Below are 60,948 nucleotides of genomic sequence, written 5' to 3' on the forward strand. Positions count from 1 at the left end.
AAAAAAGAAAAGCAAACTCCACCAGGTGGCTCACATCTGTAATCCTAGCAGTGATCAGGAGAATCACAGTTAGAAACCAGCCTGAGCAAATAGTTCATGAGACCCTATCTCAAAAAAACCCATCACAAAAAAAGGGCTGGTGGAGTGGCTCAAGGTATAGGCCCTAAGTTCAAACCCCAGTACTGCCAAAAAAACCCTCTTTAAATTAGTTGGGTGTGTTGGTGCATAGCTATAATCCCAGCTACTAGGGAGGCTGAGGCAGAAGGATCTCAGTTCAAGGCTAGTCTGGGTAAAGAAAGAAGTGAGACCCTGACCCAAAAACAAAATAAAAACAAAGGATCTAGAGGTATAGCTCAAGTGGTATAAGGCTTGCCTAGCATGCTCAAAACTCAGGATTCAATCCTGCAGTTCAAAGAGAAGATTTTAAAATATTGAATAAAATTAAATTGATATGACAGATGTCAAATATAGAGAATAACAGTTCATTGAATCCTCACCATTGTTCCACAGGTCATTACTTCCATCAACTTTGAAGTCTCTTTCTAAATCTTTTCATATCATTTCATGGCTCAAGTGGTAGAGTGCTTGCCTAGCAAACACAAGGTCCTGAGTTCAAATCCCAATACCACCAAAAAATTATAAAGTAACATAGATGTGTCCCTAAACCTATCATTTCCTCAAAAAGCTAATGACCCTGGATTTCAGTAATCATTTCTTAGAATTTTCTTTAAGGTTTTAAAGCATAGTTATTCATATACCCCTAAAAATATTTTCAGTTTGCAATTTTGAACTTTATATAAATGAAATAATTCTGTTTTCTGTCTTAACTTATTCATATATACCTATTTATTTGCATTAAATGCCAATATTTTTCCCTCACAAATACTGCGGCTATAAATACTCATATACACTGTCAAATAAAAAATAAATCTAGTCTCAGTAAGGAGAGACTTTAGTAGTGAGAACTATTGCAAAAGAGAAAAGGAAGTACTGCAATTAGGAGGAGTGGGACTTTGCAGCAGGAAGGGGATCTCAAGGGCTAGGCAAAAGGGTTTTTCTTTTATAGGAAGGAGTAAACAAGGTTAGAAAGAACTGGGTGGAGCAGGGTGCTGGTGGCATGAGCCTGTAATCCTAACTGTTTAGGACGCAGAGATCAGCAGGACTGCAGTTCAAAGCCAGCCCAGGAAAATAGTTCTCAAGACCCTATCTCGAAAAAATTCATCACACACACAAAAAAAGGGCTGGTGGAGTGACTTAAGGTGTAGGCCCTGAGTTTAAACCCCAATACTGCAAAAAAAACCAAAAAAACCAAAAAAAACAAAACTGGGTGTGAGGAAGTGAAATGATCAGGAGAGGCATGATGAGCCAGGTGCCAGAGGCTCACACCTGTAATCCTACCTACTTGTGAGGCTGAGATTGGGAGGATCACAGTTTGAGGACAGCCAGGGCAATTAGTTCACGAAACCCTCATTTCCAAAATAACCACAGCAATGGACTGGAGGCATGGCTCAAGCAGCAGAGCTTAGCAAGTGTGAAGCCCTGAGTTCAAACCCCAGTCCCACAAAAAAAAAAAGAGTCATGATGGGTCAGTAGATTGGAAAATGTTTTACTCTGAAGCCAGCCTATTTTCAAGAGGGACAGGTGAGGAGGAGTTGTAGTTGGCTCAAGCTGAGGGTTGGCCAACGTTCAGGGACTTAGGGGAAGGGAAGAAGCTAACCAAGCATGTTTGATTAACAAGCATTTTGTTCTGATTGATCTGTGGGGACAAGAAGTTAAGCATGGGCCAGTGTGGTGGTATACATCTGTAATCCCAGCTACCTGGGAGGCTTAGATAGGAAGATAACTGCTTAAGGTCAGCCGGGGCAACAAGTTAGCGAGAGACAGTACCTCAACAAATAAGCTCGACATGATGGCATAAATTTGTAATCCCAGTTACTGGGGAGTCGGAGGGATCTGAGTCTGGCAGGGCGAAAGTCAAGCCCTATCTGAAAAATAAACTAAAGCCTAAAGTAAAAAGGGATAGGGGCGCCATGCAAATGGTGGAGCTTAAGGGCAAGGTCTTGAGTTCAGACCGCAATACAGCAAAAAAACTAAACAAAAAAACCTCAGCTAAAGCTTTTATGAAGCGGGGAATTGGAATTTGGAATCTGTGTCTGGCGTCATCACAAGGAGGCATCTGTGAGCCTTACCTAAGTCAGATGGGGAAGGGTGTTCCTTTGCAGTAAACTGTGTTCTGAACACAAAAAGGATGGGGGTGTGTCCTTAACCGTCACTGTTTTCCAGAATCAAAGGCTCTGGTCATATTCTAAACTATCAGATTATTTCTTGAAAAACATGTACAAGAATTTCTTTAAAGTATATACTTAGAAGTAGAATGGCTGGGTCAAAAGATATGTAGCTTCGCTTTTACTAGGTAAACGGTTGCATCAACTTACATTTCCAGTAGTAGTGTGACAGCTCCAGGTCCACCATTTGAGCACTGGCCCTTGAGGATTTAAAAATTAGCCAATGTGGTGGATGAGAAGTGGGGCTCCTTGCACTTCCTTCAACTATTGTGACTGAGCATCTTTCATTATTAATTAAACGTATATGTTTCCTCTTCGGCCCATTTTTTTCTAGGCAAGAACTCTTATCATTTGAGCTACTCCGCCAGCCCTCGGCCCATTTTTCTATTCTGTGGTTTGGCTTTTTTCTTACTAATCGGTGAGAGTTCATCAATGTTTTGAAAGAATAAATGGATGAACGGCTAAAAAGGTTCTAAACTGAGGAAGACTGATTAAGATTTAGCAGACCCTCAACAACTATATAGCTTTAAAAATGACGCCTCCAGCTGGTCTCAGCTTGATCCTCAGTTAAGCCTTCTTGAAGACTTCTATAACCCCACTTTTCAGGTGAGTTTTTTCATCATTGTCAAAGCACACGGACAACTTCTCCTGGTCCTTCCCGGATACAGCTTCCACATACGGTTTAGCCTGACAAATTCACCACCAGTCACGGGTTCTGCAATTTCCGGCAACTGCATGGATTCTCGGCAGTCTCGCGAGAGTTGGTTCCCGCAGATCATGTGACCATCCAAGATGGCGGCGCCCACCGAGATGGAAGAAGAGGAGGCAGTTTATCTAGTAGTGACCGGCATTCCCTCTACGTTGCGATCGGCCCAGCTTCGGAGCTACTTTAGTCAGTTCAGGGAACAGCGCGGTGGGGGATTCCTCTGTTTTCACTACCGGCATCGGCCGGAGAGAGTTCCTTCCCAGGCCGCTTCCCATTCTGCCCCATCTTCTTCCGACCCTGCGATGGAGGGTCAGGTTCTCACCCAGACCCCGGCCACCGATGCCCGCGCTCTCTCTACTGCGGTCCAGACTCGCACCTGCTGCTGCATTATCTCAGTACGGGGATTAGCTCAAGCCCAGAAGGTTGTTCACATGTACTCGGGCCGCCGGTGGCTGGATTCTCAGGGAATTTGGCTTCCGGGTCGCTGTGTCATCCGTAGACTTAGGCTACCCACTGAGGCATCAGGTATGAGAAATAAAGACAACGGACTGGGCCTACGGGTTTTGGGACGGAAGCATCCTTTCTGAGTGTTGGAGAAGTTAAGCCAAGCCTCTGGTTACGATTCTACAAGTTCAGTCATTTCTGGACAGAGCTTCAGGCTCGATTTGCACCTTAGTTTAACTTGGGGATTTAAAAGGTTTATTCAGATAATCTTCTATTTTCCAATGTATTCTATTTTGTTCTTTTTGAGATCCTTTTCTATATCTGGGGAGTTGATTTTGCACTAACACACAGGGAATAAAGGAAATTGGGTTTCTGTTAACTTACAGAGACCAACTTTCCAAAGAAGAGTTTATTTGGAAAAGAGGGATTGAAGTTGGGGAATTCTTGTGCCATGCGGAACCATGGTGAACCATATCCAGGGAGGCAAAGGAAAGATTTTTTAAGAGGCAAAATGAGGATGTTTGCATAAGTTGTTTTGAAACAATTATCTTACAAGGATCAATAACAAGGGTGGCATCAGTTCAGGGTTGAAAAGGCAGTTGTTGGGCAGGTGCCCTCTTAGAAGTACTTTTTGTGCCAGGTTGTGGTGGTCTGTGCAAGGTTGTGGTTTTGGCAGGGTCTGTGGGGACTGTATCTTTAATCAGGGAGATATATGCTGGAGAACCCTCCCTTTGTGCTCTCCTGGCTTTATTTTGTTAAGCTTTCCCATAAGTGACTCCGTGTAGATTTTCTGACGACTTTCATATAACTCTCTTACTGTCTTTCCCTCTTGCATCTCTTTGGCTTCTCACCCAGACAATCTCTTTTCTCTGGACATTAAACACTTGGAAAGCCACTTTTTTGGAGAAACAGGAAGTACAGTGCAGAGCCCTCTAATTTACTCATTCAATAAGTGCTCATATTGTTAGATCTAGTGTGACATAAATTGGTATGCACAGAACAGTAGGACACAGTCTGTGCTTAGAATCCACCGAGAAAGACAGATTTGGAAAAGGTTAATTGTTACAGAGATTCTAATGTTAACCATTACTGAGCATGCTGTATATACTTGTTTTCTCAGTACTGGGGTTTGAAAGAGCCTTATGCTTGCTAGGCAGATGCTCTTACCACTTGAGCCACTCCACCTGCCCCTTTTTTGTGTTGGGTATTTTTTTTTTTTCGCACTATTGGGGTTTGAACTTGGGGCCTACACCTTGAGCCATCCCACCAGCCCTTTTTTGTGATGAGTTTTTTCGAGATAGGGTCTCTTGAACTATTTGCCTGGGCTGGCTTCAAGCTGCAATCCTCCTGGTCTCTGCCTCCCTAGTAGCTAGGATTACAGGTGCCAGCACCTGGCTAGTACTAGGGTTTTGAACTCAAGGCCTTGCACTTGGTAGGAGGCACTCTATCACTTAAGCAATGTTCCAGCGCACTTTCTTTTCTTTTCTTTTCTTTTTTGAATTTTTTAGAGAGATGGAGCCTCTTTAATTACATAGGATTATGTTACCCAACTTCTGGGCTCAAGAGATCCTTCTGCCTCAGCCTCCCTAATAGCTGGGACTACAGACACTCGTCATTACATCCTGCTAGATCGTATTCTGTTTATCACCAAGTGCTGTTAGATGACAGAGAAGGGAGAAACCAACATCCTAGAGAGTTCAGGAATGTAATTTTTTATCTGGATACTGAAAGACAAAAAGGAGTTTGTAGGAAAGAACTGTGTTCAAGATAAATGGCATTTGCAAAGACAGAAGAAATCCTGTGAAACTCTCAGCATATGATAAATTGTTTGGTATAGCTGAGACAAAAGATATGAAAAAGATATGAGAGTGTGTATGGGTGGGAGCTGGTGACAGTTGAGAATCCGAAGGTCAGCATGTGACTGGGAATGTAGCTCAGAGTTAGAGTGCTTGCTTAGCATGGGTAAGGCCCTGTGTTTCTTCCCTAGCACACACACAAAAAAAAGTCAACATAAGTTTGAATGGTAACAACATTAGGGTAACATTTAAAATGTGACTGATTCTGGCTTAGGTGTTACTGGAAGCTCAGGAAGCTTCTGGGTTTCAAAATCTATTCTCCCTCCTTCCCAAGGTTTGGGTTCCTTTCCCTTTAAGACTCGGAAGGAGCTACAGAGTCGGAAGGCTGAAAATGAAGCCTTCACCCTGGCTGACCTGAGGCAACTGCCGGAGTTAAACCCACCAGTGCTGATGCCTAATGGGAATGTGGGGACTCCCTTGAGGGTCTTTTTGGAGTTGATTCGGGCCTGCCGCCTACCACCTCGAATCATCACTCACCTGCAGCTCCAGTTCCCCAAGACAAGTTCTTTCCGACGATACGGCAATGTGCCCTTCAAGTATGAGGACTCTGAGACTGTGGAGCAGGAAGAGCACGTGTACACAGCTGAGGGTGAGGAAATACCCCAGGGGGCCTGCCTTTCAGATACACCAGCCAGTCCCTGTGAAGAGCCCAAGGAGGAGGAGGAAAAAGAGGAAGAAGAGTCTCGTTCAGATGATGTGAGTATATGTGCCATGCTGTTGCTGGCAGCTTAAAGAACCCAAGGCATTAGGATACCACTGGCCACTTCTCCGACCTCTGTGCTTTCACTGTGTGGCTGAACAGTCACCTCTGGATTCTGACCTTGAGTCAGTGGGTTAAACGCCAGCCTGTACTTTTGATTTTGTCAAAGGAATAGACATTCCATAGACTCCTTTCTCCAGACTTGGTTGTTCACCCATAAAATCAAGTGAGGTGAGATTTTTTTAGAAAAACTGTATTGTATGCTTATATGTGTACTCTGAGTAAAAAGTAAGGCACCTGCATTTCAAAGCTCCCAGCATAGCTACCACATCTGCACCACATCCCTAGTGTGGCACTGTCCTGACTTTTCTCCAGCATCGGCTTTACAGTATTGGTTCCTATGTCCTCCTGGGGTTTAACCAGGACAGGGACCCCAAGAGTTTCAAGCCAGGAGTCATCCTGTTATTCCACAAATCAAACAGTTGTAAGCCAGAGGACTAGCTCATGATTCAAAAGACATCCTTCCACCTATATCCTACCTTCAAAGAACCTAAAATCTTGAAGGGACAGAACCAGCATCTGGGAAGACATATGGAATGATGACGACCTAGGTTTGCATGCTGGCACTACCACTTTCTTGGTGTATTGTCATGGGCAATTCACTTTATTCCTCTGAACCTAGGTTTCCTCATCTAGAGAATGGGAATGATGACACTTAACTCACAGAGTGGTTGGGATGACTAAAGGAGCTGAATTATGGGAAGAGTCTGATACACAGTAGATTCTGTGTTAGTTCTTGTCCCTTCTTTCTTTGTGACATAGTGTATAAAGGCTTAAACAGTGTGCACTGATTAGCACTGAGGGTTCAGAGATTGGTGACAGAGCTATGGACTGAAGTGAGAAGACTTCATGTAGACTGCAGGACTCAAGGGAATGAAAAATATTTAACCAAGAGGAAAAGAAAAGGATGTCGGGGAGGAGGGCACATACATCCGGTCCGGAAACTGCACAGCCAAAAGCACAGAGCTAAGAGTGAGTCAGGCTTGTGGGAGGGGGAACAAACTACATGGAGAATCTTAAGGGGACAGAGAGATGTTTGGTTAAGGCTCTCAGGTCCAAATACACGCTGCTTCTGGAGAACCCTTAAGGTGTGGAGCTCAGGGCCCAGTCCTCTGTGCCCTGAAGCTCCCTCCTCTGAGCCTGAGGTGAGGAAGCTGGATAAGCAGGTCACCTCTCTCCACCTTCTCCAGGATGATGACCGGGGTGAGGAGTGGGAGCGACATGAAGCACTGCACAATGATGTGACCAGGCAAGAGCGGACCACCGAGCGGCTCTTTGAAGAGGAGATTGAGCTTAAGTGGGAGAAGGGTGGCTCTGGTCTGGTATTCTATACCGATGCCCAGTTCTGGCAGGAGGAAGAAGGAGGTAAGGCCATCTGTTAGTCAGTTTTCTGTTACTGTAACAAACATTGGAGATAAATCAATTTATAAAGAGAAGAGGTTGAAGTCAGGTGTGGTGGTGCAGGCCTTGTAATCCCAGCAGGTGGGAGGCAGAGGCAGCAGAATTGCATGTTCAAGGCCAGCCTGGGCTACATAATGACACCCTGTCTCAATTTAAAAAAAGAAATAAAAGGAAAAAAAAAAAGGGTTGGGGGCATGACTCAGGTGTTAGACTGCTTGCTTAGAAAGTGCAAGGCTTTAAGTTCAATTCCCCCTCACCAAAAAAAAAAAAAAAAAAAAAAAAAAAGCCTTTGTACAGAAGTACTTATTTGCTAGGGGTATGACTCAAGTGGTAGAGTACTTGTGTAGCATGTGTGAAGCCCTGGGTTCAATCACCAGTACCACAATTTGAGAGAGAGAAAAGAGGAGAGAGATAAAGAGAGAGGTTTATTTTGGCTCAGTTTCAGAGGTTTCAGTCCATGGTCAATTGGCCCAGTTGTTTTTGGACCTGTGGTGAGGTAACACATTGTGGTAGGAGTTCATGACACAGGAAGCCTATTCACCTCATGGATGGGATGCAAAGAAGAGAGGAGGAAGAGACGTGGATCCTACAGTCCCCTTCAAGGGCATACTCTCAGTAACCTAAAACTTGCCACTAGGCCCTCCTCTCTTTTTTGGGGGGGGGTTGTGGTACTGGGGTTTGAACTTGGGGCCTTGAAATTGCTAGGCAAGTGCTCAACTAGTTGAGCCATGCCCCCAGCCAACAAGAGTTTGTTTTTTGTTTTTTTATTTTGTTTTGGCTTTGAGTTTTTTTTGGCTAAGATTTATCTAGCAAAATAGGATAAAGTAGGAAGAAATAGAAAAGGGAAAGGGGAGCACCTCCTGCTTGACACACAGGGGGTGAGAGAGGAGAGATTCCAAGAGCCTTTCTTTTGAGAGTTTAATTTTTCTTATGCTTCTGAAATTGGCTGCAAAGTGTGTATGTTAAATAGCTAACCCCCAGTATCTCAGAATAAGGTTGTATATGGAGATAGGTTTTTCTTCTTTTTTTTTTGCAGTGTTGGGTATTGAATCCAGGGCCTTGTGCTTGCCAAGCAAGTGTGCTACCACTGAGCCACATTCCCAGATAGACCCCACCTCTTAAAAGTTTTATCACCTCCCAATAGTGCCATGCTAGGGCTAAACCTTTTATACGTGGGGGCTTTTGGAAGACAAAATTTAAGATCCAAATTATAGCAGGCTGATAGCAGTAGTGATCCCTATTGTATTCTCTCAGGGTTCTCTCTTCCACCCTAACAGTGTATTTCCTAACAATGAATGCAAACAAAAAGCTAGGGAACAGGCTTACCTTTATTGTATATGAGAGACTAGTCATCCTTTTTTGGAATGAGGAAGCAGTGGACAGAAAATATGTATCTCTACTTGAATTCTGAATAACCCTCCCAGAGGAAACTTGAAAACACAAACCAGGGCTCCAGGTTCTAGAACATGTGTCTAACTCTAAATTTTGCTCTCAGCAAAATTGAGAGTACTTAATCCACTCTGTTGTTTTTATATTCCTGCAGACTTTGATGAACAGACAGCTGATGACTGGGACGTAGACATGAGTGTGTACTACGACACAGGTACTGAGCAAGCAGAGGACTGGGAGGTGGAACTGGTGCCCTGACCTGCAGGTGACTACACTTTGCTAGACATGCTTAGCAGACGCTAAGACAAAGGACCAGTTCCCTTGGAGTAGCCCTGGACACAGCTGAGGGGATTAGTTCTCGGACCCCCACAAATACCAAAATCTGCAGATGGTCATATCCCTTATATAATATGGTGTAGTATTTGCTTTCAATCTACACACATCCTGTTTGCTTTAAATCATCTACTTTTTTTTTTAAATCATCTCTAGATGTCTCAGAATGCTTAATGAAATGTAAATGCTATGTAAGTAGTTATTATGCTGTATTGTACAGGGAGTGACAAGGAAAAAAAAAGTCTGCCCATGTTCGGTATGGATGCACTTTTTATTCCTGAGTATTTTCAATCAATGGTTGGTTGAATGCACAGATGCAGACCCTGTAGATACAAGGGCCATCATGCGCTCATCATCTCTAGTTGTGTTCACTAAATGCTGGTATGGACAGAGCCTTTTTCCTTTTTCTGTGAGGAGAAAGGACACAAGGGAACAGACCTCAGGAAGCTCTGGGTCTGATGGGCAGGCCCTGGTGGAATGGGATGTTCAGAAGCTCGGGTTCTGGTCGGAATGTATTTTGGGACTAAAAAATGATCTGGGGGTCAGGGGAGCGAGACCTGAGGTGTAATTTCATCTATTGGCCCTGTGACATTTCTTCACCACAAGCTTATCTATAAGATGGGAGGAGCCATTGTTCCTGTTCTTGCTGAGCCCCCAGTCTAATGAGAGAGATAACAGGACATCATGAAAGTGAATCAGTAAATCTTGGGAGGGAATCCTAGAACCCTGAACCCTTCCCTTCTGTTGAGAAGGAAACTTCCACAAACTGGGCTGTTTCTTCAGATGGTGGAGACAAGGACGCTCGAGACTCTGTCCAAATGCGTCTGGAACAGAGGCGTCGTGATGGCCAGGAAGATGGGTCCATGATTGGACACCAGGTGGGCACCTTTGAGCGACATACTAAGGTGAGTGAGCACTCTGCTCAGCCCACTGACCCCATCTATTTTCCTTCTTTACCTCCATTATTTCCTTTTTTTTGAAACAGGATCTGTCTATGTGGACAGGCTAGTTGTGAACTAGCACCCCTCCTGCCTTAGCCTGAGATTACAGGTGTGCATTACTACATCTCACTTGAGTCAATTTCTTGAGTCTTGCCCTTCCCTCTGCAGGGTATTGGTCGGAAGGTAATGGAGCGCCAAGGCTGGGCTGAGGGCCAGGGCCTGGGCAGCAGATGCTCTGGGGTGCCTGAGGCCCTGGATGGTGATGGCCAACACCCCAGATGCAAGCGTGGATTGGGGTGAGTATGGCTGAGGAACTTTCAGCTATGTCCTGGTTTTCCTCTTTCCATTGGTTTTGGGGTGGATATTGGGTATGCCTAGGGGATCAACTTTAAAGCAGAGTTGGAAGGAAAAAGTAAATCTGCCACTACTCCTTTTTGTTTTAGCCCAAACCCTATTCCTTAACAGAATCCCCTAGAAGAATAATTCTCCCCAGCCTGAGTTTGGACTCAGTAACTGTTAGGGACCCTGTAGTGATGGAATGATGATGGAATGAAAATTCTATCTGAGGTCCCTGGTTGCTGGCACAGGGTAAATCCAGATTTAAAGCTGTGTCTTTGGGGCTGTGGGTGTGGCTCAGTGTGCTTGCCTGGCACACAAGGGCCCTGGATTCAATCACCAGTACTTCGTGCAAAAAACACAACAACAACCAGAAGTAATTCTGTATATGTAGTAGCTACTTCCCTGTCCTTTCCCAGCCTCTTTACTGGAGCTGTAGACGCAGCAGTTCTCTTATTGAAAGCCCTTTTTTATCCAGATACCATGGAGAGAAGCTCCAGCCATTTGGGCAACTGAAGAGGACACGTAGAACTGAATTGGGGCTCATTTCCACCATCTATGATGAGCCTCTACCCCAGGACCAGAGGGAGTCCCTGCTCCGCAGCCAGCCACCCACTAGAATGAAGTTTCGGACAGACATGGCCTTTGTGAAGGGTTCCAGTTGTGCCGTGGACAGCCCCTCAGAGCCCAAGTGAGGGTTGAGGGCTTCCTTGGTCAGAATCACTCACAGCTGCAGGATGGCGGCCTTGTCTACCACTGAAGCACAAAGGAGTCTGGAAGAGTCGCAGTTCTGAGCCTGCTTCCGGGTCTCTACCTCATGGGCATTAAAAAAACACCACTACAAAAACACGACCCTACCCGTCGGATATTAGGATTTAATGGCCTCTCCACCTTGGTTCGTTTGTGCTTGCCCCGGAGAGCTGGACTGCCTGAGGCCACCAGCACTATCTTCCTTGGGGGGGGGGTCGGGGGGGGGGGTCTCCCCAGGGAAAAAGACGTGAAGACTTGGCTGATTCAAGAGAGGGTCTCGGCCAGCTCTTGCACCTCTACCCTCAGCTGGAGGCGCGTAGGGAGAGTCTGCTGGATGGCTCGGGTTTGCGACGGAGCGGAATAACGAAGTTTGCAACTGTGTCCGTGCAGAATCTTCTATCCGGCCTGAGGAGAGCCATAGGAATCCCGAGACAGGACCTCCCAGGGGCCGGAGTCCCCGCGGGAGAATGCGGCTGCGTGGCCACGCCCCGGCGCTAGCTAATACGTCACCGCCGTGAGGGCGGGACTTCCTCTGCGGTGCAGTTTCCGTCGCCATCCGGAAGTAAAGAGCGGGTTCCGTCAGTGCTTTGCCATTTGCTTGAGTTCACGTTCTTTGGCAACTCCAGGGCACCGTTGCCAGCTATCAGGCAAGTGTACGATCAGGGACCCTCGCTCTGGACCCCGTCACAGCTGCCAGCCCTGTTTCTTCGCTGAGCTGGCTTGCTCAGCCCCAGGCGGCGTTCCGCCCATGGCGGGGGCCGCTCTGGCCACGGCCTTCGGGCAGGCAGTGATCGGCCCGCCGGGCTCGGGGAAGACCACATACTGCCTGGGCATGAGTGAGTTCCTGCGCGCGCTAGGCCGGCGCGTGGCGGTGGTGAACCTGGACCCTGCCAACGAGGGACTGCCATACGAGTGCGCCGTGGACGTGGGCGAGCTGGTGGGGCTGGACGACGTGATGGACGCGCTGCGTCTGGGGCCAAACGGCGGCCTGCTCTACTGCATGGAGTACCTGGAAGCCAACCTGGACTGGCTGCGCGCCAAGCTCGACCCCCTCCGGGGTCACTACTTCCTCTTTGACTGCCCCGGCCAGGTGGAGCTCTGCACGCACCACGGCGCCCTGCGCAGCATCTTCTCCCAAATGGCCCAGTGGGATCTCAGGGTGTGTCTCGGGTCGGGCAGGCTATTTTGTAGATGTAGCAACTGAGACAAGACAGGTGCCACGCTCTCGTGTCATACAGCGAGACGACAGGAGCTGAGTTGCGTTGGAGTAAAAGAGTTGTTAGTTCGATTTTTGCCTCTGTCACTGACTTGCTGTGTGTGTGATCTAGGTCACTCACCTCTCTAACTGATTTGTTAATACCAAGCTTGGGATTTTTGGAAATAGGGACTGAATTATGTAGAAAGAGGCAGAATGGGCTGGTAGTGTGGCTCAAGTGGTAGAGCGCCTGCCTAGCAAGCGTGAGGCCCTGAGTTCAAACCCCGCGTTCAAACCCCGCTACCACCAAAAATAAAATAAAAAGTTAAAAAGAAAAGGAAAAGTGACATGATGTGTTTTCTTTTATTTTCTTTTTCTTTTTTTTGACAGTACTGGGGTTTGAATTCAAGGTTTCATGCTTGCTAGGCAGGCGCTCTACCACTTGGGCCACTCCACCCGCTCCTTTTGTGTGTGTGTGTTGGGAATTTTCAAAATAGGATCTCTTGAACTATTTCCCTGAGCTGGCCTCAAACTATGATCCTCCTGATCTCTGCCTCCAGATTAGCTAGGATTACAAGCATGAGCCATCAGCATCCCGCTGCATGATGATTTTTGTAAGTTGGTAGGCTTAAGTCAGTGAAAGAATGAAAGCCAGGCATAGTAGCATTCACCGACTGAAGCAGAAGGATGACCAGTTCCAGGACAGCCTGAGCTACAAAGCAAGAAGGGGACAGGGTAGAGAAGGAGGGAGGAAGGGAAAGGAAGGGAGAAAGGAAGGAGGGAGGGAACTAAAAAAAGAAAGGGTTTGGGGGCATGGTTCATGTGGTAGAGTGCCTAACTAACAAGCACAAGACCCTGAGTTCACACCCCAGTACTGCCTTCCCCCCCACCCAATGAAAAGGGCAGGTCATGCTGGGGAATTTGCACCTGTTGCCCACTGGGAGGCTCATGTAAGGTATTTTGTAAGAAATTTCGCATGCCTCCTGAGAAAAGGACATGAGGGTGGCTATTAGAACAAAACAAAAGCTGGAGGATGTTTTTGGTTAAAGCTTACACTCAGGCCTCAAGTTTCTCATTTGATGAGAGAAACATAGGCCCAGACATTCCCTACCTCCCCAGGTCACTCTCACCCTGTTTCTTCTTCTCCCAGTTGACTGCTGTTCACCTTGTGGATTCTCACTACTGCACAGACCCAGCCAAATTCATTTCAGTACTGTGCACCTCCCTGGCTACCATGCTGCATGTGGAGCTGCCCCACGTCAACCTCCTCTCCAAGATGGACCTCATTGAGCACTATGGGAAGCTGGGTAAGAGTTCTGTTTTGGGCATGAAGGAGCAAGGCAGCACTTGGTCTGGGGTGAAACACAGATCTCAGGAAGCCCATGCATGGCCTGAAGCCACAACAGGCCCTGACTCCTGCTCATTTACTTTGTGCCATGTGCCAGATACTATTGTAGATTTTGGAGATGAGAGCTCCAGATGGTGATGTGTGTTAAGAAGGAATTAAAACAAGGTGATATGATTGAGTGGCTGGGGAAGAAGGAAGTGAACAATGCCTGGCTGCTGTGAGACAGTGGCATATGGTGAGAGGGAGCCAGGTGAGGGAGGACCGCTTTTATACAGAGGGTTTAGTGGGGGGTAAGGCTTTGTCTTAGTTTGGGCTACTGTAATAAAAATACCATCAACCAAATGGCTTAAACAGCAAGCACTTATTTCTCAGTTATGGAGGCTGGGAAGTCTAACATCAAGATACTGGCAAATCTAGGGTCTGGTGAGGGCCTGCTCTTGGCTTTGAGACAGTCACCTTATAACTGTATCCTTACATGTCAGAGACATGTCAGAGACATGGGGGTGCTTGGGTAGGTAGGCATAAGGTGAGAAAAATTGAGGGAGAAACAGGTTGGCATGAGACAGGAGAGTTGTGTAGAGTCCCAATGGCCGGATTTTTTCCCTGCCAAATTAGTGCTGTGCTGTGCTGGAAGCATTTGTTCCTTAAATAGAACCTCAAGCCATAAAGGAACCTAGAAAAGAGTTACTAAAATGACCAGCGCATGAGCAGAGAGAAAGGTTGTTGGAGAAGTGACATGGCATTGGCCTTGTCCAGGGAAGATTAACTAGCTACCGGTCAGGACAAAATATCAGCACCTCAGAGGGGCCACTTCAGCGTGGAGTCCCTTAGGTCATCTTAGCAGTCCCAAGTGCTTGAATTTTTTGGGCAGAAATAGTATAGGGAGGCCTACTTCTGTTAGCAGGAAGTTATTCATAAAATTGAATCAGGAACCTCACATCTGATCTGGTCTCTTCATTTTAGATTAAGAAGAAACTGGTGGCCCAGAAAGGGAAAGTGATTTGCCCAAGAGACCTGCTGCTAGAATGCAGTAATAATTCAATTTTAGGGTTTGATCTGACCATGAGTTTTAAGAGGCAGGGACTAAACACAGTTTTCAGTACGTCTTTGAATATCGTTGTTTACTCCCATTGATCGAGCACTTCCATGTACCATGCAGTGTGGTTTATAGCATTTAATCCTCACAAAGTCCCATGAGGTGGAGACCTATCTATAGCTATCTGTAGTAAATGGCAAAGCCAGCAGGTAAAACCAAGTGTGTTCTTCTTAGTAACTTCATTTCACAATAGCAACAAGTATTTCAGTGAATGAAGACAGGGGAAAAGAAGAAAATATGGTCCCATTTCATTTATTTATTTTTTGTGGTGCTAGTGATGGAAGCCAGAGCCTCAAGTGTGTTAGCCAAATGTTATACCACAGAGCTACACCCCAAGTCCATAGATTTTGGCTCCCCACACACTGCTGAGGCTTGAACCCAGGGCCTCATACATACTGACCACATGCTTTACCACTAAGCTGCATCCCAAACTCTCCAATCCTTGGGTCTTTAGTCTAATATTAGCTGGTCCTAAACCATGGTGTCTTTTCTTAGCCTTCAACCTTGACTATTACACAGAGGTCTTGGACCTCTCCTACCTGCTTGACCACCTGGCTTCTGACCCTTTCTTCAGCAACTACCGCCAACTCAATGAGAAACTGGTGCAGCTCATCGAAGATTATAGCCTGGTCTCCTTTATCCCTCTGAACATCCAGGTATCGGGTACTTTGAGGCTTCTTCCTCTACCCTAAGCCCTGACATGCCTAGAACTCACTAGCCAAGAGACAGAAAGATTTGAGAGCTAAAACAATGGTCTTTGTCCTGGGTTTATTTGTGGGGCCCCTGTTTTCAGGACCAGGGGCTGTAGTGGGCATGACAAAGAGACTGGAGGAATGGCTCAAGCAGTAGAGCGCCTGCCTCACAAGTGCAAAGCCCTGAGTTCAAATTCCAGAGAGAGAGAGAAGAGGGTGAACCAAACTTTTGCTCTGTCATTTCATGTTTGAAAATGAGTGAGTCCAGAAAGTCACCAGCAAGGGACTCCACCAGGACCAGGGACAAGTGTGTTAGACCCATTCAGCGGGGTAACTTTATTGAGTTCGCAAAGTAGTACCCAAGTCCTGTGCCTCTCACCTTGCCCCTGTAAAGATAACCTAGGAACACAGGTGTGTCTGTGTGTGTTAGATTCCTCTCTGCAGTGGGTAGACCTGAGTTAACTTGTCTCTTTCCTTTCTAATGCCACACTTCTCTGCTTTGAGGAGGAGAGTTATATAGTGTACATACATAACAGCTTCCATTTATTGAAGGCTTTGTCTGCCAGGCACTGATTGCAGTATTTTGATCTGTCCTTTCCACTGTGTGACACAGGAACTATTCCTGTTACTGTATGTGGATAAAGAAGCAATTATAGGTTAAGTAACACATATTTATTAAGTGCCTACCTAGTAGTACTGTGCCAGGCCTGAGGATACAGTGACATATGACTCCCTGACCGTAAGAGGTATGTGGTCAAGTAAGAGGGCAGATGAGTTACTAGGAATTTATTTCTAAGATGGTAGAGATACCATCTGTAACAGGAATGAACTAGGAGACTGAGTGTGCCTAGAGGAATTTATGTGTTCTAATCTGGGTAGGTGGGTGGTCAGGAAAGATGGGATTTAAGACAGGTCTCTGCAGACATGTAGAATTACTCCAGGCCAAGGAAGCTGTGTGTACAGTGACATCATGAGATGCGATCAGGGAGGGTGTATTTGGAGATTGTAGGCAGTTTGATATAGCATCAGTTCTACATACCTCTGTTTTACTCACAGAATTGTTTCTTATTCCTTCTCAGGACAAAGACAGCATCCAGCGAGTTCTGCAGGCTGTGGATAAAGCCAATGGCTATTGTTTCGGGGTACAGGAGCAGCAAAGCCTGGAGGCCATGATGTCTGCTGCAATGGGAGCTGACTTCCATTTCTCCTCGTATCCTTACTCCCAGCCTCACCCACTTCCTGGCCATAGCTATGAGGCCAGGGGCTCAGGATCGGCACAGGAGGTGCAGTCACCACCCTGTGGATGACTGATTTCATACTGGCCAATTGGGCTCCCTGGTGCCTCTTTATATTTGCAAAGGCTGGTACCTTAGAAGGCTTTGGAATTGTCTGTATGTCCAACCCTGGATGCAGGTTTCTCATTAAAAGAGATAGGAGCTGGCAGATGTGCTTCATTTGAGGGAGCCATTTGTCATCCAATGAGAGGCTATGTGTGAGGCAAGAAAGGGAAGTCCATGCCCTCTAGGCTGATGGTCTCAGAGGTCCAGCCTCTACGTAAAGATGGGGTCCTTCCAGCCAACACTAGCTGATCTCCATCAGGCCTTTTACTTATTGGAAATGCAGCTCATGAGGACAGGTGAGTTACAAATGACGGCAGGAGAGCATGCCCTTCCTCATGAAGGAACCATGGAACTGCGTGACACGTGCAGTCAGTGTTGGCAGTGCCAAGTCTTGTCATTTGTGAATGTGATTCCTGTCCTTCTCCATTTTGCTGCTGTCCTAGAGAACATAGGAGACATCCTGTGGGCCAAGCAAAAATTTGTTATTTTCTTTGAGCCTTTGTAAATTCTTTCTCTTGGCAAAAAAAAAAAAAAAAGGGATGATAGCACTTATGAGCACCTCCTGAGTGACAGGTGTCATGCTTGGCACTTCATATTCATTGCCTCATTTCATCCTTACAACAACTCTCCAGTGATCATTTCACAGGAGAGAAAAAAGTGGCAAAATCAGGACTTGAATTCTCCTGGTCTGGCTCCACAGCATGTGCCATAGCCCAGAGCTTGGCAGGTTAGTGCTCCCTGGTCCTTTGATCACCAGAGTGTGGGGTAGAAGCAAATATTAGGGACATTTGGGGCTGTTTCTCAGACCGATTGGTCTCTGTTGCCCATGCCTGATTATGAGGAAAGGAGAGGAATGGGAGGAATATGCTAGATTTGGTTGGAGGGTGGACATCTGTGGAGGTCACATACTGCTAGGGCCAGTCCTCTGTCTTCTGCCTATGCTATTTGCCTTAACACACCATCTCTCAGCACACTGGGCATCCAGGAAAAGTACTTAGCACCCTCAGGCCAATCAGTGGAGCAGGAAGCCATGCAGCTATAGCAACAGCTTGGCTCTGGAGAGCAGAAGACAGCTCAGCAGGCCACAGACCCAAGTCCTCTCAGCTGTCAAGGGAACATTCGGCTCTATAGAGGACTTCTGAACAAAAAGCCAGACATGGCAAAGAGCAGAGCACTGACCACACCCATCTGTGATGCTTTGAGCTCTGGGCCTTGACCCTAGAAAGTTCAACCAGGATGTTTGGGACTGACTCTACTTGGGCTGTGATGGAATGCATTATAATGTGAGTTTATTTTCTACTTGGCATGACTTCCAAACTTTTCTTCAACCCTCCAGGCCCAAGGACTTGGAGCCGGACGCAGGAATATTACCATCCTTCTGGAGAGTTTTTTCCCCCAAAGCACAGGACCTGTCACACTAGAGCATTGACACTCACTCTCCAGTTGTGTGCTTTTGTTTATTTTCAGTTTTAATGGTGATCCTCAAGCTCAAGCCTTCACAGGGGACACTTCTTAACTAGACCTTACTTAATGTTGTTTTCATTGTATGTTTCATGATTTTAGTCCATTTTTGGCAAGTGTTTACGAGTTAAAGTTTAAAAGATTAAAAATTGTACCAGGGATATAGCTCAATGGTAGGACTCTTGCTTAGCCAGTGCTGCATGAGGCTCTGGAGTCAATCACCAGCACTGCCATTAAAAAAAAAAAAAAAAAAAAAAAAGATTGAAGGCTGAAGACTTGCTTCTTTTCTTTCTTTCTTTCTTTTTTTTTTTTTTGTAAAGGGTTTTTTCCAGGTAAGGTCTCACAGGCTGGCTTTGAATTGTGATCCTCCTGATCTCTGCCCCCTCAGTAGCTAGGATTATAGGCATGAACCACTGGTGCCTGACTAAAGGCTTACTTCAAAAATGAAATTTGCTGGGCACCGGTGGCTCATGCCTGTAATCCTAAATACTTGGGAGGCTGAGACTGTGAGGATAGTGGTTCGAGGCTAGCTCAGACAAATAGTTTGTGAGACCCCATGTCCAAAATAAGCAAAGCAAGATCAATTAGAGGTGTGGCTCAAGCAGCAGAGCACCTGCTTTACAAGCTGGTGCCCTAATTCAAACCCCAGTCCCACCAAAAAAAAATGTATGCATAGTAAATTGTTTAGAAAAAAGTTTTAAGGGTAGTTGTTAATGAGAATGTGCAAAAATTAATATGACTTGAAGCTGGGAAATACTGCTGTTTCTTTGCTGTTTTTGCAGCTAGTAGAATGTAGTTCATATTTTCAACCGGTAGGCGGCACCCCAGACTTACTAGCAGTTGTAATCTGGCAGATTGATGTCCTAGGAAAGGTGGTTGTGTCAGAAGTCTTACTTGTAGACCTCTGGGCTTATTAACACATATAAAGGGCTTGGCATTTTACAAAGTGTCTCTACACACTTCATCACATGATTCTCACAGCAACCTTTAGAGCTAGACAACGTGGGGAATATCACTAACCCATTTCCTGGTTTAGGGGGAGAAAACAGGGAGTTTGAACTTCAGTGAACCTGGGTCTCTGCCAGCCTCCTTTGCTGCTGTAATTGTGAGTGTCCTTCCTTTTATACTTATTGGTGAAAAGTTACAGCCCTTATCTTAGCATTTATAGTCAATCAGAAGAAAGAATTTAGGCATCTGTAAATGAATTATGACTACTAAATCATAAATCATAAATCAAGGTAAGGGCTGGGACATGACTGCCTAGCAAGCACAAGGCCCTGAATTCAAACCTCAGGACCACCAAAAATAAATGAACAGGAAGATAGGCTACTAGTGACTTGGGCAGTTAGAGAATTCAGTTTAGGAAAATCTACTGAGACAGTATTCAAATAGGTGACTGACCTTGGCTTCTCAGTTTGGCTAGCCATAGTTGAAGCAGAAGAGTGAAGGGGCTTTGAGGAAGCTACTGTGACTGGAACAGTGTGAAAGCAGCTGACCTCCGCTCCCACGCCTGGCTGTAAGAGGGGATAATAACTAGGTGCTGCCTTCCCAGCATCTTTCATCTGAGGAGTTCAAAGTACCTCACGCCTATTAATAACCTGCACAGTAGGTGGGGAGTACCAACAGAGCAAGCCAGGGAAACTGAGGCTAGGAAGCACAGCCCGGGGCTGGCTGTGAGTCACCTATGGGATCTGGGGCCCAAGAATCCTGACGCCCAGGCTGCTAGACAAATCCCTCACCAGGATGTGAGGGTAGGTGCTGAGTTTTTTTAAACAGTACCAATGGCTGTGGTCATGGGTTTTGATGCCTACCCATCACAGAAGCCTATGCTCTCACCAAAACAAAGCATGTGTGGGGGCTGGAGGGCATCAATTACAACTTTATAGCCTTATATCTCAACACTCTCAGCATTTTTTTCTCTTAAAAGTCATGGAATGAGATGGGTGGCCTTCCAAAACTACAGGCCTTGGTGTGAAGCAAGGGTATTTTCTTTCTAAATAAATGTAGTTTCTGATAGCAAAATTAGTGTCCCCTGTGCCTACATAGGTGGTGGGAAGGGGAAGGCACAATCAGGAAGGGAGAGGGTCTAGGTTCCATTGAGGCTCGTTCAGCATGAAATGTGCAGCCAATAGACCATTCTTCAGTATGGCTGGCACATGGCAACCAATAGTAAGATTATTTTTTTCTTTCCTGATAAAAATAGAAAAGTAAACTTGGAAAATGAAAAGAGAAAGTAAGTCATTCACAATCCTTAATGACAGAATCAATACTTAATACTAAATTTTCTATTCAAATGTGTAATTACATTTTGTGTATTCTTATTTTTCTATTCATATGCACACATTTATATAAGGATATTTTATAAGTGCTTTTTATCGTAATTTTTTCAGTTATACTATTCCATGTGATTAAAAATATATAAAGACTTTTTTGGTGGTACTTGGGGGGTCAAACTCAGGGCCTCAATGTTTGCTAGTCAGATGCTCTACCACTTGAGCACCTTCACCAGCCCTTCAAACCTCTTTAATGTCTACATAATAAATATTTGGTAGTGTGACTATAACCTTGTTTACCTAACCAGATTCCCATGGTTAGGCTATAAGTCATTACCAAGATTTTGTTGTCACAAATAGGGCTGTGATTAACATCTTTGGACCCAAATCCTTGTTGAGTCTCTGATTTTTAGTTTATGATAAAGTCTTAGATTTTCTAGGTTCTAGATTCATATTACTGCAATGCTTTCCAAAAGTGCCACTTTATATCTTACTGACAATGCCATCCTTCCTGATCATCCCTGGTAACTGTGGGTATTAAGATCTGTGCATTTCCTGACTCTGACCTGATTGAATTGGAGACCCCAGCAATTGGAAGATAGTGGAACTGGAAGAGCTCATCAGGGACTATAGGTCATTGGAAAGGCTCCCAGCTTGACCAAGATGCTTAGGAGGGACGGTGAGGCTCTTAAGCCCACAGAACTGAAGCATGACCAGTCTGCCTGAATTAGCAAAATGCTCACCCACAGATGGCTGAGGATAGGAAGTCTAATTCCATTAGGGTCTACAGGAAGCAGAAAGGGAAAGTATACATTGTAGGGATTTTCTGTCCTTAAGAATCCAAAGGGGGAGGAAGTGCTTCAGACCCACCCTAACACAAGGCCTATGCTGGGCCTCCTCCTTCCCTTTTCTCTTACCAGTGGCTGTTGAGCCCCTACCCAGCCAACAAGGGCTGTCCATCCTTCTCCCTGTCCTGTTCAGAAGGGAGAACCCCAGAGTAGCACATATGTCTTTGGCATCAGGCTTGCCATAGATAGGGAAAGCCATATGTTACTGTGTTCCTGCATTTTCAGCCAGGGAGCTAACTCCTGACTGATCCAGAAGCCCAGGTAGCTTAAGACTGACAGCCTGTGAGGGGATGTTTTGGAGCCCAGCTGTGGTGAATGAGATGAGTGCTGATAAAAATGCTCTGGGTAAGAACACACAGCAAGGTTTTAACTTTTTCCTCATTCCAGAACCCTGAGGCAGATGCAAGCAGGGAGATGAGAGGTTCCTTCAAAACCATCCCAAATGGAGCCCAACTGTGGTGAATGAGATGACTCAAGTAGTACAGCACTTTCCCAGCAAATACAAGGCCCTGAGTTCAATCCCTAGTACCAAGAAAAAAAAATCACATGTGGCACATTGTGTATTCCTAGCTGCTCAGATTACTTGAGACAAGGAGTTCAAGACCAACCTGAGAAACATAGTGAGGACCCTTCCTCAAACAAAAATATCCCCACTATCAAATCTGAAGCAGTATGCTTGCTGTGTAAATTCAGCTTGAAGAGGCTAGGCACCGGTGGCTCACACCTATAATCCTAGCACTCAGGAGGCAGAGATCAGGAGGATCATGGTTGAAGATCAGCCCAGGTAAACAGTTCAAGAAATCCTATCTCAAAAATACCCAACACAAAACACAGCTGGCAGAGTGGCTCAAGTGGTAGGGCACCTGCCTAGCAAGTATGAGGACCTGAGTTCAAAATCTACTACCATAAAAAGAAACATTGCTTTGTGGAGTCGCAGAAACAGCAAAGGAAGGTTGGGGCATAAGTGAGATTTCTCATTTTTTAAGTAATATCAGAGGCACATATATCCATTTTTAGCTAAAAGTATGTCCCTTCTATAAGTTAGACAAGATTTCAGGTTAGCTTTAGTCTAGAAGAGAAAAGGAGGGTTGGTGGAGTGGCTCAAGTGTTAGAGCATCTACCCAGTATTGCCAAAAAAAAAAAGTAAGGAAAGGAGACAATGTGTCTTTCCTCCCTTCCAACAAATATCGAATACCACATTCAGATGTATTAAATGCTGTACCCACAGATTTAAAGACTCCATGTTTTTGAGGGTCTTGGGTTTCCTTCTTATCTCTAGACAAGGGTTAAATTTCCCTGCACTGTAGGGAGAAGAATGGGTGGAGATGAGAGATGAATCAGCCTGACACCCCCAGGGTGACATACCTGTCTGCTGCCCCCACAGACATTCCTGGCTCCTGACTCAATAGGTAGGTGGGACTAAGAGGCCTTTAAGGAGAGGGGGATCTACCCTGCAGAAACCTGCCTTCCCCACCCCACACAATGTAGAGATGGGGGATGGTGTGGGCCTGTATACTGGGTGAAAAGAATTCAAAGGAACAAAGAATGGAACCAGGTTAAGGAAATTTAAACTTGTTGAGTGAACCAGGAAATCAGTCCACTTCACAACCATTTAAGACAATTCTTTGCCCAGCCCTAGAGTGGAGTTAGATTAAGAAAAGGGCAAGAAAAAAAGGCTTTCTTGATTAATAGTCTAAAACACGAGGAGGCAGCATAGCATAATGTTCTTTTAAAACTTATTTTTAACACATGAAACTCCAATATACAAAACAGACATACAGTCAACGTGTGTGGAAATGGGAAACTCTTGACCACCTGGGCTCCTGCCCACAGCAGCTACTGGGAAGCCCTCTGAATACAGTTTGAAAATAACTGGTGTAGTTTAAATAGATCATGGGCCTTGGAGTCAGACCCTATCCCACTCCCAGCAGTTGTATGACCTTAGTTATTAAGTTATTTAGCTGTTTTGACCCTCAGTTTCTTCATATGCAAAATAAACTTGAAAATATTGCTGTATAGAATAAGGTATGAAACTGGTTGGCCCATACTAGCATACCCAGCGCCTATTATTACTGTAATCTCTAGGAAGAAGCAGGAGAGGGGCACTGTTGGTCAGAAGAGCAATCTTGGTGTAAATATTTGCTATCAGGAGGTTTTGCTGAAAAGGCATGGGATATTCGGACCTTGGACACGTGTGTGTGTGTGTGTGTGTGTGTGTGTGTGTGTGTGTGTGTGTGTGTTGCTGCTAGGGAAGAGCATCTGCTGTGCTTTTCTGGAAGTAGCCACAAGTGGCCACCATGGTCTATCTGATCCTGGTGCCTCAGCCTCCCTAAGATGCTTGGTTTATTCTGAGAAGGCAGTCTTGTCATCTGTTACCTGCACCTTTGGGTCTACCGAGTCAATTTGGACTTTGCTTTCTGAAGTAACTATATTCTAAAGAATTTTAGCTTGCAAATTTTCCCTATACCACCCAAATTTCTAGGAGGGAAAGATCTGTGCAAAGCCCTGAGAATAATTTAGCAGTGTAGAAAGGTATAAGGATAGAGTCACTTGAATCTTTGTGAGCCCAGTCTCTGTCTAGACAGCCCTTCCTCCTCATCCCAGGACCAGTCCTATCTCCATTTCTGTAACAGAGGATCTGGCACTAACCTGGCATTTGGAGGGATTTGGGTTTTAAACTCAAATTCTGAGTACCTTCTGGTACAAACCTTCCAGGATTTACTGTGGGAAGAAAGGAAGACAAAATTGCCATTTTTAGGGATCTCAGGGAGAAGAGAAATAAACTCAGGACATAACTCTAAACCCAGAGGTAGAATCAGGTAGATGTGAAATTATAACTGAATAAATGTACTTATATAAATGTAAAGTAAAACAAATAACACACAAGGCTCTATATTTGTGTTAAAGGAAGAGGAAGGGTGGCTAGTCAACCTTTGACCAGAACATAGCCTTGAAATTTGGAAAAGTTAAAAGAACATGACCTAAGTGGAAGGGATGAATTGTCACCATGAAATTTTTATTGGAACGTGGCATTATTACCTACTTTGCCTTCTGGGACAGATTTTTTTTGGAGGCCTTACTTGTCTAAATGTCTTCTTTTAAACAAAACAAAACAAGCTGTCACTATATAGCTCACACTGGCCTCAAACTCACAGTCCTCCTGCCTCAGCCTCCAGAGTGCTAGGATTACAGGCATGTACCACCATGCCCAGTTCTCAGAACAGATGTGTGTATGTGTATGTGTGTAGTCCTGTGCATGCTAGGTAAGTGTCCTCTCAGGGCTGCACACTTGCAGAGCAGGTGCTCTACGGCTTGAGCCACACCTCCAGGCCATTTTGCTCTGGTTATTTTGGAGATGGGGGTCTCACAAACTGTTTGTTTGGGCTGGTCTTGGACTATGATCCTCCTGATCTCAGTCTCCATAGTAGCTAGGATTACAGGCTTGAACCACTGGTGCCTGGCTCCTTTTTTCCTTATTTTGAGACAGGGTCTTGCTAAGTTGTCCAGGCTGATCTCAAACTCAATATCCTCCTGCCTCAGCCTCCAGAGTAGCTGGGATTACAGGTATGTACCACCATACCTACCTCAGGTTTTTCCTCCCAGTGCTGGGCATCAAATTCAGGGACTTACAAATGCTAGGCAAGTGCTCCGCCACTGAGTTATGCTCCCAGCCTGAGACAGATTTTTAAAATCGAGATATATTAACCATACCCTTAAATGTGCCCTTTTACAGTGTTCCATTCAGTTCATATTCACAAAGTTGTGCAACTATCTACACTATTTAAAATTAGAACATTTTGCCAGGCATACTAGTGCACACCTGTAATCCTAGCATTAGGAGGCTGAGGCAAGGAGGATCATTAATTCGAGGCCACCCTGTAATCCTAGCTACTCAGGAGGCAGAGATCAGGAGGATTACAGTTGGAAGCCAGCCCCTGGCAAGTAGTTTACAAGACCCTATCTTGAAAACACCCATCACAAAAGGCTGGTGGAGTGGCTCAAGTGGTAAGAGCTGCCTAGCAAGCACAAGGCACCCAATGCCGCAAAAAAAAAAAAAAAAAGGAAAAGAAAAGAACCTGGAAAATTTCATCACTCCAAAAGAAATTCTACCCATTAGCATTGCAACTAAAATTTTTAAGATGTCAAATCTAGACCAAGAAAAGGTGACAATAAATGCTTACTAAGAGATTATATGGATATAGATATACAGTTATATCTACTATATATCTGTATCTATCTAGATATGTGTATCTCAGACAAAAAGGTCTGGGACCATTGTGGTCAGAAGCTGATGACTTATCCACATCACATCTAGCCCTAAAACATCTGACTTGATCCTCAAACCACAGCATCTGCTTTTGAAACCTTTCAGCACTTTAGGGCAGCTCATGTCTTCCCATATACAGGACAGCCATGAATCGTCTGGAGTGAACAGGCCAAAGTCACTGAGACAAGAAAGAAGTTTCTTTCCCAGGGCCTACCCCACTAAGAGAAAGTCACTAGACCTGTTTGGTCAGAGAAACCAGGTCATTTCTAGAGCTGAGCCCAGTCTCTGTGGGTTTGGAGCCTTGAAACCCAACCCTCCAGTAGGAAAAGGGGAGAAAACAGGGGACCCAGAAGACATGAGTGGTCCTGCCCCCCTGTAAAATGAGGAGGTGTGACAAAGCCCCATGGATGTGGCCAAACTTCGGCTCTGGGGAACCTGATGAGGTCTCTCCAATCCTGCCAAGTGAAGGAGTGTCCCCTTGATGTCAGACCAGCCTTCATAGGTGACACCGTGAGCACCCCTGTCAGGAAAGCTGCTCCTCAGAGCTCGGCTTGAGCACAGAAATGCTGGAGAAATCCTAGATGTTGGAAGGATTAATTAATCAGCGGTCTTGGGGAGCTATTTTATGTTTTGGTTGGTGCTGTGGTCAAGCGCTGGATCGCTGATCGCTGAGCGACATCCCCGGCCCCTCGAATAGCTATCATTCGCTGAGCTTGCATGGCCCATGGCTACTTGACGCGCATCTGTGCATTTCTTGTGTCAAACTCCACTGCAGCTCTAGGACGAAGGTCCTTCTGGGTTGAACCCAGGGCCTCGCGCTGGCTAGGCAGGAGCCGTACCGCTTGAGCCCCGCCCCAGCCCAGGTACCCTTTTTTGGTCCCCCTCCTAACCCTTTGCAAACCGGGACCCGAAGGCAAGCAAGGTCAAGAGCCCTGGGCAAGGCATGCTGGGAGTCAAACCCAAGCAGTTTTCCTCCCGAGCCCCAAATGTTCACTCTCGTTAATTGCAGAGCCTTTGTTCATGCAATACAGAGGGGAAGCTGACCCACGGTTGCCTCCGACGAGCAGTTGGGGGCGTTTTGATGGCGTTTTCCCAGCCGACCCTGCCGCCAGCCTGGCCAGGCACCGCCGGGTGAGCGGATGACTCAAAGGGAGGGGACTGCATTTTGTGCACGGCCCCGCCCCGTCCCGCTGCTCTGAGGGAGCGGAACTCTCGAGCCGGGCGGGTGGCAACTTGTCGGAGTGAAACCGGGAAAGAGCCGCCCCTCCGCGCCTCAAAGGTGGCGGGGACGCAGCTCAGTCAGTCAGCGTCGTGGCGTCTGCCCAGCGGGGCGGGCAGCGAATACACTGGCTGCGCGCGCTCAGCCCCTCACTCTCTCATTGGCCTATCGGGCCCAGGGGGCGGTACTCTGAGGCAACTCCCTCATATGACTGGATGGTAGTGGCTCCGGGCCCCGCCTCCAGCACGCGGCTGTGAAGGCTGGGCCAAGTGCGGCTGCAGCGGTTCCTGGCGTGTTTCTGCCTGCCGAGAGCCGAGGCTTGTAGGTTAAGCTGACCTGACTCCCTGCGGCTCTTCCCACCCAGCTAGCTCTGGCTTCTCGCCAGCCGATGTCACTTTTCCCAACTCAGACCGCTGGAGGGCGATCCTCTCTTAGAGCTGGGCTTTTTATGGCGTCACCACGCCCCGGTTTCAGATCGTGAGCCCCTCGGGCTCAGGTCTGAGGATTTCATCTGACGGGACTACTCTCCGATGCCAAGTTTGAGGTGCTCAGTGCCACTCATGCAGCGTCTCCCCGCGGCGCGGTCCTCAGATATCGCACCTGAGAGGCACTGGTTTCCTGCCCGCCTCAGATCTGAGCTTTTCAGCTTCTCCATCCACGGCACCCACTCACCTCTGCTCAGCGTCGCCTCTGCGGTCACCAGACCCTCCCGGAACCAGAGCAGTTTGGGGTGCCCTGAGGGAGACCGCTGGCCTCTCACCTGGAGTCACTGGCCCCATACCTCATCTGCGGGTCACCAAGCCAGCACCAGGGGAGGTCAGGGCCCTAACTCAGAGGTTCAAAGTCAGGGTCTCTAAGACGTACTGCAGTCCCTCTACCAGCCCATGGCTAATAACTAGAGAAGACAGGAGTGTCACGGGGAAACTTTATTGAGAGGAAACATGTTCACAGCCCGCAGACATGCTTTCCCTCATTCTCGCTCTCACACAGTCACACACGCACCCATCTCCAACTTCTGCCACACAGCCTGGTTCTCAGCCACAGGGTGGGACACTCCTCAATTCCTAGGATCCAGAGGCAGCAGGGCCAGGAGGGAGGCACAGGGTGGGAAGAAGTGGTGGGGTCAGGGCTAGGGTGGGGAGGAAGGGGCTGCAGCGAGCAGAGTCGGGCAGGATGACCAGCAGTTAGGAACATCCAACTGCTGTATGGATGGGACGGTGGGATCCTGGCCTGGTAAGCCTCAGCTGGTCGCTCTGCCTCCCAGGAGCCGTTGTGAGCTGTGGCAACGCTTTTAGGGAAGGGTCTTGGGCAGGGCCAGGTCCCATCCCATACTAGTCCTCTCTACAGGCTGGGGACTGGAGGGCAGGGTGGGGCAGGAGGGTGGCAGGCCGGCTCAGCTCTGGGGCTCCTCGGGAGCCTCACCGCCCTCTTCCCCGGCATTGTCGGCTGTCCACAGCGTCAGGTTGTCTCGAAGCAGCTGCATGATGAGAGTGCTGTCCTTGTAGGAGTCCTCGCTGAGGGTGTGCAGGTCAGCCATGGCCTCGTCGAAAGTGGTCTTGGCCAGGGCGATGGCCTCCTCAGGACTGTTGGCAATCTCATAGTGGAAGACGGAAAAGTTCAGAGCCAGGCCCAGGCGAATGGGGTTGGTGGGCGGCATCTCCTTCTTGCTGATGTCCATGGCCTCCTGGTAGGCTGATCGGGCAGAGTCGATGATGCGTTTCTTGTCGTCGCCAGTGGCTACCTCTGCCAGGTAGCGGTAGTAGTCACCCTTCATCTTCAGGTAGAAGACCCGGCTCTCGGCCTCCCCGGCCTCCCTGATGAGGTGGGAGTCCAGCAGGCCCAGCACCGTGTCGCACACACCCCGCAGCTCAGTCTCCACCTTCTCCCGGTACTCTCGCACCTCGGGGCCCTTCTCTTCCGAGCCCTCCTCATTGCTCTTCTGCTCGATGCTGGACAGGACTCTCCAGGCAGCCCTCTGGCCACCCACCACGTTCTTGTAGGCCACCGAGAGCAGGTTTCGCTCCTCACAGGACAGCTCCTCGCCCTTTTCCACAGCGCCCTTCATGAAGGCTGCCATGTCCTCATAGCGTTCGGCCTGCTCTGCCAACTTGGCCTTCTGGATCAGACTGGCTCGCTCCATGGCTCTGGGGACAGATGGGCGGCGGACTAGCTGGCTGCCTGGACCGATGCAGGATTCTGTGCCTCTCCTGCTCTGGGTCTGCCTTTTGGCTGGGTGGCATGGCCCTGAGAAGGGTGGGGAGGGGCAAAGGCGGGACTGAGGCCCAGGACCTGCCTCCTTCTCTTCCCACACCCTTTCCGGCTCTTCCTTAAAGGTAAAAGGGTTGGGATGTGGGGGTGAGTCATCAAGACACTCAGCAGGAGAAATCTGGGCGTGGGCCCCACCTGTACAGGCGCCTTTCCCACTCCAGGCTGCCCCCTGCTGTTCAGGGCTGCATTGCAGGAGTGCCCATATTAGGAATCTGCCCCAGATTCTCAAATGAGATCCTTTTTCAGTGTCCTTCCAGGAGTAAGGATGGCTTCAGCCATCTGGCTGTCAAGCCTAGACAGAGCCCAGCAAGCTGGGTGCAGGAAGATGGGGTTTCTAATCCTGCCTCATATGTTTCCTTTCTTGGTTCAGGGGAGATGATAATTTGTGGTAAGTTTAGGGCTGTCCCCGTTTCTCAAGCACTCTGACATCCATGCTCTGATGTAACCCCCATCAGGACTAAAGAAATGGGACTACCAAAGAGGTTGAGATTTGCTCCTGGTCACACATCTACCAGCTCCCTAACTCTTCCTTCTACACCCTATTTCCTTGGGATTTTATTCCCCCGTTGAGGCCTCTGACCTGTGAGCTCTAGGCTGTATCTGGAAGTGAGATCCAGGCTTCTTCCTGAGTCTACCTGAAGATAGTTTCATCCCTGGTCCTCACTCTCCCTCAAGGTCCCCCTCTGAGCTCCCAGAATGCACAGGTGGCAGCTTTCAAGGTGCCGCTTAATGAAGTGTTTAACAAGCGGCCTTTGACGCTCCAGCCCAGCCTTTGCAATTAGTCACCCATAGGTTTTTTGGACACCTTCCCCATCACAGTACAATTTTCCCTTTCAAGTTGGTGGCCTGTTGCCACTTGTCTGAGGACTTACCCCCCTGGCTCTCCACGCCAGGTCACCTGCCCCCTCCAAACTGCCTGCCACCATATATCAGCAGGGTTCACAGAGGGTGGGGGCCTAGCTCCTTGGCTGCCCCATTTTCCTGCCTGACTCAGAGCCCTCTGTCAGAGACTGGGAAACAAGTCATCTGGGTTCCCAGTCCAGTTTGGTCCCCCAGGGGGGACGCTAGCAACCTGGGGAAAGAGAGACAGCTGAGGAGAAGGAGCTGGCAATGATACACCATTTTATTTTATGGGATAACAATTCAAGCTGAATGATGTCTCCCCTAGTCTGTCTCCCAGGGGTTTGCCTGTCCCTTCTCTTTGACCATGGCCCCACCTCTGACCCCTGACAGAGATGGAGACCATTTTGTTGCCAACTTTCTATCCCTGCTTGCTGGGGCTCCAGTCTTCAAGTTTCACCATGAGTATTACCTAAGCGTGTTGGCACCAAGTCTACGAGGATGGGTTCCTGCTTACCGGCCCCACCCCTAGCCAAAGCTCAGATGGGGCTCAGGGGCCCCCTCTCTGGGATCTAGCCAGTCTAATCTTTGAGCCAGGACCATGTCACGGGCCTGTGTCTCTTCCGTTCCTCTGAATGTCTAAGCACTCACCTTGCTTTCCTAGAGAGAAGCATAGGCCAGAACTCTGAGACTAAAGTTTCCCACAAGGAAAAGTGGGGGAGCTGGGGATATAGCTCAGCGGTAGAGCACTTACCTAGCATGTATAAGATCCTGGGTTCAATCCCAAGCACTACCAAAAAAAAAAAAAAAGGGACATGTCTGGGCTAATCCTATAGGGTTCCTAGGAAGCAGAGGGAGTTTAGGCCTGATGTCCTAATGGCTTTGTTCAAATTGGAGCATGGACACAAAAAAGAATGGAAAGGAACTATACTAAAATACCAACTTACTTAGAGTATCTTTAGGTAGTGAGACTCCAAGACTTTTTTTTTTTTAATTTTTGGTATTACTAGGGTTTGAACTCGGGGCCTTGCACTTCTTAGGCAGGCATTCTGCCACTTAAGCCATGCCCCCAGCTCTCTCTTGCTTTAGTTTATTTATTTATTTACTTATTTATTTTTGTGGTACCACAGCTTGAACTCAGGGCCTACAGCTTCAGCCACTCCACCAGCCCTTTTTTGTGAGGGTTTTTTTTGAGATAGGATCTTGTGAACTACTTCCCTGGACTGGCTTTGAACTGCTGTCCTCCTGATCTCTGCCTCCTGAGTAGTTGGGATTAACAGGTGTGAGCCACCATACCTGACAGATTTCTTTCCTTTTGATTGATTTTTTTTCTGCAATTTTTTTTTTTGTGGTTTGAACTCAGGGCCTCACACTTGGTAGGCAGGGCATTTTACCACTTTGAGCCACTCCGTCAGCCCTGTTCTCTCCAAATTATTAATAGCAAATATGTGTTATTTTTCTATGAGAGATAGAAAAGCCTAGTGTCTTTGGAATCAGATTGCCAGAGTTCAATTCTTACAAGCTGTTGTGGCCTTGACTAAGTGACAAGCTTTCTGAGCTTCAGTTCCTATAGATGTAAAATGGTTTTTGTGAGGATTAAACCAATTAATAGAAAGCACTGACTATAGAGAATGGTAACTATTACTATATAAAAACAAACAAACAAAAATCCAACTAATTTTTTTTTTTTTTTTTTTTTTTTGGTACTGGGGCTTAAACTCAGGGCCTACTGCTTGAACCATTCCACCAGCCCTTATTTTGTGTGTGTGTTGGTTTTTTTCTAGATAGGGTCTCACAAACTATTTGCCTTGAGCTGGGTTGGAACCACAATCCTCCTGATCTCTGCCTCCTGAGTCGCTAGGATTACAGGTGTAAGCTACTGGCGCCCAGCCCAATAAATTTTATACACATAAAACTCTAACATAGAACTGGGTTCTATAAAAAAGAGCCCCAAACTGGCCTTAGCTGAAGCCCAGCTGGGTATCCACAGGGGAGAAGGGGACAGTTTGCTCACAGCTTTCCCTTTCCAGACGGATGAATGGTTAGGTGGACCAGGTGTGCTCCCCATCAATCTAGGACATTCCTCTGACCTCTGTCTGCCCCGAGCCCTCAAGGATCTTCCTTTGCACTAGTCATGCAGCCTGGGTTTCCCCAAGTCCTGGGGTGGGACAACCTGGACACTGGAAACCTGGAAGGCAGGGCCTGGCAGGCCTGGGAAATTTATAGCTTCTAAATCCCAGAAAGGAGCATTTTTCTCCTGCCACTTAAGCCGGGGCCTGAAGGGGGATTCACAGCAAGGATCCAGGCCCTCAGCACACACCACTCCTCCTCCTCCTCTGCTGAATGAAGCCAGGCTGCCTGGTACCTCCTGCTCGCTCTGGCCTGTAGATCCTGACTCAGTTCCTGTCTTAGTTGCCTCCCTTTGCCTTCAGGCCTCCACTTCCCAAGTCCAGGAGCTTAGGCAGGCAGGCAGGAGGCAGCAGGCCCTGGCAGGGCACAGAACTCCACATCAACAGCCTGAGTCAGCAGGACAGGAGCTGGGGCTGCAGGCAAAGGGGCTTTCCTTATCCTGCCTGCCACCTTCCCACTCTCTGCAGTATCTACATTAACAGCAGGTTCAAGGTGCCAAGGCCCATATTCACATCCTCCCTTAGCTGGTGGTAACAGACTTTGAAGGGTTGTAATGCAAAGAAAGCAGCAACCTGTTGCTATCTCCGTCCACTAATAGTAGACAGGACTGATTGCAGCAGGAGGGACTCCAGTTAGAGTCCAAAAAGAACTTTCTAGGAATTTTCTGTCTTTGCAAAGATTGACAGGTGACCAGAGGAGACTCTAGCATCTTCTCCTGGTTAGTTGTGAATAAGAGTCCAGTTATGTAGCTGACAGCTCTACTAGCTGCCTTTGGGAAGGGAAACTAGATTACTTTTAAGTGATTCAGCTGTTCTGAGTCCTTCTCCTCAAGGCACTGCTATTCAGAGTATCCCATTCTCCTAAACCAGTCCAGTCTAGGAGACTGTATGGAATTTATGGAAAGAGAATGGAATGAGGCCAGGGTGTAGGACCACATTCCAGCTCTGTTATAAGGTCTTGGGCAGGTCCCTTTCTGCCCCTAGGCTTCAGCTTCCCCATCAGTCCCCAGAGTTTGGCCCAAGTCCTCTCTAAGCCCTCTATCAGGTAGGACATTCTGTAAGTTTAGAGCTTCTCTAAGACCCCATCTTCCCAAGTTCTACTCAATCCTGGAGTAGTGCAGAAGGGCCAGAAGTTGGGGCAGAGAGTGGGTTCCAGTCCTGAACTTGCTGCCCTACCAGCTGGGCCACCTTGGCCTGAACCTTCCTGGAGCTTCAGTTCCTTCATATATAAAAAAGCTGACATCACCTTCCTCTTGGGTTGAGGTGAGAAAATGGCCTAGCACTTGGCAATGGCAGTGGTAATTAGTTTTTAGCTCTTAGTACAGGACAGTGAGGCTGCAGCTGGTAGAGGGAAGGTTCCATGAGACTTACCCTGGGCTGGAGTTAAACCCTCTGTCTCAGTCAAGACTGGGCCTTTCAGAGGTCAGAGGTCAGCTAATGCTTGAAGATCTCTGGAATTGAGACAAGGCATTCTGGAGGGACAGAGCAAAGAGGCAAAGCTGACCTGTCCCATGTCCTTCCTGGTTTTCTTGTCTCCACAATAGCACTGATTAGATGGAGTGAAGCTGGGAGGGAGGTAAGCAGGTGTTTTTCTGCACACACATTGTAGGCCCCACCCACCCACAGACCCCAAAGGAAAAGTGGCACTAGACAGCCAAAGGTATGGCAAGAAGAGGGCAATCTTTATTTTCATTATAAAAGGTATAGGACAGCAGACAAGCAGCCCCCCCGGCCTGGGCTCAGCTCATGTTCCAGGCCTGGCCCAGTTTTCTTTAGGTCCTTGGAGGAACATGGGGCTAGACTCCCTCCTTGCATCCTACCTACTGGCTGGGGGGGTGGGGGTGGAGGGTGGGAACAGCATCAAGCCAGTTGTGCTTAGAACAGTCACCAAACTCGTTCAGCAGCGTCACTGACACCCTAGACTGCTCCTGAAGAAACCTGCTCAGCTTGACTATGGCTCTGCCTGATTTGGGGCAGTGGCGGGGTGGGGGGGTGGGGGGTAGGGGGGAAGGGAGAGGGCTGTAAGGCAAGATTCCTGAAGAGTCTTGACACCTTACAAATCTGGGAAGAGGAGGGAGTTTCAGCATAGTATTACAGCGTTGTGCTGATGGCTGCTATGGCTTTCTACACTCTGGCCAACATGGAGTAGGGGTGGGGGCAAAGAGGCCAGCCCCTGCCCCTATAGGAGCCCTAGAGAGCACACGTGTAGGGCAGATTTAAAGGGTAGACCCTGTAGGCACAGATGGTGGCAGGCGGGCCACAGGTTAGGCAGGTAGAGGTGCTGGGTGCTTGGCTCCTCCCAGGCCACTCCTGGAGAAGCAGAGAGCAGCAGTCCTCAGGAGGTCCTTAAGCCCCCGCACACACTGGAGATCCCCGGCAGGACAGCAAAGAAGGAGAAGAGAGAGGGTTAGCAGGATAGGAGGAGAGAGATGGCCTGCAGGGGCCCTGTGAAGGAGTCAGGGGCTGCCATAGCACCTGCCTCTCCCTTAGAGAAGGGCCAGGGCTTGGGCAGCAGGCAACAAAGCAGGAGAGAAAACAGGCAGGTGAGAGAAAGCTCAGCAGGGTCAGAAAGGCAAGACGCAGGAGTGTTAGTGACTGAGGGCCCTGGACACCAGGACACCACCAGAGTAGGCTCAGGCCTTCAGGGAAGGTCTCCCCTCCTCCCCAACCTCTCCCTTCACCTCTTCCAGTGGGACAACTGCTCTGTGAGAAGTTACTTACTTCCTCAGTCCAGCCTGGAGCAGGACTAAGATTCTTCTGTTTGGGGTTGGGGGTGGGGAGCGCCCTGGGACCTGCCACCGCCAGCACACACACCACACCACACACCAGACAGATGGATGGGCTCCATGGGGTTGGCAAGGCATGCGATGACGATGACGATGAGATGGTGTGTGAGGGGAGTGGGCAGTGCTGGCCAACAGGCGAGATCCGGTCTTACCAGCTAACCCTCTGCAAAGAGGCCAGTTAGCTCCCCTCAGGCTGTGCAGGAGATGGCAAAGTCCTGACAGGCGTCCTCCTGGGGAGATACCAGAGGGTGAGCTAGTGTTATGAGCTGTCTGGCCTGGCTGGCTGCCCAGGAGGCTCTGGCTCTCAAACTGCAATCTACTGTCTCAAAAATTCTCTTAACTGAGGAGTCACTGGGGACCAGAGTAGGATGTTAGCAAGGAAGAACTCAGGGTGCTTCAGGCCCCCAAGGCAGAGGAAGATGGAGGGAATGAAGAGAGGACAGGATGGCGCAGCCATGGCACCCTCTACTCTGCCTCTGGCAGACAGAGCAAGGGGAACTTTGTCCAGATCACTGGACTGCCTGCCCTCTTTCTGTCTCCCTAGGAAAGGGGACATATTCTGAAAGAACCCAGGTCTGCCAGATGGGGCCTTGACAAAGAAAAAGCAAACAAAAACCAAACCAAACCAAATCAACTCTTAAAAACAAAAGTTTTATTATAAGCAGAACAAAGAATACTGGCTTAAATAAAGGCAGGTGGGAGCCCCCTTCTCTAGCTAGCTTCCTTTCCATCTCCCAGGGCCACTACAAGAGGGTCCAGGGCCCTGAGGCTGGGGGGAAGCTGCTTCTCCAAAGGGAATCCTCTGTGGCCACCACTTCCCAGTTCTGTCTGTGACCCACTGGCCTCTGGAGCAAAGAAGGGCAAGATCTGACTTCCTATGTCACTTTTCAAGGGTTCCAGCCCACTCAAGGGAGCAAGGAGGGTACTCAAAGAACCAAGGAGAGGAATAAAGGGGCAATTTTCTACCTATTCCAATAAACTATAGCTGCCAGAAGAGGAACGACATCCTCTGAGCTTCTGGCCCAGAGTTAGGCCAACCTTCTCTTGCCTCTTGGCATACCCTGCATCTCCTTCCTTTGCTCTGGATAGAAGCTACCAGTTGGCAGAAACATCTTGTCTTCTAGTCCTTGGCACTGGGTCCCATACTCAGAGCTCCAAGGAAGGGGTGTAGGATCGTAGCCGCTCCCTAAAGCCGTCACCCCACCCACCATGCCTAGCTTCAGCCTGTCTGGGCAGGTCCCAACTGGAAGCTTAACCTAGGGGCTGGGTGGCAGGGGGATGTAGAAAGCCACTGGTTGTCTGAGTCCATGGAGGAAGGAAAGATAAGAGGATGAGGGCTGAGCCCCAACAGGAGCTTAGGGGTTTCTGTGACCAATGCCCATGTTCCCTGTCCCCATAGCTCAAGCTCCTTCTGAATCCAAGGGGGATGAGGGAAAGGGAACAGCCTAAGGGATGTGGGAGCCAGTCACATTTGTACAAGGGCACGCGTGAACACATGCACGTGTGCACGCATACACACACACATACATGCACACGCACAGTCAGAAGGTCTCCTAATAAACTTATTAAAACCAACTAGCCTTTTGATAACCCTTCACCTGGCACTACACAGATTGCAATGTGGCTGACTTCTTCCCTTTAAAAAAAAGGCTATGTAGAAAAGAGGTCTATAAAATTGTGCAAAATACCCAGCAATAACAAACCCGTTTCAAGTATTGCCAGCATGAGCATAACCTGCTAATCCCCAGCCCTGACTTGGAGATGGTAAGGTGGAAAGGCTGGGATCCCTTAGAAAGCCTCTATGGGAAGAGGAGGGCAAGGTCTCCCTTCCTACTGTGCTGCTGAGGACTCTACAGGACCTAAGGGTGCCTGGCTGACTGGTTTCACTTCCTCTGGCCCTTGTACCATCTCAACTGGAACCCCAGTTCTATCCTATTGACCAAAAAACCCCCCTCCTTATCACCAAAAAGTCCAATAGAAGAACAATGATCACAAAGAGAATGCAAGAGCCTCCAAACCAAAAGAGACACTGAGGCTTCCTCTCCTATAGCCTGTGATCCAGAGCCAACTGCTCAGCAGTCCTGTTTCCCAAGGTCTATGGCTCAGCACAGTCCAGGCAGCGGCCCAGCTGGAAGGCCTCATGCCCAATTCACACTCTCACTCACATAGGGCTCGCCTGGGCACAGGCAGAGACTTGGCATGGTCCCCTTGGTGGCCTCCAGAGGCTCTGGCTCTCCTGTCACTCCTGCCACTGATTAGCTGAAGGGTAGGGCCCAAGACTGTGGGAACTTGGGTTTGGGGAGCAAGGGGTACAGCCATGGGACAGTTCAGGGAAAGCCACGCAGGGTGGGAAATAAATACGAAAAGACTTGAGTCTTTGGCAGCTCTGCATCCCTCGGATGGCTTGGGAAGGGTCCTGGCAGGTGTGGAGGGCGGCAGGTGAGTACGGAAGGGTGGACAGGCCAGCAGGTGGCAAGTACTGAGTAGCATTCAGGGATGGCCTCCTACCATGCGGGCATCCGGCTTGGCTCCACAGTCTGGCTCGTCACTTCTGATGGGCGAGGGCAACACTGTGTCGGATTGTACAAATCCCCTCCGGTCAATTAGGCTTCCGAAACATAAGAAGGGGATACATGAGGGCCATGCCCAACACAAAGCCCCAGACCAGAGGCTGGATGGCAAAGTCCATCTCCTGGCCAGGGGAAGTCCCAGCATAGAAAGGCTGAGGAAAGGAAAGCTCAAGACACTTGCTTCTGGAAGGCCTCTCTCTGACTTCTGGGCTCCTGGTTTTTGGCCACATAATTGCTTCACTGTAATTCAAAATAACCCACCTGTCTGGCTTCCAAGAAGCCAGGCCACAGGTGAAGGGAAAAGCAAGGAATATGAGTAGGTATTTGGAGACAGTTAGATTCCGTCTGTCCCTTCTCCCCTGCAGGACACAATTGTTGGGGCAATCTTATCTTGGCAGTGTCCCCGCAACTCTTGCTCTGGAGCTCTGGTGCCCCCTGGTGTCAGGATGGACAGGGAGCTTCTCCAGCAAGACAGAACCACCAAGGTTCCCTTCTGCAGGAGAGGGTGGACAACCCTACCCAGTGCTATGATCAGCAGCCAGAAGGCAGCGTTGCTCAAGTGTGGCCACAACCAGCACTGTGGTTATCCCTGAAGAACAGGACTACACACAATATCTAACTCTTCGTCTTTCTTTCTTTCTTTTTTTTTTAAGTGGTACTGGGTTTTGAACTCAGGGCTTTGTGCTTGCTATATATCTAATACTCTAATATTGTGTACTTTTTTTTCTATAACAAGCACATGTGACTAAAAATGACAACTTTCCACAGAATTTCTTTGCATGACAAATGCCCTGAGTACATCCAGTAGGGAACAGTGGACAGAGGGTGCCTGTGGTGTGGGAAGAGGCCTTCTGAGATCCAAAACCCCCTTGAAGGATATGGGTTCACACTGACCATCCTCTCTTAACCCCTCACCCCAGGCTTACCTGGGAGGTAGAGGGCCGCAGAGCACAGCACAGCAGTTGGTGATAATACTTTTATGGCTGTAGGGGTTTACAGAGGCCTCACCACCTCTCTTGCTAGACCAAGAGCCTTTGATCTGCAAACAGGAAGGAGGCCTGAGTCAGTTATCTTTTTTTTTTTCTTTTGTCTTTTTGAACGTGGTACAGGAAATCAAACCCAGGGCTTTATGCATGCTAAGCACATGCTTTACCACTGAGCAACACCCTGCCCCCCTGCCTTTTTCTGTACTGCTGGGATGGATCCCAGGGCCTCCTGCACTCACTCTACCACTGAGCTATATTCTCAATCCCAGCTGCCTCCTGCTTCACTCCTCTAGAATGTGATCTAGAGGCTGGAAAAAGCTGGCCAGTTAGACCTTTGGAGGGGATGTGTCTTAACACAGGGCCTTCAATGAAGATGTGGGGACTGATGGATGTAGAGGGGTCGCCAGCAGAGATTAGGAAGGCCCCAACCAAGACAGAAGACAGAACAAAAGAGAAGTCTCCAGAGGAAAGTCTGTGGGTGAGCCATCTCTTCTATGATTGGCTAGATAAGAGGCAGAGTAGATTGAGGACATAGGACTCAGGCTGAGCTGGCCTTGGCACTCAGCTATGTAACCTTGTATAGATCATATCTTCGAACTGATCCTCATTTGAAAAGCAGGGACAATAGTGATTCTCGGATGGTACTGTTGGAGGGGAATCAGGTGAAATCTGGTCCATTTCTAGTTCTGTGGAGTCAGCTGTTCAAGGTACTGTGAGGCTTAGCAGTAAAGACCCACTTGACTGTAACCCAGAGGTTTCTACATTTACTGAGCCATAACACCCCTCTTTGTTTAAACTCTGGTAATTATCCTCCACAATCAGCATCCAGGAAACCACTCTGGGAGATGATGGGTGATATAATTTCTGCTCTGGATTCCAATCACCACCACACAATACCTTGTCATGTGTATTGAGTTTTGTTTCCCAGAATGAGAGGCTGAGGTCATGGAATGTATTTTCTGTTGGATGATGGCTCTCTGATTAATATCAGACAGTGGATGCAGGGATGTATACTCCTGTTTGTTTGTTACTGTTTAGAAGATGGGAAGGAGAAGTCAGGTCTGGCCCAGGACTGGGCATGGTTGGTGCTCATGCAATGCTGATTGGTGGTGGTCTGCAAGGGAGTAGCTATGGAGGGTCAACAGAGCTCCCCTGTCCTGTTCTGGCTGTGCTTCTCAATATGGATACACTGGGAGGCCAAGTCACAGCTTTGCTGCCAATAGGTATGGCGTAGTAGAGCAGAGAGAGTATGGCCATGACTACTGGGCACCAACCCTGGTTCTTCCCCTTCTCAGCTCTGTTACTATGGGCCATGCCTCTTAGGCATCTAATGGAGAATAAGTATTCCTGTTCTTCTGCCTCAGGATTGGTGAAAGGCCCCAGAGATGATGGGAACAGAAAGAACTCTCTAAGCAGTATTGCACTGGCTAGACCTGAGGGTTATGGCGAAAGTACTGCCTCTGTGGGGTCTTCAGGAGCCTACAGAGAGCAGTGTGGACTAAGTGGTCTGGCTGCCCTGAACCTCCACCCAGATTTCCTCAGCAGTCTGCCAGTCAGGAGCACACCTGGCCAACCCAGGCTCCCTCAGCCCTGCTTCAGCTTTACTCACATCTTCATTAGTTGTCAGGTTAGAGGCGACGAGGTAAGTGTGAAACCCTGAGAGGCCCAGGATGGACCAGATGGAGAAGAAGCAGATCACCAACTCCAGCACGGTGGGGCAGTCAAGGACACACATGAGGGTGAAGAGTGGGCAGGCCCCTGGGCCTGGAAGCTCACCATGCTGTCTTTCTCACCCATCCTTCCCTTGAGCCATTTCCAGAGAGATGTGGCCCAGTCAACACTCCTGTGGGCCCCCAGAAGAAGGTGGGAGCCCCCCTCAGGAGCAAGATACAATCAGTGTGATAGATGGCAGAAGGAAATGAGGACTTCAAACACAGAGCCTCAGGCATAAAATGGTCCAGGGAGCCTGATGTCTTAAGAGATGTGTTTTCATCCAGGCCCTGAAGACAGGGACAGTGCCTTCTGAGAGTTCTTGGCCATCCCTGCCCTGCGCCGTGATGCCCCACTTAGGACTGGCTCTAGCCTGAGCATGAACAGAAGCAGCTGGTGTTCTGGATTTTAAAGGACAGACATGGGTTCACCATTCCCCTTTGGAGGACCCGCCCCTGTGAAGAAGCATCAGTTCCCACCACGGGTGTCTACCAGTCAGCAAAGGATATCTCGCTGGTGTCTCCTTCAGAGTGGAGAGGAAGTTGCTTCCCTGAGAACCTGGGAAGGAAGAAATAGGAGAGGACACAACTCCTTGACTTGGCTGAGCTTGCTAGCCAGCCCCTCCTCTGCCCCCTGCCTTCTTCCAACTCACGCAGTGTCAGGTGGGTGACCACACAGGCAAAGATGAAGGCCGTCAGGAATGAGAGGGAGAGAATAAACGCATAGAAGAAGCGGTAGTTGCGTTTCCCCACACAGTTGCCCACCCAGGGGCAGTGATGGTCAAACCGCTCTGGAAAGGGAAAGTAGGGGCAGGTTAGCATAAGCTTGATCTGCAGCCAGTACAAGTGGCTAGAGGCCTCCCCCAAGGCTGAGGCTCTCTCTCCCACTCCCCCTTTCTATACCAGCTGATACCCATTCCTTAGACACGCCTTGCTTCTGGTCCACTGCACACCAGTTTCCATCCCGCTGCCTGACATGTTCTTTATGTCTCTTCTCTGGTTGAACAGTATCTCTTCCTTCACATCTCAACTGTAAAGCCACTTCCTTAAAAAGTCTCCTCAGACTAGGCGTTGCTTCTCTTTTGTAGCGCTCTTCATGTATGGTTACATATTTATGATTATTGGATTGGCCAGGGGCCCTGATTGATTGTAAGCTCCATGAGAGCTTCATACTTTGCTGAATCCCCAGGGTCCAACATACTGCCTGGTACAAAGATCCACAAGCAATACTTGTTGCCTGACAGACTACCCCAGCCACATGCCAACAACCAATGATCCCTTCCCTTGCTCTAGGACTAAGGCCCGGGAGGGGTTGGGCCACTATGTAACTTGTATTAGAAGCCAAGGCAGAGGGCTGAGCTCACACCAGCACTATGTCCCTGGGGGTGGGGTCACACCCAACGGGCTTATGGCCTTGTTGCAGGCCTCATGCCAAGGCTAGTGCCCTTGCAGGAGGCAGGTGGAGCAAACTCTCAGGAATGAATGACACCCACTGAGTCACCCACCTTGCTGCCTGCTGTCATGGGTGTTCCTTGCTGCTCTCCTGCTCGGGGTTTGCTGAGCTGGCATGATGAGGTCACTACCCTGGGAACTGTGCACCGTCACCATGGCTCAGCTCACATAGTGCCTCCCTCATGACACCCTCCCAGGGGACCACCCTGGGTCCCCAACAGAGCTGTGTGGCCTCTGGGGACCAGGGCAAGGGGACAAAACAAGCACTGAGGTATGAATCAGAAGCCAACTCTACCTCACAGATTCCTGTTCCTCCCTAACCCTGGGAATCAGATCAAAGTCTGTAGAACTGCAGGCACTGGGCCACTGGGTGGCAAACCATTCTCTTTCAGGCCTCTGTAATTTTCTTACTCCAATCTCTCTGGGGAACATGGACCTACTGAGGACCAGACTGAACCCAGGAGAAGGGTTTGAGGCCTCTCTGTGTCTCTCTGACCCGCATTTCAGAGCTGGGAAGAAGGGATGTACAAATTCTGGGCTAAAGCCAAGGTGCCACTGGTCCCATTCTGAGCCTCTCCTCAGGGCGAATCTGGGTGACCCAGACTTCCTGCCGAGGCCTGGATATTTCAGACACTGCCCACCTTGCATGCATGACTGCCTGTCTCCAAGACTCAGTCATTCATGGACCCCACGGCCTCCCACTTACCCACACAGTTGTCACAGACACTGCAGTGTGAGGTCCGAGGTGGCCGAAACATCTTGCAGGTAAAGCAGTACTTCAGCTTCACCATCTGCCCATTGATCATCACCTCTCGTGTCCGAGGGGGTGGGCGGTATGTGGAACTACCTGTGTTGTCTGAGGGCAGAAAGAGAGAAAGGTCGGGGGTGCCCAAAGCAGACCAGGACCATGACCTGGTTAGGAAGAAGCTACTGCTGCCTGACTGGGACAGAAGCTTCAGGGAAACTGGTTCCCAGTAACAAAGGGATAAATATTAAGAGCTGCTACCAGGTACTGAGGCTGCCTACATACCCAGCTATGCTAAAACTTTCCACAGCTGCTGGAACACCTGCTGACCTTATTCAACTCTGTGAAGGGCCATCAGAGATGGAATCCTGAGGAAGTCCATTTAGGCATCTAACCAAGTCTAGATGTAGCTAAAATTCAGGAGAGAGGGAAGGGCTGTGGGCATGGCTCAAGTGGGACAGCAAGGCCCTGAATTCAAATCTCAGCACTGCTAAAACAAACAAACAAACAAAAAGTTTCTGGAAAAAGAGAAGGAAGAAGAATGCAAGTTTGAGGCCAGCCTGGGCGATGTTCCAGCTAGTACAGGCTACAATAGCAAGACCTTGTTTCAAAAAACTGGGGTTTGAACTCAGGGCCTTGCACTCACTAGGCAAGTGCTCTAGCCATGCCTCCAGTCCTAATAAATAAATTAAATTAAATTAAAATATAAAAGAGGAAATTGTTCTAAATTATGCCAATGCTGGGCATGGTGGCAGACACTGCAATCCTAGCACTTGGAGGTAGAGGCAGGAGGATTGTGACCTGGAGGCTAGCTGAGACTACACAGAGAGTTCAAGGCCAGCCTGAGCTAATATAGAGAACCTGTCTCAAAAAACAAAACAAAAGAAAAGAAATAGTTTAATAAGTTTATAGGGTCAAGTATGGTGGCACATACCTATAATCTTGGAAGGCTGAGGCGGGAGGAGCTCAATAGCCTGTTTTAAAAAGAAGCAGGCATTCTACCATTTACATCAATCCACTAGCCGTGTGTGTGTGTGTGTGTGTGTGTGTGTGTGTGTGTGTTTGTGTGTGTGTGTGTGTGTGTGTGTGTGTGTGTGTTTGCAGTGCAGGGTTTGAACTCAGGGCCTACACCTTCAGCCACTCCAACAGCCCTTTTTTTGTGATGGGTTTTTCTGATGTAGGGTCTCGAGAACTATTTGACCAGGCTGCCTCAAACCTCGATCCTCCAGATCTCTGATTTCTCAGTGAGTAGCTAGGATTACAGGCGTGAACCACCGGTGCCCAGAAAGACATACTATTGGCAAGTATTGACTCTAGATAGTGAACATATAGGAGCTAGTTGTACTAATTCTTCTGCTTTTCTGTATGTTTGAAAATTTTCATTAAAAAAATTTAAGAGAAAAAGAAATGAAGAGCTATATCATGCCCATGGACTAGGAGATTCAGTATCATGAAATAATTTATCGTCCCTAAATTAATCATCGGTAGATTCAATATAAGAAAAGTCAAAAATCTCAGGGAGTACTTTTGTGGGAATTGACAAAATTTGTAAAATTCACATGGCACTGCAAAGGGCCAAGGAGAGCCAGGGCGCTGCTGAAGAACTAAGCTGGAGCACCCATCTTGCCAGATATTGATGATATGACATGAAGAAGCTACAGAACTTAAGACAAAGGGTGCACAGGGTAGAAACGCTGATCCGTAGGGCAGAAAAGAACGCAGGAACAGACTACCATGACAAGGGCAACACTGCAGTGCAATGAAAGGAGATGGCCTTTTTTCCTGAACAGCACTGGGTCCACTGGAAATACAAATGGGGAAGAAGGTACCCCTGCTTCTACCAAACATGAAATTCAATAGCAAATGGACTGCAGCACAGCCAAAAATTAAATAAACTAAAAAAAGGGCTTCTGCAGTAAGAATGCCTGCCTAGCAAGTGTAAGTCCAACCACAGTGCCACCAAAAAAAAAAAAAAAAAAAAAGTGCTCTCAAATGGACTTCAGCTCTAAATATCAAAGTTCTAGGTTTGTTTTTGTTTTTTTTAATGTTTTCATGATTCTGAAGTAGACAAAACTTTTTTAAAATTAGTTAATTTTTTTTGAGACAGGGTCTTGATATTTATTCCAGGCTAGTACTGAACTCACTAGGTAGCCCAGAATGGCCTTGAATTCGAGATCTTCTTGCCTCAGCCTCATGAGTACTGAGATTACAGACATGCAGCACCATGCCACTATCAAAATTTTTTTTGGGCAGCATTGGGGCTTGAACTCAGGGCCTCATGCTTATTAAGCAGGTGCTCTACCACTTGAGCCATTCCACCAGCCCAAAACTTTCTTAATCAAGACGTAAAAGGGGTCATTCTCATTCTCACTCTAGAGATGACTCACTTTCAGTGTATTGAAAGTATATTCCCCTCCTAATAAACTTTGCTATCATTTTCACTATTTAAAAAGAAAGGAGTGAAGAGACTAATCATAAAACAGCAATTTGATGAGCTGCTTTACATCAAAATTAAGAACTTTGCTCTTCTAGAGATAGCATTAAAAGAATGAAAAGGTAACTTTAGAGTAGAAAATATTTTACAATATATTTATCTTACAAAAGAAAAAGGACTTATATCCAGGATATACAAAGAATTTCTAAGCAGGGCATGGTGGTGGATGCCTGTAATTCCAACAGTTGGAAGACTGAGGCAGTCAGATATTTAGTTCAGGTAAGTAGGATCTTGCTTCAAAAAAAAAAACAAAAAACAAAAGAATAAGTCTGAAAGAAAAAGTCAGACAACCACATATAAATGTAGACAAAACATAAGCCCATTTCATAAGTAAGGGTGTCCAAATGGCCAATAACACATGACAATGACAAAGTGCTTATGTTTGTTAGTCAGCAGGACAATGTAAATTAAAACCACAATATGAAACAAGGCATGTATGCCTGTAAACCCAGCTACTTGGGAGGCAGAAAGATCATAAGTTCAAGGCCAGCCTGGGTGAGACCCCATCTTTATTAAAAAAACAAAAGCAAAAACAAAAAAAAACCACAAAATGGCTAAAATGAAAGAAAAAAAAAAGAAAAAAGTAAAGCAACTAGAAATCTTGCATGACCACTTGGGGCAACTGTTTGGCAAGAGCTACCAATGCAGAACATGTGTATAACCAGCCATCTCTAGGCCCTCTACCTGCGAAATGTGTGTGGGATGATGTACACCATAAGATGGGACAGAAACACTCACAGGAACAGTTCCACCAATGGCCAAACTCTGGAGCTGCCCAAGTGCCCCAATAGTAGAAGAGACCATGAATGAAACTCTTAAATATGGTGCAAAGTAAAGAAACAAGACACTAAACATATAAAGTGAGTGCATAAACAGGCAAAGGTGCTGAGTTTCTTGAACTATTTGCCCAGGCTGGCTTCAAACCTCGATCCTCCTGATCTCTGCCTCCTGAGTAGCTTGGATTATAGGCATTAGCCACTGGTCTCCGGCCAGAGCAGGAATTTGAACCCAGGTCTGGCAAATGCAAGGCCCCAAATTCTACCCTAAGTGTGGCCTCTTAGCCACACTTCTGTATCCCCAGGGCAATGGTTCCTCTCAAGACAGAAGTATGAGAGGTACTGGGGCAGCCTGTGATCCCCACCCCTCAGCCGTGCTCCCAGCCATCACTTTCAACAGATGCCTCCAGTTTGTTTTCACTTGCCTCCTGTGAATATTAACTGAGAGACTACCAACATACAAGGCCCAAGTTTCAGTGGGTAGCATGTATCAGCGAAGCAAACAGATCCCAGTCTCTCATTTCTAACCACCAAAGAGACTTCTGTTAGGTCTCTTGACCTAACATAACCTTGACCATGATGTGTTTAAAATGGTATTAAGCATCTGAGCATTTCCTCCTCAAAACAGGAAGCACGGTAAAGGCAGCAGGTTTCGAGGCCAGTGCACATGCTCTGAACCCTGATTTGTCATTGACAGGTTATAAGGCAAATGAATGTCTTTGAGCCTCCATTTTATCAGAGGAATAACAGAATGGTGAATGAATCCTGGCTTTTTTTCTTTCCTCTAGTATGGGGACTTGAACTTAGGGACTTGCCCTTGCTAGGCAGGTACTCTACCACTTGAGTCAAGCTTCCAACCTGTTTTTTGTGTTTTTGAGACAGCATGTTGCTTTGTAGCCCAGGCTGGTCTCAAACTTGTGTTCCTCTTGCCTCAGCCCCCTGAATGCTGGAATCACAGGAATGTGCCACCATACCTGGCTCTACGGCTCCACTGCTTACTAGGTAGCTTTCTCCTGATGATCATTTACTAGATGTGTGACTGAGTAAATCATTTATTCTCTCTGTGCCTCAATTTCCCCAATCACTGAAAAAGAGGTAATAATAGTACTCATTTCATAATGTGTTGTGAGGACTAAATGAATTAATAGATGTGAAGTGTTACAAAACAAATTCTTCAGAAGTATGAACTGTACTAGGCACCAGAGGTTCACGCCTGTAATCCTAGCTACTCAGGAGGCAGTGATCAGGAGGATCGTGGTTTGAAGTCAGCCTGCACAAAAACTCTGGGAGACCCTATTTTGAAAAACACCCATCACGAAAAAGGACTGATGGAGTAGCTCAAGGTGTAGGCCCTGAGTTCAAACCCAGTACCACACACACACACACACACACACACACACACACACACACACACACGAAGTATGAACTGTTATTATTAGCTGACAGAACTACTGACAGGAAGAAGAGACATGTCACTGAGCTTACTATGTACTGAGCACTTTGCAGATATTTCTTTCTTTTCCTCTTTTTTTTTTTTTTTTTTCCTCCAGTGTTTTGAGACAGGACCACACTGTATTAACCTGGGCTGGCCTCAAACTCAAGATATTCCCATCTTAGCCTCCCAAGTGCTGGGATTATAGGTTTGTTCCACAATGCCCTGCAGACAATAGAGCTTTACTCCTGATTATATCCCCTCAGGGAGAGATTATCCTTATCATCTCTGTGCTACAGCTAAGATTTGTTCAATGAGGTTAACACATAGTGAGTACACAGCAGAACAGGATGGGAACCCAGGCTTTCAGTGCTCCAGCTTGAGGTCATGGTGGGTGTTATTTATCCCTGCCCAGGTCCTTAATTTTGCCAGTGGCACAGTCCAAAAGCTGGAAGAAACCTCAGAGAGCATTTAACATAGTTCCCTGGCAAACAGGAGATACTTGCTAAATGTCTCTTCATTGACTGCCTCTGTTTTAACATCTTCAGTTTACAAATGAGAAAACAGGACCAGAGAGGTCAGGGGATTTGCCCAAGGTCCCACAGTATTCAGAGGTCTCTCTCTCTCTCTCTCTCTCTCTGTTTTTGTGGTGCTAGGAATTAAGCCCAGGACTTTGTGCTTGCTAAACAAGAGCTTTACTACTGACCTATCTCCCAGCCACTCATCTGAGTGTTCAATGACCTCCACATTGCTACCCAAGTTCCCTTCCTGGCTTCTTTCCCCTACAAGTCCCTGGGGCCTTGGTCTTTCTGCACCTGGCCCCTCCTTTCTCCTTGCTCATCAGCATTCACTGAATCTCGATCTACCTTCCAACAGCCTCTCCAGCTATTTCAGTCTCAGTGGTGTCTCCTGCCTTGCACACCACACCTGAACATACCACTGCTTGATGCTGTGGGCCTTGCATGCATACCTCATCCCTCTAATTAGACTGTATGCCCCTTGAGAGCCCCTTGTAATACATGGGCAGCCCTGGGCCTATGAACTATGAAGCAGCAGGGGGAGAAAAGAAGACATGTTCTGGGATTAGGTGAGCCTGAGGTTCAAAACTAGATCTTTCATTATGAGTGGGTACGCTGAGGGAAGTTACTTAACTGCTGTGGTACCTGTAGAGGCAGACAAATGACAACTACCTTGAAGGTTGTAAGAATCAGAAATGGTACAAATAAGTGACACCTGCAAGTACTTACTAGTAAATTATGCATGAAGGCAGCAAGGCATGGGTATGGAGTCTGAGAACATGGGTTGGAATTATACCTACTTTCTACTTAAGGAAATCTTCTTGCCTCTCTCAGCCTTAGTTTCTCCTTCAGTAAAACAGAGAGAAGAGAGTCCCAGCCTCACAGGGTTGTGGTGAGGGCTGAATGAGATGATGCAAGGATAGCCCTGGGCACAGAGATAGAATTGCTGACCTTGGTCCTGACCAACAGTTCAGGCTGTGACATACCAGAGAACAGAACTCCAGGCCCTTTTCAAAGCTACTGATGCTATTCCAAACCAAACCCTAAATCCTGCCCCACTGTCCCCAGGACCTCAGCTCCTGGCCACCTTCCCATTGCTATTTCCCAGACTTGGACATAACCTTTGGAGCCAGTCAGACACAAGGGTATGAATCTCTACCCAACCACTTACTGGTTGAGTGAGATGGGTCAAGTCACTTAACTTCTGTGTACATTCATCTGTTAAAAAATAACACAGAACTGCCGGATGCCAGTGGATCACACCTGTAATCCAAGCTACTCAGGAGGCAAGAGATCAGGATCATTGAGGTTTGAAGCCAGCCTGGGCAAATAGTTCTTGAGACCCTATCTCGAAAAAAACTCTCACAAAAAAGGGCTGGTGGAGTGGCTCAAGGTGCAGGCCCTGGGTTCAAACCCCAGTACTGCAAAACAAACAAAACAAACATGGAATAGAATCAAATCCACCTCAAAGAGTTATTGGTAGGAAGAAGCAAGAATTCACTAAGTGGGTTTAACAAGGTAACTAGCACCTGGCAAGAGCTTGCTACAAGTTGATTACCCTTTATCTGAAATGGTTGGGACTAGAAGTGTTATGGATTTCAGATTTTTTTTTGATTTTGGAATATATGCCTATATACAAGAGATACCTCAAGGATGGAACTCAAGTCTAAACATGAAATTCGTATTTTTTTTTGTGGTACTGGGGTTTGAACTCAGGGCCTCAGACTTGCTAGGCAGGCATTCTACCACTTGAGCTACTCCACCAGCTTTGAAGATAATTTTATGCAATATATTCAGTGCACCTGCACTTTGACTGCAAATTGTCAGATGAGGTCAGATATGGAATTTTATGGTTCCAGGTCAGCACTCAAAAAGTTCTGGATTTTGAAGCATTTCAGATTCATAGATAGGGATGCCCAGTCTGCAAATATCAGCTCTTCCTTTTATTGTCATTCTATGAAACACTCCATTCCACACACAGTTATGAGAAACCTTCAGAACACAACCTCTTGGGAGTGAAGGATAACCACAGATCCTCTTCAGCACTGAGAAGTTACCGGAATCCTACTGGATTACCAGAGGTCCTTCCCAGGGCAGCAGGGAGCCCAGGCCTCTCCCATAAGGCAGGGAGGGAGTGCCTACTAGCATGCACTGGCTTCTACCAGCGAGGCCTCCTCCCTGCTGGAGCTCTGAAAGAAGAAGTAAAGCTCTGCCAAGAGCCAGGGCAGGTACAGAGAGAGGGGTCATGCCTGAGCAAGGGTACCACCCAGGTCTGGAATGGAGGTTACTGGAACCGGGTCAAAGGAGGCTTTGCTGGGGCAGTGCTGACAAAGCACCACCTAGACTCACCTCAGAACCCTCCTCCACTCGGTTGTCCCAGCAGCTACTACCAAAGGCAGCTCATTAGCACCTGCCACTCCTGACCTGGCTTAAGTTTCTTAAGTTTCTGTTAAACATACATACATACATACATACATCTATCTATCTATCTATCTATCTATCTATCGACAGGGTCTCACATGTAGCCCAGGTTGCCCTGGTGACCCTTGTCTTCTGAGTGCTGGGATTACAGATATGTGCTACCACACCTGGGTAAGCCTCTTAAGTTTTGTTTGGTTTGGTTTTCCAGCACGAACATTTGAATTCTGGCCTCAAGCCCTGAGTCACTTGACTCACACTCCCAGTTCCCCCTCCCTTTTTTTACTATAGTCTGCGTTTCAGATATGGTCTCACTTCTTTCTTTTTGGCAGTACTGGAGGTTGAATTCAGAGCCTTGCACTTGTTAGGCAGGTGCTCTATGGTCTTACTTTTTTGTATTGTTTTATTCTTGCCAGGGCTGGCCTGGGACTTCAATCCTCCTACCTCTGCCTCCTGGAGTAACTGGGATTACAGGTGTGCACCACCACCCCCAGTCCTTAAGCCTCTAAATTTCAATAGAGAAGTATGTTCAAGGTACGTTGACATTCTGCCTCACTGGATCATAGAGAATGCTCTGGACCAGGTAAGGGGAGGCAAACTCACACTTTACAAATGAGAAACTGAGTTCACTTCAGTAATATATGATAGGGCTGAAATCAGAATCTCGGCCTCCCAGGCACTCATTTGTTCATTCTTTTACATATGAATGTCTACTACATACAAGATGTTGTACAAGGCCTCAGGGTGGTGGGAAGGGGCAAGTAAATATAGGTAAGTTTGTTTACCCTGTGCCTGCCTGGCATATGGCAGGTGTTTAAAAAAATACCTGCCTTTCTTTGTGGTGGCACTGGGGTTTGAACTCAGGGCCTCACACTTGCTAGGCAGGTGCTCCACTAGCCCTTTTTTGTATTGGGTATTTTCAAGATAGGGTCTATAGAGCTATTTGTCCAGAGTTGGCTTCAAACTTCAATCCTCCTGATCTCTGCCTTCTGAGTAGCTAGGATTATAGGCATGAGCTACCAGCATCCGGACCCACTATCTTCCTGTCTCAGCCTCTAGATTGAAAAAATATATTTGTTGAAGGGGGAGTGATAAGAGATACTTCTCTGCCCTAAGGAAATCTCAGATCTTCTCCAGGGTTCTTCCTGCCCTCAGGCTGCCTTGGGAAACCAAAGCCTCTGAGGAGGTGATTCCAAGGGGAGGGGCTCATCCTCTCCCAGTGAATGGCTGTGAGAAGCAAGGCACCTGCTGTGGGTCTCCCCACCCCATGACAACCTGCATTGCTGGAGCAGTCTTGAAGCCCAGTGCTAATGTGGAAGTCCCTAGTGCTGCCCCTGGGCTACTGGAAAGGCTTTTTGTGTGTGTGTGTGTGGGACTGGGGTTTGAACTCAGGGCTTTGAGGATGCAAAGCAGGCACTTTACCACTTGAGCAATACCAATCCATTTTGCTCTGGTTATTTTTGGAGATGGGGTCTTGCAAACTATTTGGGCTCAACTTTGTAAGATTTTATGAAAACAAGAGATAACATACTCTCAAGGTCTAACTCATAAACTAGTCAATTACTGATGTTGGTGTCTACACTCAATCCCTTAAGAATACACAGGGGAATACTGGGATGGGAAAGAAGATAAATTCAAGAAAGCAGAAGAAGTGACAATTAAGTGGATTTGGTGGCACATCAAGCAGGCCGAGATAGAAGAATGTGAATGAAGTCTGGTTTGTGGCTACATATTGAAACCGTCTGAATTAAAAAAAAAAAGGTAATTAGCAAGAAGAATGAGACCACAGGCTTAGAATACGAAGTAGAGGGAACAGCATGATCAAGCGCCAAAGACACAGAGGCCCTGACCAACATACCAATATGCCAACACGGCTGGGGGCCACTTGAGCAGGAGGAAATGAGGGTGAGGGGCACTGCTACTGGCCTCATCCTGCAAGCTCCACCCCCTGCAGGGAGTTTCCTGCCAGGACACTAAGCAACACTGAATCATGTGATGAGAAAGTTATTCCCTTTCAATTCTCTTTTCAGCCTATGACTGTGGCAAGTGGAAAGTCAACTTCTAATACGATTATCCCGTGACCCCCACACACCTCAAAGTCACTGCCTTCCATATGCAACTGCAACCACCAGGAAATCCTTAACACTTGCTTTTGCTTCTGTGATTATCTTTTACTCAGAGCAAGTGAATCTGGCTTTGCACTTACAAAGGTGAAACAAATTTTCCTTTTAAAATATAGTCACACGTTGCCTAAGGACAGACAGGGCTATGTTCTGAGAAATGTGTCATTATGTCACTAGGTTATTTTTCTCCTTGTGCAAATGTCATATAGTATATTACACAAACTAAGAGGGACACAATGCCACTAGGCAATTTAATCTTTTTTTTTTTTTTTTTTTTTTGTGGTACTGGGGTTTGAACTCAGGGCCTACACCTTCAGCTACTCCACCAGCCCTTTTTTGGTGATGGGTTTTTTCGAGGACAGGTCTCCCGAACTATTTGCCCAGGCTGGCTTTGAACTTCAACATTCCTAATCTCTGCCTTCTGAGTAGCCAGGATTACAGGCATGAGCCACCAATACCTGGTCAAGGCAATTTAATTTTATGGGAATACAGTCATATCTGGGGTCCACTGTAGACCAAAATGATGTGGCACATGACTATATCTAAGGCTTGGCCCAACTGTTACTTCTCTAGGAAGCCTCTCCAAGTCCTCCAAATGGAAGACACTCTTGATTTCTTTAATTGTCTTCCAAAGCCTGATTTAGCCTGAGGTGGCCGCTTAGGCCTTTCCCCTTGCACTGACCTAGATTGGAAGCCACCAAAGGGTAGGGTGCACATCAGATTCCTGTCCCTCTATTGCCAGAAGCCAGCATGTAGAACTAACACAAAAAGCACAAACCCACAATGTCTTACTGGGAGACTTTCCAACTTCCCTCAACCAGTCCCCTTGGGGCAGCAAGGAGGGTCACATTCTTTAGTCATTGGTTCATCTCTTCAACCAACATCACTGAGCCTTCCACACAGTGACAAGGTGAACAAGACATTTGTGTGCAATACTCTCACAATCCAGCGGAAGGAATAATTCTGTAATGACCACTATGCACACTATGCAGCACAGGGAAGGAAGAAGGTGTGTGGGAACATGTCACGGAGGGCCTGGCCCAACTGGGGTCAAAAATGGATACTACAGCCAGGTGCCAGTGGCTCACGATTATAATCCTAGGTTTTCAGGAGGCAGAGACCAGGAGGATCACGGTCCAAGCCCAGCCCAGGCAAATAGTTCCTGAGACCCTATCTCCAAAAAAAAGAGATGGTAGAGTGGCTCAAGATGTAGGCCCTGAATTCCACGAAAAAAAAAAAAAAAAAGGGACACTAGACTGGAGACATAAGAATAAAGTGAAGCAAGCAGATGTGTCCCTGCTGCCATCTCAGGGCTTGGGAACAAGGACATCGCATACTCCTTTACTGCCTGGCCTGGTGACCACCAGGTGGTGCTCGGTGTCTGGATCAGCACACTTGGTTCCCAGAGTTGGCCATACTGGATGTTGAAAAGATTTATGGGGATAATGGGTAAATGGCACCGGGCACAGTATCAATCTCTCCCCCAAACATGGGATTACTGTTGTCATTATTACCCAAGCAGCTCACAGGAGGCCAGAGGATTCCAGGGAGTCAGACCTCTGAGTCTGGCTGAGAAATCTTGCCTCACAATTAGCCCCGACCTGAAGAATGAGGTGACCACTGAACTGCCCCAGTTCAGGTGGAACAGCCCAGGTCAGACCAAGGGACACTGAAGGAGCTGAATCAGGGAGGCCAGAGGCCAATGACTGGTGCAAAGGGAAGGAAACAGCCATGGGTGTGGCTGGGCAGGCCTGGGCAGAGGAAGGAGACAAAGAACAATGCTGAGAGAACATCCTCTCCCTGCTGGTCCTCTCCCAAGCTGCTCCAGAGAATTAGTGAGATGATTTCTAGAGATGGATGCTGCAAGGCTCTGACATTTACAGGCCACTAGATCTCTTCAGGGCCAGCTGGGTGTTTAAAAGCCTGTGAACGCCGCTCTCTGAGGGGAAGGAGCCAACCACCCACAGGAAACCCCCGAGGTGTGCAAATATCCACGTCATTTCTAGCAGGAAGGAGCTGGGGTGGAGGAAGCTGAGATTAAGGCTCTGACCCCAGGGCCCAGCCACCCAGGGGAACCTGCAAGGCAGTCTGGAAGGAATCAAGGGTCACCTGTAGTGCCTGGAAGCACAGGCTCTTTTTGGTCACATGGGCCTTCCTGCTGTCCCTTCAGCCCAGTCAGCTTTTCCCCATTCTGGGCTTTTGCCTTTACTGTGCCAATTCTCATCTTCCTACCACATAATTCAGGGATCATCTCCTAGGAGCCTTCCCTGACCACCCAATCTGAACTGGCCATGCCACACATCAACTGCACTCCTCTCTTTTTCCCCCACCCAGCCCTCACCTCTACAGTTTTGGGCCTCTTTGCTCAGATGCCACCTTCTTCTCTGGCCCTCCCCCAGGTCTCATCCACTCACTCTGCTCTCTCCTTCTCTAAAATCCTAGATATTTGTTTATATAAGGTCTTTCTGCTCCCCTGGAATATCACCTCCATGAGGACAGAGATTACTGTCAGTTTCCTCCACTGCTATATCAAGTCTAGCAAAGTATTTGGCATACAGCAGAGGCTCAATAAAAGTTTGATGAGTGAATTAAATAAGTGTATATACAAATGTTTAAAAGCAGGGGGGGCTTTGCCAGGAGCTGATGGCTCACACCTGTAATTCTAGCTACTCAGGAGACAGAGATCAAGAGGATCACGGTTCGAAGCCTGCATGTGCAAATAGTTACAGAGACCCTATCTTGAAAAAAACCCTTCACAAAAATAGGGCTAGTGGAATGGCTCAAGGTGTAGGCCCTGAATTCAAACCCCAGTACTGCAACCAAAAAATAAATAAATAAATAAAAAAGCAGAGGCTTTAGCCAAACTGCCTTGTGTCTGAACACTTCTACTTACTGGGTGATTTTGACCATTTCCTTAACCTCTGGGTGCCTCATTTAAATCTATCAGTAAAAGGAGAATAACACAGTAGCTACCCCACAAGATTACTGGGGGATTCAATAAATTCATGCATATACAGCTTAAAACAGGGTCTGGCTGCCCGGAAGTACTCAGTTCCAGGCAGGCTTCCAGAGTCTTCGTTGGCTAGCATTGCTTGCTTACTTACTTGTTAGCTTTTCTTTTATTTATTTATTTTTGGCAGTTCTGGGGTTTGAACTCAGGGCCTCATGCTTGCTAGGCAGGCACTCTACCACTTGAGCCACTCCACCAGCCCCACTTGCTTTCTTTTTTTTTTTTCTTTTAAATCATCCCATCTCCCTCTACTAGTGTCAGCTCCAGCCTGCCTTGCTCACTACTGCATCCCCAGTTCCTAGTAAAGAGTTGCAAGAGAAAAATTAAGCCTCCCTCTCCTGAGCCCAGGAACATGGAACTGGGGAAACACAACTAGGGCTGAGAGCAGGAGCCTCACCGATCTGTTTCTCCAGGGCAGCTGCTTCACACACGGTGGCCCGGGGCAGGATCCCAGGGTCCGTGAAACTCGTTTGCAGCAGGCAGCTCATGACGAAGAAGAAGAGGATGGCAGCGATGATGGGAATGGCAAGGGTCAGATTGCGGGCCAGGTACGGACAGCTAGAACGAGAGATGGAGAGAGCTCAGCAGATCCCCAGGGCTTCCTGAGCCACCATATTCTTGGATAGAGCCTCTCCCTGAGACAGAGGTACAGCTTAGCTCCAGGTGATCATAAATTCCCTAAAAGTGTCCACAACAGACATCACTAATGGATCCTCTCCCTCCCGTGGGCCCACGGGCAGGCAGATGTGACCAACAGATCCCAGCACTCTTAACCCCCTCACTCAGCTACAGCCTCAGAATCCTCCTAAATACAGAGCTCCAGAGAGCAGCTATAATTACGTGAACGGTTGCTTGAGATGAACCAATCATGGCAATGTTGATTCATTCATTCAGTCACTCACTCCACAAATATTTACTGAGTTTTGGGTGCCAAGCAACATCTCAATAAGCAGCAGGACAAATGGCCATGGATATGACAAGAGTCCCCCTGCCATGCATCTATGGTCTAGTGGGGAAAAGAGATGTGTAAACAAGGAATTGCCACACAGGGTGATGTGTGCTGTAATGGGGGAAGGGAGGGCAGAGAAACAGGAAAGGCACCCCAAAGGAGATAATACTGAAGCTAAACCCAGGAGTGGAAGTTTGGGGAAAAACAGCATAGTCCAGCCCCTGCCACTATCACCCAAAGGATTGGTAACCCTGAGGGAGTTCTGTCAGCCCCTCTGGTCCTGACTGGCTCAGAGAACAGCCCATGCCTGCCAGACAGTCATGCCTCTTCTTCCACCAAGCAGGCCTACCACCAGGTTCCACATCCCTTTTCAACTTCCATCTTAGGGCTGGAACATTCTAGAAGTTCTGGACATTGGTGGGAACATGGCTTTATGATGAAGTGAGCCTATCGGGGCTCTCTGGAGCCAGTCTTCTCCATTGTCATTCTACTATCCACCCAAAAAGTCGGAGCCACTTTTTGGAAGTGTAAATGAAATCGTATCATTTCCCTGGGTGAAACCCTTGATGGCTTCCCATGACATTGTGAGTAAAATCCAACACCATACTATACAGCCTTCTAGGTTAGGCATGATCTGGACCCTACTGAAGGTTTCTCCAGTCTCATTCTACAAAACTCCCCACGCCCCCTTTTTTCCCATTCCAATAGCTACTGTGGCACTTTTCTACCTCAGGGTCTTTGTACTTGCTGGAGTGTTCTCCCCTCCTCAGAAGGCCCTTCCTTGACAATACTTCACACAGCAGGCCTCCTTAATACTGTTTCCAGTGTAGTATTTATTAAAAATGCTTGTCCGTCCATATGTTGACTGCCTCTCTCCTGCTAAGCAACGAGCTCCTCTGAGGATCCAGATAGTGCCCTCTTCCTCACCATATGTTCCCAGCACCAGCGCCCAGCACCAAGAAGGTGCTCAGTAAATGAGAGTCAAATGGATGGTGCTCCCCTTCTGTCAAGGAGACAAGAAAATATCTACCTTTTTTTTTCAGCGCTGGCTTCACACATGCTAGGTGAGCAATTTACCAACTGAGATTCCTAATAGCATTTCCCTAGCTCTAATTAGCTCCATCTTTGGTGGTACTGGAGTTTGAACTCAGGGCTTCATGGTTGCTAGGCAGACACGCTGCTAATTGAGCCATATACACCCTAGATCTTTATTTTTCAGGGAGAGTCTTACATTTTTTGCCTGGGGCTGGCCTCAGACTTTGATCCTCTTACTTATGCCTCCAATGTAGCTGGGATGACAGGTGTGTACCACCACACCCATCTTCTTTTTGTTGTGATAGGGTCTCATTAACTTCTTGCCCCAGCTGCTCTCACCTCAATCTTCCTGATCTTCACCTCCTAAGTACCTGAGATTATGGGCATGAGCAATGCACTCGGCCTCTAGCTCCATCTTCTGAAGGCTTACTATGTGCCAGACACTGCCCTAACCAAGTAGTTATTAACAACACCTACAGTTGTTAATATGTGTACTTCACATACACGTTCTCATCAAATCTTCACTGTGACCCTCTGAGGTTATGCTCCATACTTGACAAATGAGGAAATTAAAAGCTAAGAGAGCTTAAGCAACCTGTCCAAGATCACACAGCTCAGGAATGCTAAAGTGGGGTTCAGCCAGGTCTGACTTGGAGCTCTACACTATATCAACCACCACCCTATGCTGCCTTCCCAGCTATAGTCAGGGTAGATCTGATGGGGATGGGGAGCTGCTATTTGAGAGATGACTGGCTGCTAGAAGGTCTGAGGACAAAGTTCCAAGAGCTGGCCCAGAAGCAGAAAGCAAACCTGTGGGCATCTGCACACTGCTTCAGAAGCCTTCATCATCAGATGCCCTGGCCTTTAGGAGAGGCTCTTCCCCTGAGGAACAGAGCATACCAAGGCTAAGGGCTCCACGTGAGCCATACTCTGCTCCACATATCTCAGTGCTCCCCAGATCCAACCCCCAAGCACAGCCAGCCAGGATCTTGTGTCCACCTCCTGCCCCAAGTGAGGACAAGCAGAAGTAAAAGCCAAGATGATTCAGAGGCTTTCTCTGAGCTCAGAAGTCCTAAGCCAGGGACAACTTCATCACCAGGAGTGAAGACACAGGGCCCCAGCTAGAGTCCCTGCTTAACTGACCGACTGTCACAATGCAGAATCACAAGGCCCACCGCCACCAGCACTACTTCCTTCTATTCGCCCACAGTCCTGAGAGCAGCTCTGGGGTTCTGGAAAAGGCACTTCCACAACACCCACATGGCCAGTTGGCCAGGTAGATCTGAAACTCAGTCCAAGGGCCATGCAGTGGGCTGGGGCCCCAGAGCTTCTGCTTGCAAACCATCCTGAACTTTTTATACACCCTGACTCAAAGCAGAAGGGCAGGGCATTTGGTGTAAGGGTGAAAAGGAGAAGCCAATTTGCAGGAAGTCTTCATCTTGCTTGAAGGGGAAACCCAAGGTTGCATATACATGACCTGGCAGTTGGAGAGGTACTTGGGAGCTATGACTTTGTGACAGCCTCACCATGGCTACATGCCCTCAGGAAGTGCTTCTTGGCTAAAAGCTTGCATGCATGACCTCATACCAACCTTGTGAGAAGCTTAGAGGGTGGGGCCTATTAAAGGCCCATCTTACAGATGAGGAAACTGGGGCTCTCAGAGGTGAAGTGACTGCCCCGAGGTCACACAATTAATGTGTGGTAGAGCTGAGTCTGCTGGCTCCAGGGGCAGAGTTCTTAACTGCACTGTGTAATAAAGGAAGCCAACCCCAAGGGATGGGGAGAACTAGGAGTGGAGAGTGGGGCTCACGGGGTGGGTTTGCATGCGTGGGAGCTTGTGCAAGGAATTATGTCGCAGGTGGCTCCAGCTGGAGACCAAGGGTGGAATGGAAACTTCCGATGCACAAAGGTGGCCCCAGTAAAGTGATAAGCATCCACTCCTCCAGCCATAAGATGGATACAGTATGTGCCAATCTCGGGTCACTGGGGAGGTGAAGAGGTTAAAAACCCACAGGAGCAAATAGGACCTGTCAGAGGAAAGCACTCTGGATGCTTTCTTGAAAAACAACAAGGCACTATGCCGTCCCAATGTGGAACAGGCCAGAAGGGAAAGAAAGCCAGGTGGTCAGGGGCCTGGGAGACGTCTGGGGACCAGAGAGTTCTGCAGACAGGAGGAAGGTGCTGGACACGACACCGGAGGAGCGGTCTGAGGCCAGAGATGCCTGAGGGAGGATGCCTTGGGGTCTAGAGGCTCATAACTGAGTGAAAGCAAAGGGGAAGTCTGAGCGGAGCAGCGCCCCTGGGGGTCCCTGGAGGAAGCCGAAAAGATGTTCAGGAACTCCACAGTGGGTGCACGCAGCCAGAGGACCCAGAAACTTAGAAGTTGTGTGAGAAGGATAGAAAGGAAAGATGCCTTAGCAGGTCGGACGAGCTAGGGTGGGCAAGAGATGGACAGGGATGGGAGAGCAGGAGGGATCCAAGGAGGGCGGGGAGGCCTAGGGGTCTGGTTCTGGGAGCAAAGTGAGTGATGGAGGGGCACAGGAGGGTGTTGTCCCCGCACAGGCCGGCAAAGGCAGGGGCCAGGCTGGGCAGGGCGGGTGAGGGGACCGGGCGGGCCGACCCGGGCTGAGCGAGGAGCCCGGAGAGGCCTGAGGGCAGCGCGGAGAGGGGCGGGGAGGATGCGGGCTGCGAAGGTGGGAGCCGGGGAAGGGGCGCGCGGGCTTGGCGGCGGCCGGAACTCACTCGAAGACGAAGAAGAGGACGGTGGTGCTGAGGATGAGCAGCAGCGTGAGAGCGAAGACGCCGCCGTGGCCGGCCAGCATGAGGCGGCCGCCGCAGTAGAAGCGGTTGCGGCCCGGGAACACCTCCCACTTGCGCCGAGGGCGGCGGCCCAGGCTCCCGCTCCCGCTGCTGCTCCAGCGCGGCGCGGCGGGCGCGGGCCCGGGGCTCGGGGCGGGGGGCGCGGCGGGGCTGGGGCGACGCGCCCCGGGGGAGGCGGGCGGCGGGGCGGCCCCGGGGCTGATCTGCTGGTACTCGCAGTCCTTCATGCGGCCGGCCGCGGGCCTCGGCTCCGCGCCCCGCCGGCCGGCCGGACGAACGGCTCGGGGACCCGGCCGAGCAGCGGAGGTGGCGGCGGCGCACGGCGCTCGCTCGTTCGCTGGCTGGCTGGCTCGCTGGGGGCGGCCCCGCCCCCGCCACCGCGGCCTCCCGCCGCAGCGCCCCCTCCGCCCGGGCCCGGGATGGCGCAGCCGGGCCGCTGCAGGACCCGCGCGAGTGTCCGCGCCGCCCTGTCCCTCTGCACAAGCAGGGATCAGCAGATGCGCCCTCGAAGACTCCTTTCCTCCTTTGCAATCTGACCATTCGGTAAGAGTCCACTGTGTGCCAAGCTCAGGGCAAGCGCGAGATTCCTCTGGTGAGCTATTCTATAGTTCCAGGGTCAGCACCCCCATCTCTGAGGACTGACCAGAAAGCATTCTGGGGGGCAAGTGGGTGTGCTTTGAAAGTTCAAAGTGTCCATTGGGTGTGTGTGGCACACCGTCTGGCCTCTCTCACCAGCTCTGTGTCCTTAATGCAGGGATCATGCCTGAGGGGTTTTTTGTTTTGTTTTGTTTTTTCCCAGGAATTCTGGTTGTATTAGTTTTCCACTACTGTGGAACAGATTACCACATCTTATCTCCTAAATCCCAGGTCAGGAGTCTTGAAATAATTTTAGCTAGATCCTTTGAATGGAGTCTCAGGAGGCTGCAAAGCTGGATGACATCCTGACTG

The 60,948-nt window shown here is 48.2% G+C and overlaps 4 protein-coding genes across 4 annotated transcripts; 2 read left to right on the forward strand and 2 right to left on the reverse strand.

Moving 5' to 3' along the window:
* The first annotated feature begins 3,051 nt into the window (after positions 1 to 3,051).
* Positions 3,052 to 11,300, forward strand: Gpatch3 (G-patch domain containing 3). The gene is made up of 7 exons (XM_020183116.2): positions 3,052 to 3,516; positions 5,566 to 5,987; positions 7,242 to 7,416; positions 8,996 to 9,055; positions 9,958 to 10,079; positions 10,284 to 10,411; positions 10,930 to 11,300. Exons 1-7 carry the CDS (start codon positions 3,078 to 3,080, stop codon positions 11,144 to 11,146), a joined length of 1,563 nt encoding a protein of 520 aa, XP_020038705.2. The 5' UTR covers positions 3,052 to 3,077; the 3' UTR covers positions 11,147 to 11,300.
* Positions 11,301 to 11,526: 226 nt separating this feature from the next.
* Gpn2 (GPN-loop GTPase 2) lies at positions 11,527 to 23,688 on the forward strand. Its single transcript, XM_074080895.1, has 5 exons — positions 11,527 to 12,360; positions 13,547 to 13,703; positions 15,336 to 15,496; positions 16,612 to 16,742; positions 17,842 to 23,688. Exons 1-5 carry the CDS (start codon positions 11,950 to 11,952, stop codon positions 17,912 to 17,914), a joined length of 933 nt encoding a protein of 310 aa, XP_073936996.1. The 5' UTR covers positions 11,527 to 11,949; the 3' UTR covers positions 17,915 to 23,688.
* A 4,163-nt stretch (positions 23,689 to 27,851) lies between these two features.
* On the reverse strand, positions 27,852 to 29,198 carry Sfn (stratifin). Its single transcript, XM_020183125.2, has one exon. The coding sequence runs from the start codon at positions 29,078 to 29,080 to the stop codon at positions 28,334 to 28,336; it is 747 nt and encodes a 248-aa protein (XP_020038714.1). The 5' UTR covers positions 29,081 to 29,198; the 3' UTR covers positions 27,852 to 28,333.
* A 6,397-nt stretch (positions 29,199 to 35,595) lies between these two features.
* Positions 35,596 to 60,287, reverse strand: Zdhhc18 (zDHHC palmitoyltransferase 18). The gene is made up of 8 exons (XM_020183162.2): positions 59,923 to 60,287; positions 55,594 to 55,754; positions 42,387 to 42,536; positions 40,882 to 41,019; positions 40,739 to 40,787; positions 40,129 to 40,231; positions 38,460 to 38,572; positions 35,596 to 37,571 (listed from the first exon to the last, which is right to left on the reverse strand). The coding sequence occupies exons 1-8, from the start codon at positions 60,225 to 60,227 to the stop codon at positions 37,454 to 37,456; spliced, it is 1,137 nt and encodes a 378-aa protein (XP_020038751.1). The 5' UTR covers positions 60,228 to 60,287; the 3' UTR covers positions 35,596 to 37,453.
* Positions 60,288 to 60,948: the final 661 nt, after the last annotated feature.

Source organism: Castor canadensis, chromosome 7, assembly GCF_047511655.1.
Source record: "Castor canadensis chromosome 7, mCasCan1.hap1v2, whole genome shotgun sequence".
NCBI classification, from domain to species: Eukaryota; Metazoa; Chordata; class Mammalia; order Rodentia; family Castoridae; genus Castor; species Castor canadensis.

Excerpts from the sequence above, each read along its gene's own strand:
- Gpatch3 (XM_020183116.2), top strand. The coding sequence starts at position 3,078 with ATGGCGGCGCCCACCGAGATGGAAGAAGAGGAGGCAGTTTATCTAGTA. Across the intron at positions 5,988-7,241 it reads AAGAGTCTCGTTCAGATGAT|GATGATGACCGGGGTGAGGA; the intron begins GTGAGTATATGT and ends CACCTTCTCCAG. Across the intron at positions 10,080-10,283 it reads CCTTTGAGCGACATACTAAG|GGTATTGGTCGGAAGGTAAT; the intron begins GTGAGTGAGCAC and ends TTCCCTCTGCAG.
- Gpn2 (XM_074080895.1), top strand. The coding sequence starts at position 11,950 with ATGGCGGGGGCCGCTCTGGCCACGGCCTTCGGGCAGGCAGTGATCGGC. Across the intron at positions 12,361-13,546 it reads TGGCCCAGTGGGATCTCAGG|TTGACTGCTGTTCACCTTGT; the intron begins GTGTGTCTCGGG and ends TTCTTCTCCCAG. Across the intron at positions 13,704-15,335 it reads TGAGCACTATGGGAAGCTGG|CCTTCAACCTTGACTATTAC; the intron begins GTAAGAGTTCTG and ends GTCTTTTCTTAG.
- Sfn (XM_020183125.2), bottom strand. The coding sequence starts at position 29,080 with ATGGAGCGAGCCAGTCTGATCCAGAAGGCCAAGTTGGCAGAGCAGGCC.
- Zdhhc18 (XM_020183162.2), bottom strand. The coding sequence starts at position 60,227 with ATGAAGGACTGCGAGTACCAGCAGATCAGCCCCGGGGCCGCCCCGCCG. Across the intron at positions 40,788-40,881 it reads GGTCACCCACCTGACACTGC|GTTCTCAGGGAAGCAACTTC; the intron begins GTGAGTTGGAAG and ends CTTCCTTCCCAG. Across the intron at positions 37,572-38,459 it reads TGCGGCCCTCTACCTCCCAG|CCTAATTGACCGGAGGGGAT; the intron begins GTAAGCCTGGGG and ends ATGTTTCGGAAG.